The 72,089-nt window shown below is 39.2% G+C and overlaps 1 protein-coding gene across 2 annotated transcripts; it reads right to left on the bottom strand.

Moving 5' to 3' along the window:
- Window positions 1-25,602: 25,602 nt before the first annotated feature.
- On the bottom strand, window positions 25,603-27,787 carry SMIM30 (small integral membrane protein 30). Of its 2 annotated transcripts, XM_023737023.1 has the most exons (3): window positions 27,753-27,787; window positions 27,329-27,424; window positions 25,603-26,830 (listed from the first exon to the last, which is right to left on the bottom strand). In XM_023737023.1, exon 3 carries the CDS (start codon window positions 26,783-26,785, stop codon window positions 26,606-26,608), a length of 180 nt encoding a protein of 59 aa, XP_023592791.1. In that variant the 5' UTR covers window positions 26,786-26,830; window positions 27,329-27,424; window positions 27,753-27,787; the 3' UTR covers window positions 25,603-26,605. The 2 variants fall into 2 exon arrangements, with proteins under 2 accessions (XP_023592791.1, XP_023592792.1); XM_023737024.1 differs by lacking the exons at window positions 27,329-27,424; window positions 27,753-27,787 and adding an exon at window positions 27,205-27,308.
- Between the last annotated feature and the right edge of the window lie 44,302 nt (window positions 27,788-72,089).

Genomic DNA, 72,089 nt, shown 5'->3' with positions numbered 1-72,089 from the left:
TCTGTAAAGAATATTGTTGGTATTTGGATGGGGATTGCATTGTATTTGTAGATTACTTTGGGTAGAATTGTCATTTTCACAATTTTGAGTCTACCTATCCATGAACATGGTATGTGTCTTAGTCATCTAGTGCTGCTCTAACAGAAATATCACAAGTGGATGGCTTTAACAAAGAAAAATTTATTTTCTCACAGTCTAGTAGGCTAGAAGTCCAAATTCAGGGCGTCAGCTCCAAGGGAAGGCTTTCTCTCTTTGTTGGCTCTGAAGGAAGGTCCTCATCATGATCAGTCTTCCCCCAGACTAGTAGCTTCTCTGCACAGGAATCTTGGATCCAAGGGACATGCTCTGCTCCTAGTGCTGCTTTCTTGGTGGTATGAAGTCCCCAACTCTCTGCTTCCTTCCCTTTCCTTTTATCTCTTGTAAAATAAAAGGTGGTGCAGCCCACACCCCAGGGAAACTCCCTTTACATTGAATCAGGGATGTGACCTGGGTAAGGGTGGTGTTACAATCCCACCCTAATCCTCTTTAACATAATATTACAATCACAAAATGGAGGACAACCACACAATACTGGGAATCATGACCTAACCAAGTTGATAGACACATTTTGAGGGGGAACATAATTCAATCCATGACAGTATGTTTTTCCATTTATGTAGCTCTCTTTAGGTTTCTTGCAGTAGTGTTTTGTAGTTTTCTTTGTATAGGTCTTTTACATCCCTGGTTAGATTTATTCCTAAGTATTTTATTTTTTTAGGGGCTATTATAAATGATACTGTTTTCCTGATTTCCTTTTTGTCATTCTCTTTATTGGTATATAGGAATCCAACCTATTTTTGTATGTTTATCTGGTATCCTGTTACTCTGCTGAATCTTTCTATTAGTTCCAGTAGTTTTCTGGTGGAGTCTTTTGGGTTTCCTATATATAGTATAAAATCATATGCAAATAGGGACAGTTTTACTTCTTCATTACCAATTTGGATGCCTTTATTTCTTTTTCTTGCTTTATTGCTCTAGCTAGGACTTCCAGCACAATGTTAAATAGGAGTGGTGATAAAGGACATCCTTGTCTTGTTCCTGTTCTCAAGGGGAAGGTTTTCAGCCTCTCTCCATTAGAAATGATGTTGGCTGTTGGTTTGGCATAGATGCCCTTTATTATGTTGAGGAATTTCCCTTCTATACCTATTTTATTGAGAGTTTTTATCAGAAATGAGTGTTGGACTTTGTTGAATGCCTTTTCTGCATAAATTGAAATGATCATGTGAGTCTTTTCTTTCTTTTTATTTATGTAGTGGATTACGTTGATTGATTTTCTAATGTTGAACCATCTTTACATACCTTGTATGAATCCTACTTGGTTGTGTTGTATTATTTTTTTGATATGATGCTGAATTCCATTGGCTAGAATTTTGTTGAGAATTTTTGTATCTATATTTATGAGAGATATTTGTCTGTAATTTTCTTTTTTTGTGGTGTCTTTGCCTGGTTTTGGTATCAGGGTTATGCTGGCTTCATAGAATGAATTTGGAAGTATCTCTTCCTTTTCTGTGTTCTGAAATACTTTGAGTAGTACTGGTGTAAGCTCTTCTCTGCATGTTTGTTAGAATTCTCAGTAAAGCCATCAGGGTCAGGGCTTTTTTTTTTTTTTTGTTGGGAGTTTTTAAATTACCTTTTCAATCTCTTCTCTTGTTATGGGTCTGTTCAGATTTTCAACATCAATTTGTGATAGTTTGGGTTGGTAGTATATTTCTAGAAATTTGTCCATTTCCTCTAGATTTTCAAATTTGTTGGAGTATAGTTTTTCATAATATTCTGTTATGATCCTTTTTATTTCAGTTAGGTCTGTTGTAATGTCCCCCATTTCATTTCTAATTTGGGTTATTTGCATCCTCTCCTGTTTTTCTTTTGTCACTTTGACTAGCGTTTTGTTGATCCTTTCAGAGAACGAATTTTTGGTTTTGTTGATTCTTTCTATTGTTTTTCTATTCTCTATTTCATTTATTTTTGCTCTGATATTTATTATTTCCTTTCTTCTGGTGGCTGTAGGCTTCTTTTGCTGTTCTATTTGTTTGAGTTGTGTAGCTAATGTTTTGATTTTGTCCCTTTCTTCTTTTTTGATGTGTACATCTATTGCTATAAATTGACCTCTGAGCACTTCCTTTGCTGTGTCCTAAAGGTTTTGATGTGATGTGTTTTCATTCTTACTTGATTCTAGGAATTTTTTGATTCCATCTCTGATTACTTCTATTACCCAGTCGTTTTTAAGCAAGGTGTTATTTAGTTTCCACATAATTGATTTTTTTTTCCTTGCTCTTCCTGTTGTTAATTTTTACTTTGATGGCGTTGTGATCAGAGAAGATAGTTTGTATTATCTCAATGTTTTGGATTTTGTTGAGGGTTGCTTTGTGGCCTAAGATGTTTTCTTTTTTGGGGAACATTCCATGTGTGTTGGAAAAGAACCTGTACTTTGCAGCTGTTGGGTAGAGTGGTCTATATATGTCTATGAGTTCAAGTTGGCTGATTGTGGCCTTTAGAGATTCTGTATCTTTGTTGAGTTTCTTTCTAGATGTTCTGTATTTTACCGAGGGTGGTTTGCTGAAGTCTCCTACTATTACAGTGGAATTGTCAATTTGTCTTTTCAGTGCTGTTAAAGTTTGTTTTGTGGATTTTGGAGCCCTGTCATTGGGTGCATAGATATTTATTATGGTTATGTCTTCATGCTGGATCACTCCTTTAGTCATGATATAGTGCCCTTCTTTGTCTTTTCTGGTGGGTTTTGTTTAAAGTCTATTTTATCTGAGATTAGTATTGCCACTCCTGCTCTTTTTTGGTGGCTGTTTGCTTGATGTTTTTTTCCATCCTTTGATTTTTAACAAATTTACGTCTTTGTTTCTAAGATGTGTCTCTTGTAGACAGCATATTGATGGATCCTGTTTTTTTAGTCCATTCTGTAACTCTCTGTCTCTTTATGGGTGCATTTTGGCCATATACGGTCAGTGTATTATTGATAGGTGTGAGTTTGTTGTTGTCATTTTGTAGTGAGCTTTTTTGGGGTGCTAGCGATTTCTTTGTTCCTCTTACTCTCCTATGCTGAATTCCTTTTGTTTGTGTTTTTTTTTCATTTGTTTTTGTAGATTTTGTTTTTAGTGAGACTTTATCTTTTTCTTCTTTAATTTGATGAGTAGGTTTGTTAACTTTCTTTTTAGTTCCCTTGAAATTTACCCTTATCTTTGTAGGTTTGAACCAGTCTATTATTGCTTGGCTTCCCCTCCATTAGAAAGTTGTGTACCTACACCATTTAGTCCCTCTTTTATTGTTCTGACATTGTTGTCATTTACAGATTAACCTCTGGTTCCCTGTTGTAAATCTTTTGGTTCTGAATAGTCCTTGAGAGTTCATTTCCTAAGTTGGTATCTGGCTGGTGTGATCTCACATCCTAGATTCAGGCTGTTGTCTGATGTTGTTTGTTCTCAAACCAAAGGACTCCCTTTAATAATTCTTGTAAGTTTGGTCTGGTTTTTACATATTCCCTTAATTTCTGTTTATCTGGAAATGTCCTAATTTCACCTTCATATATGAATGAGAGTTTTGCATGATATATTATTCTTGGTTGTCAGTTTTTTTCTTTCAAGTTTTTATATATGTCATCCCATTGCCTTCTTGCCTGCATGGTTTCTGGTGAGTAATCAGAGCTTAGTCTTACTGTTTCCCCTCTGTATGTGACTTTTCATTTTTCTCGAGCTGCTCTCAAGATTCTTACTTTATCTTTGTTTTTAGTGAGTGTGATTATGATATGCCTTGGTGATATTCTTTTGGCATCTATCCTATATGGGGTTTGTTGAACTTCTTAGATGGCCAGCTTTTCGTCTTTCATGATATTAGGGAAGTTTTCTGTCATCAATTCTTCAGTGATCCTGTCTGTGTTTTCCGTTTTCTCCCTTTGTTCTGGAACTCTGATCACTCACAAATTTTTGCTTTTGATTTTATCCCACATAATTCTCAAGGTTTCTTCATTGATTTTGGTTCTTTTTTTCTGAGTTTTCCTTAGACAAAGTTGTATCCGAATATTTGTCTTCAATTTTGCTGATCCTGTCTTCCATTGTTTCAAACCTGCTCCTCAGCCCTTCTATAATGCTGTCCATTTCTGAAATCTTGTTGTTTATCTTTTGGATTTCTAATTGTTGTTTTTGTATGATTTCTAGTTGTGAATTTATTTTGGCATTTTGTTCCTGCATTATTTTCCTGAATTCTTCCCTTTTTTGTATTTTCCATGAATTTGTCTATTTTTTCCTCATTTTTGTCTACTTTTTGCTTCAACTCTTGGATAGAGCTGATTATTAGAGATTTGAATTCCCTATCAGGTAGTTCTAGTATATTTTCTTCTACTTGAAAGTCATCTGGTGTTTTATTTTGGAGGTCTACTGGAATGATTGTGTCCCTTTTTTTTTTTTTTAAATGTGTTTTGATAATGTCTGCTGTCTTTGGGCATTCAGTAGTTACTTTCCTCGTTTACTGATTGTAGATTTGTTTGTTTCGTCCTGCTTTTTTGTTTTGTTTGGTTGTGTCTTAGCAGGCAAGCTATGCGTTCTTAGTTGTTTGCTCATCTGTGGACACGATACTTTTCACCTCCTTGTCCAATGGGCAGGGCCAGTCGCTCAGCTATGCTGCAGCAGGGCAGGTCCATCTGAAGGGGAGGGGCTTGGATTAGTTGTTTGTGGTATATACTGGGGCCAAGATCATGACCCGGGGTCAGTGCAGGGCAGATTCTGGTAGGCCATGCCTGTGCTCCTCAGGAATGCAATGTTCAGCACATGGTGCAGATAGGCAGGAGGGAGGAGGAGGAGGAGGAGGTTGTGATGTGTGGAGCTAGGTTGGGTATGGGAAAGAAGAGAGAGAGGAGAGAGAAATAGGAGCCAAAAAAATGCTGAGGTAGCCTGCCTTTGGAGTGGAGAGACATGAAACTGAGAAATGAAGAAAAACGAAAAGAAAAAGAAAATAGAAAATTTAAAAAATATGTAAAAATCATTTTAAAAAATGCTGCCAAGGATCCCACCGGCATGGCTGCACAGACTGGGGAAGCAATTCCCAAGCCATGCAGTGTAGCCTGGCTACAAGGGGTGGAGATGATACACAGCAACAACTCTTCAGGAGACAGGAAAAGTAGGTAAGTAAAAAGAGATGAGAAACTGAGAAATGAAGAAAAATAAAAAGGAAAAAAGAAAGAGAAAATAAAGAAACAAACAAACAAAAAAGCCCCCAAGGATCCCACTAGTGTGATGGTGTGGACTGGGGAAGCCGTTCCCCAGCCAAGTAGCATTTCACAGCCTATCAAGAAGAAGCAAATATGGCACATGGAGTCACGTGTTCAAGAGAAAGGAGGGGGAAGAGGTGAGAGGCAGGGAAGAAACCAAAAGAGGCAGAAAAAAGCAACACTAGCAACAAAGAAATGGCAGGGAAGAAACAGCTGGTATGGGCACGGCAAATCAGGTCACCAGGAAGCAGCAGATCGGCCCGCTGGGAAGTGGCAAAGGCCGAGCAGAGGGAGGCAGGATGAGGGGTGGGAAAGCATGTCTTGCTGGTTAGCGGGTGCTCTGTGTCCTGCTGGGAGCTCTGTGAATCTGCTTTCTCGTACTTCCCATCTGCCAGTCTCCGACAGACATCCAAGATGGTGGATCCATGCTGCTATAGGTGATGGGGACCTCCACTCATAACTCTGCTTGCTCTCTGTCCTCTGTCAGTTTCTTATTCCATTCGGTGCTTGTTTGAGTTCTTTGTCTCTTCATTTGACAGTAACATTTCCAGGATTGATGTTTGTTTCTGTTTTACTTAGTTTTTTGGGTTTTTGCTTTGGAGGGATGGTGTGGTGCTTCTGTCTATAGCACCATGTTGGCTCTACCTTGGCACCTCTTCTTTCTGAGCAGGACTGCTGTCATTCACTTTAAAGCCACTATAGCAATCATTTATGTCAGCATTATATAGAAAAATAAAAAATGAACACAAAGCAGCAACGGCCATCTTAGTTAAGTACAAAATCATGAAATATTCTTTCCTTACTTTCATTTTCTATTTTTGTGGTATTTCTATTCGTTTGAATTTTATTTTGATTCTACTTGATTTTTCTTAGGCTGCCAAAGTATATAAAATTTTCCATTACATTTTCCATTATAAAGCCCTTTATTTTACCATTTAAAACATTTGAGCCTTTTTCTGTGGACCTTTTGTCAAGGCTGGATGGGTTTCTGAGTAACTTGTCTGCCAAGGCCTTTCTTCACCTTGCATGTCCTCCTCAAAGAGGAATTCTCGTTCTTTGTTTTAAATTCATGTCAGTGAAATAGGTGTTTTGGGTAGGCTATTTCTATTCATTTGAATCCTGTAAACAAATTATAGAAAGAACCTTAGATAGCACCTAAAACAATATTTTCCTCTTGCAGATTAAGAAAATGAGGCCCAGGGTAACTTGTAAGTAATTTTACCTGTGCCTTATAACCTGTTCACAGCATAGCTAGAATGAAGATACTTATTTCCTTGATTCTTTGTTTAGTGATCTTTTCATTTTATCACACGGTCTTTCTTGGCCATAAACTTCTGTCACTTAGCAACAGCACCAAGGAAAGAAGCACTTCACTGTGTGACTTGGTGCTAATTATTGTAATTATGATCAAATTAATAGTATTTCTTGATAGCTATCATTACCTTTGATCATTAATAATAAACGTAGGGAATCATTGAACAAATTATTTCATTTCAATCATGAAAACAATATGAATAATCTTGAAAATGAATATTCAGGAACATATGATTTTCCTTCTTCTCACTTCATATACTGAGTCGTTTTTTGTTCTCTCTCATAAACTGCCCTATTGTAAAAGTGCACAGTGACTTGGGGTCTTTTCTCTAAAATGAGAGCTCATCTCAGATTTGTCTTCTCTCCCTAGATAGAAACCTTTCTTTCCACACCAACATTTAAGTAGTCTTATGTAAACCCAGACTTCTAGCATTTCTGGCACAGTACTATATAGTAAATTCAGTGATCCTCCATTTTGGAAAATGTGGCTTGTTTAGAGAATAAGTTTAACAGAAACTTTGGAAAGTTACCTGAATGTGTGTATGTGTGTCTGCTGAATTATTACCTAAAAATCAATTTCTAAGCCGGAATCTTGCTGAAAGGATTATTGTATGGATTGTTGTTGTTAATCACTATCAAGTTGATTCTGACTCATGGCGATCCCATTTGTGTCAGAGTAAACTGTGCTCCCTAGGGTTTTTAAGGCTATGACCTTTTGGAAGCAGATTGCCAGGCCTGTGTTCTAAGACACCTCTGGGTGGTTCAAATCACTAACCTTTTGGCTAGTAGCTGAGTGCTTAAACGTTTGTGCCATCCAGGGACTGCTTATTTAAAGGATAGGAATATCCTATGGCACTTAGTTACAACAACCTACTTTTCCTATTATTTCCACTGCTTGTCTATCAGTTTGTCATACTGTGGTGGCTTGCATGTTGTTGTGATGCTGGAAGCTACGCCACCAGTATTTCAAATACCATCAGGGTCATCCATGGTGGACAGGTTTCAGTGGAGCTTCCAGACTAAGACAGACTAGGAAGAAGGACCTGGTGGTCTACTTCTGAAGATATTGCCCAGTGAAAACCTAATGAATAGCCGCGGAACATCCGGGGAACATCCGCAGAACATTGTCTGATATAGTGCTTGAAGATAAGCCCCTCAAGCTGGAAGGCACTCAAAATACAAGGGAAGAGCTGACACTTCAAAGTAGACTTGTTCTTAATGACGTAGATGGAGTAAAGCTTTTTGAGACTTCATTTGCTGATGTGGCATAGCTCAAAATGAGAAGAAACAGCTGCAAACATCCATTAATAATAGGAAAATGGACTGTATGAATTTTGAATCTAGGAAAATTGGAAGTCATCAAAAATGAAATAGAATGCATGAAGATCAATATTCTAGACATTAGTGAGCTGAAATGGACTGGTATTGGCCCTTTTGAATAGGATGATCATATGGTGTACTATGTTGGGAATGACAAATTGAAGAGGAATGGCGTCATGATGATCGTCGAAAAGAATATTTCAAGATCTATTCTTAAGTACAATACTGTCAGTGATAGGGCAATATCCATATACCTACAAGGAAGACCAGTTAACACGACCGTTATTCAAATTTACATACCAACCTCTAAGGCCAAAGATGAAGAAATTGAAGATTTTTACCAACTTCTGCAATCCGAAATAATCAAACATGCAATCAAGATGCACTCATAATTATTGGAATGCAAAAGTTGGAAACAAAGAAAAAATGGATTGATAGTTGGAAAATGTGGCCTTGGTGATAGAAATGACACAGGAGATCACATAGAAGAATTTTGCAAGACCAACGACTTCTTCACTGCAGATAACTTTTTTTAAACAACACAAAAGGCAACTATACATGTGGACCTCGCTGGATGGAATACACAAGAATCAAATCAACTACATCTGTGGAAAGAGATGATGGAGAAGCTCCATATTATCAGTCAGAATAAGGCCAGGGTCTGACTGCAGAACAGACCAGCAATTGCTCATATGCAAGTTCAAGTTGAAGCTGAAGAAAATTAAAACAAGTCCAACACATGACCAAAATATGAGCCAAAATAAGAACTTGAGTATATCCCACCTAAATTTAGAGCTTATCTCAAGAATAGATTTGATGCATTGAATACCAGTGATGGAAGACCAACTGAGTTATGGAATGACATCAAACATATCATATATGAAGAAAGCAAAAGTTCATTAAAAAGAAAGAAAAGATCAAAAATGGATGTCAAAAGAGACTCAAAACTTGCTCTTCAACATAGAGCAGTTAAAGCAAATGGAAGAAATGATGAAGTAAAAGAGCTGAACAGAAGGTTTCAAAAGGTGGCTCAAGAAGATAAAGTATTATAATTAAATGTGCACAGACGTGAAGATAGGAAAAAAAAAAGAAAGAACATGTTTGGCATTTTTCAAACTGAAAAAACTGAAGAAAAAATTCAAGCCTCGAGTTGCAATTTTGAAGGACTCTACGGGCAAAATTCTTTTTGGTAATGTGACTCTGTGTATTCCTTCCATCTGCTTTTGATGCTTCCTGCATCATTTAATATTTAATATTAAATAGTTAATATTTTCCCCATAGAATCTTTCAAGACCCTACAGCATGACAAACTGACAGATGCTACCAATTCAGGAGGTAGCATATGATTAGGAACTGATGGTACTGAAGGAAGAAGTTCAAGCTGCACTGAAGGCATTGGCAAAAAGTAAGCCTCCAGTAATTGATGGAATACCAATTGAGATGTTTCAACAAACGGATGCAACACTAAAAGTCCTCACTCATCTATGCCAAGAAAACTGGAAGACAGCTACCTGGCCAACTGACTGCAAGAGATCTATATTTATGCCTGTTCCAAAGAAAAGTGATCCAACTGAATGTGGAAATTATCTAACAATATTGTTAATATCACATGCAAGTAAGATTTTGCTGAAGATCATTCAAAAGTGGCTGTAGCAGTATATCAACAGGGAACTGCAAGAAATTCAAGCCAGATTCAGAAGAGGTCATGGAACAGAGATGTCATTGCTGATGTCAAATAGATCCTGGCTGAAAGCAGAGAATACCAGAAAGATGTTTACTTGTGTTTTATTGACTATGCAAAGGCATTCGACTGTGGATCATAACAAATTATGGATAACATAGCAAAGAATGGGAATTCCAGAGCACTTCACTGTGCTCGTGTGGAACCTGTACATAGATCAAGAGACAGTCATTCGAAAAGAACAAGGGGATACTGCGTGGTTTAAAGTCAGAAAAGGTGTGCGTCAGAGTTGTATCCTTTCACCATACCTATTCAATCTGTATGCTGAGCAAATAATCCAAGAAGCTGGACTATATGAAGAAGAATGGGCATCAGGATTGGAGGAAGACTCATTAACAACCTGCAATATGCAGATGACACAACCTTGCTTGCTGAAAGTGAAGAGGACTTGAAGCACTTACTGATGAAGATCAAAGACCGCAGCCTCCAGTATGGATTACACGTCAACATAAAGAAAACAAAAATCCTCACAACTGAACCAATAAGCATCATCGTGATAAACGGGGAAAAGATTGAAGCTGTCAAGGATTTCAGTTTATTTGGATCCACAATCAACACCCATGGAAGCAGCAGTCAAGAAATCAAAAGACACGTTGCTTTGGGCAAATCTGCTGCAAAAGACCTCTTTAAAGTATTAAAAAGCAAAGATGTCACCTTGAAGACTAAGGTGCACCTCACTCAAGCCATGGTGTTTTTAGTCACCTCATTAGCATGTGAAAGCTGGACGATGAATAAGGACGACCGAAGAATTGACACCTTTGAATTGTGGTGTTGGCGAAGAATATTGAATATACCATGGACTGCCAGAAGAACGAACAAATCTGTCTTTGAAGAAGTTCAACCAGAATGCTCCTTGGAGGCAAGGATGGTTAGACTTGGTCTCATATACTTTGGAGATGTTATCAGGAGGGATCAGTTCCTGGAGAAGGATATCAAACTTGGTAAAGTAGAGGGTCAGTGAAGAAGAGGAAGACCCTCAACAAGATGGATTGACACAGTGGCTGCAAAAATGAGCTCAAACATAACAATGATTGTGAAGATGAGAAAGGACTAAGCAGAGTTTCATTCTGTTGTACATAGGGTTGCTGTGAGTTGGAACCAGCCCGATGAGACCTAACAATAACAACAATGGGAAAAATATTGAACAATGCAGGAAGCATCAGTGAAGATGGAAGGAATACACAGAGTGATTGTACCAAAAAGAATTTGTTGACTTTCAACCATTTCAGGAGGTAGCCTATGATCAACAATCAATGGTACTGAAGGAAGAAGTCCAAGCTGCACTGATGGCTCTAGGAACTGACGAATACCAACTGAGATGTTTCAACAAATGAATGCAACACTGAAGCAAGCGCTCACTTGCCACCAAGAAATTTGGAAGAGAGCTACCTGGCCAGCTGACTGGAAGAGATCCATATTTTTGCCCATTCCAAAGAAAGGTGATCCAATAGAATATGGAAAATATCGAACAATATCATTAATATCACACCCAAGTAAAATTTTGCTGATGATAATTTAAAAACAGTTGTAACAGTACATGGACAGGGAACTGCCAGAAATTCAAGCCAGATTCAGAAGAGGATGTGGAACCAGGGATATCATTGCTGATATCAGGTGGATCTTGGCTGAAAGCAGAGAATACCAGAAAGATATTTACCTGTGTTTTACTGACTATGCAAAGGCATTAGACTGTGTGGATCATAACCAATTATGGATAACATTGTGAAGAATGGGAATTCCAGAACATTTAATTGTGCTCATGAAGAACCTGTACATTGACCAAGAGGTAGTCATTCTAGGAAAACAAGGGAATACGGGGCGGTTTAAAATCAGGAAAGGAGTGTGTCAGGGTTGTATTCTTTCACCATACTTATTCAATCTGTGTGCTGATCAAATAAACTGAGAAGCTCGACTACATGAAGAAGAACAGGGTATCAGGATTGCAGAAGCCTCATTAACAACCAGTGATATGCAGATGACAAAACCTTTTTTCCTGAAAGTGAAGAGGACTTGAAGCATTTACTGATGAAGATCAAATACTACAGCCTTCAGTGTGGATTATACCTCAACATAAAGAGAACAAAAATCCTCACAACGGGACCAATAAGGAAAATCATGATAAACAGAGAAAATATTGAATTTGTCAATGGTTTCATTTTATTTGAATCCACAATCAATGCCCATGGAAACAGAAGTCAAGAAATCAAACGCTGTATTTATTGCATTGGGCAGATATGGTGCAAAAGACCTCTTTAAAGTATTAAAAATCAAAGAAGTCACTTTGAGGACTAAGTCTGCCTGATGCAAGCCATGGCATTTTCAATCACATCATGTGAATGTGACATCTGGACAATGATTAAGGAAAACTGAGTAAGAATTGATGTCTTTGAATTATGGTGTTGGCAAAGAATGTTGAATATACCACGAACTGCCAGAAGAACAAACAAATCTGTCTTGGTAGAAATACAGCCAGAATGCTCCTTAGAAGTGAGAATGGTGAGACTTTGTCTCAAGTACTTTGGACATGTTATCAGGAGGGACCAGTCCCTGGAGAAAGATATCATGCTTGGTAAAGTAGAGGGTCAGCAAAAGAAAGGAAGTCCCTCAAAGAGATGGACTGACACAGTGGCTGCCACATAGCAATGAGGATGATGCAGGACCAGGCAGTCTTTTGTTCTGTTGTACATAGGGTTGCTATGAGTCGGAACTGACTCGACACCACCTAACAACCACAATTTTTCTTACTAAAGTATGTTGTTGTTGTGTTCTGTTGAGTAGATTCCAACTCATAGTGACCCTATAGGACAGAGTAGAATTGACCCGTTGGGTTTCCAAGGCTGTATTGTTTATGGAAACTGATTGCCATGTCTTTCGCCTGCAGAGCAGCTGGTGCGTTTGAAACTTCTGACCTTTTGGTTAGCAGCTGAGTGCTTAACCACTGCACCACCAGGGCTCTTTATAGTCTTATCAATACTGGCAAGGAATTGGAAACTACTGAAATGTTCCAGCATTACTAAAGGGATGGTTTATAAATAAGTGATAGCAAACGTATGGGATGGAATATCATGTGGTTATTAAAATGTTTATGAAATATTTAAATGTTTACCCCAAAACCTGGAAAACAAAATGGGATGCTTGCTGTAATGACAGTTTCATAAAAATTATGCATGTAGAAGGTAGCATGCAAAAGTGAAAATTGTTTTGCTGAGGACAGGTAAGGTGTGGGCCATTTGGTATTGTAACATTATCATTACTTAATGCTGTTTGTATAATTTTATTTTTTAGTTAAAGGAATATATTATACAGTGTAATAAGCAATTAATTTGTTTTTAAGTTACAAAAAATAGTTTTTATTACCTTAAATTCACTTGTTTTTCTTTTTAACCAACTGTGTGACTTTGTGCAAGTGAGTTAACTTCTCTAAGCCTCAGTATCTTCATCTGTGAAATGGGTATAATGTCAAGACTGAGTGAGAACACAGAGGTCTCATTCATTTGGAGAATTAGCTCACCAAGTGGTTGCTGTTTCTATTTCTCATCACATGCCTCATTCACACATGGGGTTTAGCTCTGAATTATTTCTGATACATTCCAAAAACCAAATGCTCAAAGATAAAGACTTCCCTTTGCTGGAATATTCGAAGAAGCATGTCATAGGCAAAACGAGTACCAAATATTCTTTGAATAATGGAAGCACCAATCAAATTAAGTCCACATTTCCATCAAGAAATTATTTTATAAAGGGCCTGGACATTTGGATGAACAAGTTGCTTTTTAAAAAATGACCTTGAGTGCTTCTTTGTACCTTCAGTCATACCTGAACACTGAGTAGATTTACTCTTTCAAAGGGGAAAGTCATAGAACCTGAGAGAAAGACCCAGCTGGATAGAATTACAGAGCTGCTACTCATAGTTCATTCATCATGACTGAGAGTGAAAGTGGAATCCTATTTGAGTCTCTTTATTTGAGGGAGCTGTCTTTGGAAATGTAGGAGGACTCTGGGCTCCAAGTATCTTTTCTTTTTTACTTTTTGTCTGATAAAGCCTTCTAACCTGAATGAAATGTGAGCTTTGGCATCACCTGTGTTAGCATCATCAAGGAACTAGAATGTGTTGGCAACTGTCTTCACATTATTTTGCAAGGATATTTTTTAATGGATGACAGAGTAAATAGGAATTTCCAGCTCGTTTCAGAAAGACAGAAGTTGCACATTCATGCATAAAAGGAAAACTCCCAACCTGCAGTGTTATTAAAAAGCAGTAATATTAGTTTCAATATTATAGTTCTGTCAGCATGGAGACTTGTTTATTCAATGCTACTGTATTAACTTATTCTTTAGGATTTTTTGGAACACAATTCAATAAACAGATAAATAAACACATATTTATTAAGACTTCTTCCAGCATAGACTAGGTGTTTTAGTACTTGTGATAATAAAAAGGCACAATCTTGATTTCAAGAAATTTAAGATCTAAGTGACAAGTGCACGGGATGGGAGGATGCAAGGGGGCTGGTGGTGAAAAGGGATAAGAAGTATCTAAATAACCATAAAACAAGGCTGAATGAAATACAGTAATACAGGTAAAAACAATGCACTATGGACTGTGTTGGATGGATATTGCTAAATCCCCTTGGGAAAATCTTCCTGGAGGAGATGACATTTGTAAAGGGTACAAAGGATGAGCATGGAGGCACGGCACGTCATGAGATTTTGGTAATGCAGGTAGTCCGGTGTTGCTGGAGTATAGTATGAGTAGTTGTTGTTGTTAGGTGCTGTCAAGTCGGTTCCTACTCATAGTGACCCTATGCGCCACAGAACGAAACACTGCCCAGTCCTGTGCCATGCTCACAGTCGTTGTTATGCTTGAGCCCATTGTTGCAGCCACCGTGTCAATCAATCTCGTTGAGTGTCTTCCTCTTTTTCGCTGACCCTGTACTTTACCAAGCATGATGTCCTTCTCCAGGGACTGATCCCTCCTGACAACATGTCCAAAGTATGTAAGATGTAGTCTTGCCATCCTTCCTTCTAAGAAGCATTCTGGTTGTACTTCTTCCAAGACAGATTTGTTCATTCTTTTGGCAGTCCATGGTATATTCAATATTCTTCGCCAACACCACAATACAAAGGCGTCAATTCTTCTTTGGTCTTCCTTATTCATTGCCCAGCTTTCGCATGCATATGATGCCATTGAAAATACCATGGCTTGGGGCAGGCACACCTTAGTCTTCAAGGTGACATCTTTGCTTTTCAACACTTTAAAGAGGTCTTTTGCAGCAGATTTTCCCAGTGCAATGCGTCTTTTGATTTCCTGACTGCTGCTTCCATGGGTATTGATTGTGGATCCAAGTAAAACGAAATCCTTGACAACTTCAATCTTTTCTCTGTTTATCACAATGATGCTTATTGGTCCAGTTGTGAGGATTTTTGTTTTCTTTATGTGGAGGTGTAATCTGAAGGCTGTGGTCTTTGATTTTCACCAGTAAGTGCTTCAAGTCCTCTTCACTTTCAGCAAGCAAGGTTGTGTCATCTGCGTATCACAGGTTGTTAATGAGCCTTCCTCCAATCCTGATGCCCCATTCTTCTTCATATAGTCCATCTTCTCGGATTATTTGCTCAGCATACAGATTGAATAGGTACGGTGAAAGGATGCAACCCTGACACACACCTTTCCTGACTTTAAACCACGCAGTATTCCCTTGTTCTGTCTGAACAACTGCCTGTTGATCTATTTACAGGTTCCTCATGAGTACAATTAAGTGTTCTGGAATTCTCAATCTTCGCAATGTTATCTATAATTTTTTGTGATCCACACAATCGAATGCCTTTGCGTAGTCAATAAAACACAGGTAAACATCTTTCAGGAGGCAAGAGGGCTGGTGGTGAAAAGGGATAAGAAGTATCTAAATAACCATAAAACAAGGCTGAATGAAAGACAATAATACAGGTATTATTCTGGTATTCTCTGCTTTCAGCCAGGATCCATCTGACATCAGCAATGATATCCCTGGTTCCACATCCTCTTCTGAATCCAGCCTGAATTTCTGGAAGTTCCTTGTCAACATACTGCTGCAGCCTGTTTTGAATGATCTTCAGCAAAATTTTTACTTGCATGTGATATTAATGATATTGTTCGATAATTTCCACATTTGGTTGGTTCACCTTTCTTGGGAATAGGCATAAATATGGATCTCATATAGTTGCTTGGCCAGGTAGCTGTCTTCCAAATTTCTTGGCATAGACGAGTGAGCACTTCAGTGCTGCATTCATTTGTTGAAATATCTCAATTGATATTCCATCAATTCCTGGAGCCTTGTTTTTCCCCATGCCTTCAGTGTAGCTTGGACTTCTTTCTTCAGTACCATCGGTTCCTGATCATATGCTACCACTTGAAATGGTTGAACATCGACCAATTCTTTTTTGTATAATGACTCTGTGTATTCTTTCCATCTTCTTTTGCTGCTTCCTGCATCGTTTAATATTTTCCCCATAGAATCCTTCACAATTGCAACTCGAGGCTTGAATTTTTTCTTCAGTTCTCTCAGCTTGAGAAATGCCGAACATGTTCTTCCCTTTTGGTTTTCTATCTCCAGCTCTTTGCACATGTTGTTATAGTACTTTACTTTGTCTTCTTGAGCAGCCCTTTGAAATCTTCTGTTCAGTTCTTTTATTTCATCATTTCTTCCTTTTGCTTTAGCTACTCGACGTTGAAGAGCAAGTTTCAGAGTCTCTTCTGACATTCATTTTGGTCTTTTCTGTCTTTCCTGCCTTTTTAATGACCTCTTACTTTCTTCATGTGATGTCCTTGATGTCATTCCACAACTCATCTCGTCTTCGGTCATTAGTGTTTAACGTGTCAAATCTATTCTTGAGGTGGTCTCTAAATTCAGTGGGATATACTCAAGGTCATACTTTGGCTTTCGTGGACTTGTTCTAATTTTCTTCAGTTTCAACTTGAAGTTGCATATGAGCAATTGATGGTCTGTTCCACAGTCAGCCTCTGGTCTTGTTCTCACTGATGATATTGATCTTTTCCATCGTCTCTTTCCATAGATGTGGTCGATTTGATTCCTGTGTATTCCATCTGGCAAGGTCCATGTGTATAGTTGCAGTTTATACTGGTGAAAAAAGGTATTTGCATTGAAGAAGTCATTGGTCTTACAAAATTCTATCATGCGATCTCTGGCATCATTTCTGTCACCAAGGCCATATTTTCCAACTACTGATCCTTCTTTGTTTCCAACTTTTGCATTCCAATCACCAGTAATTATCAATGCATCCTGATAGCATGTTCTATCGATTTCAGACTGAAGAAGTTGATAAAAATAATCAATTTCCTCATCTTTGGCCTTAGTGGCTGGTGCACAAATTTGAATAATAGTTGTAGTAACTGGTCTTCCTTGTAGGCATGTGGATAGTATCCTATCACTGACAGTGTTGTACTTCAGGATAGATCTGGAAATGTTCTTTTTGATGATGAATGCAATGCCATTCCTTTTCAAGTTGCTGTTCCCGGCATAGTAGACCATATGGTTGTCTGATTCAAAATGGCCAATACCAGTCCATTTCAGCTCACTAATGCATAGGATTTCAGTGTTTATGCATTCCATTTCATTTTTGAAGATTTCCAATTTTTCTAGATTCATACTTCGTACATTCCATGTTCCGATTATTTATGGATGTTTGCAGCTGTTTCTTCTCATTTTGAGTCGTGTCACACCACCAAAGGAAGGTCCCTAGAGGTTTACTCCATCCACATCATTAAGGTCATCTCTACTTTGAGGAGGCAGCTCTTCCCAAGTTGTTTTCCAGCCTGGGGGGCTCATCTTCCGGCACTATATCAGACAGTGTTCCACTGCTATTCATAAGGTTTTCACTGGCTAATTCTTTTCAGAAGTAGACTGCTGGGTCCTTCTTCCTAGTGCATCTAAGTCTGGAAGCTCAGCTGAAACCTGTCCGCCATGGGTGACCTTGCTGGTATCTGAATTCCGGTGGCATAGCTTACAGCATCACAGCAACATGCAAGCCTCCACAGTACGACAAACTGACAGACACAGGGGGGATAGTATGAGTAGGAGACTGGAAAGGATACAAAGAAGTAAACCATCCTCTGGCTCATCATTTTCAAAATGGTGGATCACTTCTAAACTGAATGCTGAACAAACCATTAAAAACGCAAGCTTTTTATAATGTATATAATTATTCAAATAAACTAACAAGACTATATCTAAATCCTCATTAAAATCATGTTATATAAGTAAGATGTCAAAAAAAAAGATAAACAATTCATCTCAGACCTGCCCCCTGCTAGATCTGAAGGCTTGGTAGAGCAGTACAAGGATGGTGAGGGCACAGCCAGGCTTAGTGATAGGATGCAATGATTTACTGTGTATCCACCATGTATGTATGGGCTGGGGCATCTGTTTGTTACCTTAGCTCTGTAGTGACATATTCCTTCTACAAAAGATTGAGTGAGCACCTTCTATGTGCCAGGAATTATGCTGGAAGCTGGGAATACAGCAGTGAATTAGAGATTCAGCCCCTGCCCCCGCAGAGTTTAGAACCTTGAGATGAGGGTGAGGGTGGTTGAGATAAAGATAAGTAAACAAGGATCCCAATACAGGAAATACATGCCTGGTGGGGGGCATAAAGAATGCCATGTTAGCACACAGTAGGGTATGCAACCCAAACAGGAAGGGCCAGGGAAGACTTCGTAAAGAAGTGGTGTTCAAGTCTAAGGAGGTAAGATGTCAGGTGAACTGGTGAAGCTTGCTCCAGACACTGGGAATAGCCTGCAGACCTAGAGAGGAGGGGAAAGGAGGAAAGTGAGAGGGAAAATGAGAAGGAGAGGGAGAGGAGCAGGGGAAGGGGAAAAGAGAGAGGGAGGGCAAGAGGGGAAAAACAGGGAGAGAAAGGAGAAGAAAATGAGAACAGTGCTTTCTAGGAACTGAAAAATTTTAACATGGCTGGAAGTTAGAATGCAAGGTAGGTTGTGGGTCATGGTCATAGATGAAACTAGACAATTAAGAAGAGGAAATAGGACAGATCAAACTTGATAAGGAATTGTTAAGGAATTCATAAAAACAAGGAAATCCATTTAAGGATTTTGAGCTGGGATGTACCAGGATTGGACTTGTGTTTCAAGTTCGCATGCTTGCTGTATTTAGAAAAGATTGAGAGGGATGACAAAGGAGCTCAGAAGAACACCTACAAGGATGATGCAGATGCAATGTGATAGTGGTCTGAACTTGGGTAGGAGCGCTGGGATGGAGAAAAGTGGGTGGATTCCAGCGATATTTTGAAGGCCAATCTGATAGGACTTAGAGATGGATTAGATGTGGAGGGTGAGGGAAAGGGAGGTGCCATGCATCTTCTCAAATGTCTGTCTTGGTCACTGGGAAGATGGTGTCTATCAGCTGAATCTCACTGGTGGTGCCAGAGGGGACTGAGCATATGAAACTGTGAGGCTCCTTGTTCCTGGATACTGCCTACTACCATCAATTAGCTTATGGGCTGTTTGCTGTGGGTGGGAGTGGCAGGGCTATGGTTTGTTTTTATTCTTTCTTCTTGAGACAGTCTCTAATCATACTTGTTCAGTGCAGAAAATGAGCTGCCCCTGCTTCACTCAATTGAAATCCAAAAATGTACCAAATGACTAGACTACAATTTTCATTGAGGAGTTGGAAGAGGAAAGCAGCTTCTCATTGCTGCTTACTGAAAATGGGTAACTACAATATTTTTTAACACATTATACCTTATTATTTTTGAAATTAGAAAAACTCTTTTCATGGGGCCACAAAATTCTATCACTAGAAACCTATTAGACATTACTGAAAAATAATTTTACAGATGAAAAAATTACTGGCTCAAGGTCAATCACCTGGTAGTGAATTTTTTTTTCTTTTCTAAAGATTACTGATGATGTCTTGAAAAGTGTTGTTTAAACAAGTGAAAGTTAGCCTATGTCATCACAGGACCCATAAAACCGTTTTATGTTGGTATTGAAATGTCCTAGCAATTTTTGTGGCAAAATGAAAGGACTGTTCTGACGAATCAACTAAAACAGAATATGGTATAGTTTCTGTTCTTGGTGATCATGCCTGTTTCTAAATTCTTTTGTTAAGTGATTTATGCACATTTATCCAGAGCATAATTATCTTGATTAAAAGTGAGAAATATGGTATTTATAATCCCAGTGTTTAATAAAGTGCTACATGATTAGCCCTTTAAAAAATAATTAACCCCTTGTATATACAATTTCATAATTTCATTTCAGATTATGAAGTGCCAATATTTTCAAAATTTTAATCACCCATATATAATGGTATTTAGCGGAAATATGTGTGAGAGGAGAATTGTAGCTCTGATACTACAAATCAATGAGAAATTAACGTATACTTTGGCTTTCCACAGCAATCATATATTTTTCCAGGCATCTGCCTTTTGCATTTAGATATTAGATCTATTTTATTTAATCACCGAAAAGATTTAGGAAAAAAGTTACTAAAAAGTAGAAAAAAAAATGTTATTCTGCAAGCACTTTTATTGATTTGGTACTATTTTCACCAAAGGGTGAAAATCTTGTCTGGGGTTAGTAAATCAAGATAGGGGCTTCCTCTCCATCCCACCATAGGAAACAGACATTAAGCAAGTTTTATGTGGCTTGTGTCTTTAAGACTTCTTCTAATGAGATAAGTAGTTGTCAGAGTATTTTTCCTGGTGGAATATGTACCAGATCAACTATTTTCTTGAGCAGGTAAAACCAGATTCCTTGCATTTTCTTAAATCTCCTTAGCAGTTGTTACCTAAGCTTTTGTTATGTCACTTAGGAAAGATCCATGGTGGAACACATTAAAAATTAGTAAAATAAATCAATTATTTTCTCTTTTTTTTCCTCATAAGCCTCAGGTACAAACAAGACTTGGGAAAACTTTAGGGTAGCCAAGTTTTCTTTACTGATAAATTTGAGTTTCATCTATTCATAAGCCTATAGTGGTGTGTGGGGTGGTATCTATGGTAAAGAAAACAAAGATTGAGTATCTTGGAAGGTCTAAGAGACCTTGGGGAAACATCAAAATTAAAATATAAAGAACAGATTAAAATAGAGTTTGTTTATATAACTTTCTACATATGTCCTCTTTATATATAAATACAAAATTTATGCTGGTAAAGTTTTTTTTTTTTGTCTGTCTCTAGGAAACATTTCCAAATACCATTACCAATAGCAATAATAATAACAACAACATCCAGCATGCCAAATCTTTCACATGCATCACCTCATGTAATCCTCATCTACCTCTGAGGGAGGTATTACTGCCATAACCACCAATTGCTGTAGAGTCGATTTCAACTCATAGCATACCCATGTGTGTCACAGTAGAACTGTGTTCCAAAGGTTTTTCAATGGCTGATTTTTCAGAAGTAGATTGCCAGGCATTTCTTCTGAGGTACTTCTTGGTAGACTTGAACCTTCAACCTTTCAGTTAGCAGCCAAGCACATTAACTGTTTGCACCACCCAAGGAGACAGAAATTGATTTAAGTGACTTGCCCAAGACCACATTTTTCAGTGGTGGTACCTGGTTATCTATCCTGGTCTGTTGGATTCCAGAACTTAGGCTCTTAATACCTATTGCAGTGCCACCAACCAGACTGTTAAGTGAGTCTCTCTGTTGGAGATAGACCATATGCAGAGAATATTTTTCCCTTCATTTCGTGCTGCAAGCTGAGCTACATTACGTTTTGTATGCCCAAGGTAGGAAATGGAGGTTGACAAGCTTCTCCAGAACCTAGAAAGCCTAACAGAGTGAAGATGTGCAGCAGGTGTGCAGCTCCTGAGAAATACTGGCCCTGGCTAGTTCTTCCATAACTAGCACATCTGACATCACATCAGCTTTTCAAGAAACAGCCATTGTTCTTTCAAGGCTGAGACAAAATATGGAATAGCTCATTTTTTCAAACTTCGTCTGCATGCCTGCATTCTTGATTGTGAGTCACATTCTGTAGTTGAGCTTACTGGAATAAACAATATGTTAGATGGTTGAAGAGAGGAATGAGGAAGTGGGAGATCAGAGGACACAGGTCTGTGAGTGAATACCCTGACATGATCATTTACTTGTTGTTTTATTTCTCTACCTGTGGAGTACCTCAGAAAATTCAGTCTTTAAATATGCACCGAGGAGACGTTTGCTTCCAGAAAGATGAAGTGAACGTACTTTTACCTATTCAACCTACTAAGTACAAACATCATATATAAAACAAGCATAAGAAGACTGTGAAAGGTGGAAAGAAGAATGGCTAGGGACCTCAGAACCCGAGGAACAACACAGTGGTGAATTCCCTGAGGGTTTTGTTTGTTTCTTTACCTCATACAGTATATCTCAGATTGGGTACTGGACAAGTTGGCAACCCAGAAATGCCAAAAGGTACAGACAAAAGAATTCCCAAGAAAAGACTGCTCTCTTTACCTAAAGTACCAGCCTAGCAAGATAGAAAGCTTTAGACAGTAACTGTTGTACTGCAACTAACCACCACAGAAAAGCCAAAACTTCTACCTTTATCAGGCTATAATGAGATGCCCCAACTTTCTCACTGTGGTGGTGTCAGAGAAGGCAGAGTGGGGAGCTCACCTCCTGTCATGGTATCAGTGGAGACTATGTGGGAAGCCTGGACCTGTACGCCAACCCAGTAATAATAACAAAGTGCCCCTGACCTTCTTCTTGAGGTGATATCAGAAAATGTCTAGTGGAGAGTAAGGACTTTCACCACCACTCAGCAGCAATGATGTCACTCTCTCCACCCACCCCTGGTGACAGTGAAGGGCATGTGGGTAGCATTAATAAAACACTCTTTCTCCTCCAGACAGTATGGGATAAGCAGAAGCCTACTGGGGACTTTGAACTCCCACCCTCTCTAGCAGTAACTAGGAGCCCTCCCCTCCTGGGTGTCAAAAGAAGCTGAATGGAGAACCTGAACTTCCACCTCCATCTGGCAGTAACAAGGCAGTATCCTCTCTTCCCCTGCAGGAACAGCATCAGAGGTCTGCTAAAACACAAAATTTAAATAAGATCAAGTGTCTTTAAGATGACACCCAAATTGTCTAGGTTTCAATCAAAAGTCACTCATCACACCAAGAACTTGGAAGAGCTCAACTTGAATAAGGAAAGACAATGGGTAGATATCAGTACTAAAATGACACAGATGTTAGAATCATCTGAAAAGGATTTTCAAGCAGCCATCATGAAAGTGTTTCAGTGAGTAATTACAAATTACAAATACACTTGAAACAAATGAAAAAACCAGAAAGTCTCGGCAAAGAAGTGGGAGGTCTCAGCAAAGGAATAGAAGATATTAAAAAAGAAAATTTAAGAACTAAAAGATACAACAGCAGAATGGAGAGAATAGAGGAAAGAATCAGTGAGTTTGAGAACAGAACAACAGAAATTAACCAATCTGAACAACAAAGAAAATAGACTGGGAAAAAAATAGAATAAAATAAACAGAGCCTTAGGGACATGTAGGACCATAACAAAAAGATCCAACATTTGAGTCACTGAAGTCTCAAGAGGGGAGAAAGAGGATGGGGCTGAAAAAGTATATGAAGAAATAATTGCTGAAAATTTCCCAAATTTGGTAAAAGACATAAGCCTACAGATTCAAGATGCTGAGTGAATCTCAAAGAGGATGAACTCAAAGAAATCCATGCCAAGACACATCATAGTCACACTTCTGAAAACTAAAGACAAAGAAAAAAATCTTGAAGAGTCAGAGAGAAATGACACAAGCATTATTGGCATTAGAGTAATACATGGGTTACCATAAAATTACAAAAAAAAAAAAAAATAGAAATTTAAGAATTGTCAAAGACCTTAAATTCTTCACTCCTTGTTGATTTTACCCATTGTCTTCTACCTTTCTAGTGGAACTCAGACCAACCTAGTATGTACAGAGCATTTACTAGATATCAAATGTTGGTATCTTGTGATAAATTGGGACATTTGTCAGTTCCATTCTTGCTTTAACTGCTTCACAGCAGGTGTACACCTTAAAGCAAATCAAGGAATTCTAGAATTGGAAAGAACCTCAAAAAAAAAAAAAAAAAAAAAGGAAACTCAACAGCAGAAATTTGTAACTTGGCATTCATAGACGGGCATCAGGTTTTTGAACTCCCTGAAGTTAATCTAAAAAAGCCAACATGCATGTGCATTTTTTCAAAGGGGCTTGTGGCTCTGAAAAGGTTCAGAGACACTGTAAGGGTTTCTATTCTTTTCAGGCAAAACTATAAAATCTAACTTAGATAGATGAGAAATGAGGCTGTTTTTAGAGGTGTTCCCCATCATACCCATTGTCTTAGTTATCTAGTGCTGCTGTAACAGAAATACCACAACTGGATGGCTTTAACAAAGAGAAATTTATTCTCTCACAGTCTAGGAGGCTAGAAGTCTGAATTCAGGGTGCCAGCTTCAGGGGAAGGATTTCTCTATCAGCTCTGGGGGAAGGTCCTTGTCATCAATCTTCCCCTGGTCTAAGAGATTCTCAGCACAGGGACCCCAGGTCCAAAGGATGTGCTATTCTTATGGCTCTTGTTTCTTGGTGGTATGAGGTCCCCATGTCTTTCTGCTTGCTTCTCTCTTTTATATCCCAAAAGAGATTGATTTAAGACATAACCTAATCTTGTAGATTGAATCTTGCCTCATTAACATAACTGCCCTAATTCCACCTCATTAACATCATAGAGGTAGGATTTACAACACATAGGAAAATCACATCAGATGACAAAATGGTGGACAATCACACAATACTGGGAATCACGGACTAGCCAAGTTGATACACATTTCTGGGGGACACAATTCAATCCATGACACTCAAAATTCCTGAATGGCACTTCAAGAGAATTTTTCATTGTTAAGGGGAAAATAGGAAAATCAGAGTTTTCTAATCCTTCCCAAGCACTTCTGGAAACACATTTATTAAAGAATGTTTGCCTGTAGTCTTATTTTGAACATTTTAAAAATAATACCTGAAGGTGACTAGCACTGTGATTTAAAATGTACTTTAAAGTTTGATTTCTCCCAATCCTAATGCAAAAGTCAGATTTGCAAGGAAGAACAGCAGCCCCTTTACGTCCATTCCAATGGGCTAGTTTATAGATGACAAGTGTCTTACAACCTGCATTCCTTTTCCTTCTTTCAGAAAAAAAAAGACATGCAAAATCAAGTTCTGTTAATTACACAATGTATAACAAAAACCTGTTGCCATTGAGTTGATTCCAACTCACAGCGACCCCATAAACAGAGCAGAACTACCCCATATGGTTTCCAAGACTGTAATCTTTATGGAAGCAGACTGTCATGTCTTTCTCCTGCTGGTGGGTTCTAACTGCCAACCTTTTGGTTAGCAACATTTTGCTTAACCACTGTACCAGGGCTCCAAAAAATATTAGTGCTTTCTCTGGTGAAAAAAATGAAATAGCTATGATAAAAACAAAGTCATTCAGTTTCCATAACGTCTGTATAACATGGCTGTCCCTTGCTGCTTGTATTCTCTACCAAATCTCATGCAAGCCAGGTCAGCTTATCCCAGAACTACACTGTAAAAAGGATTTTCGGTTGTGGCTGCCTGTTTCCTGATCAAAACCAAGGCTCCCAATGTCACCTAGAGACTAGAGATTGGATAATGCATTATTTTACAAAGAAACTTGACTACCTGCTTCCAATGAGACCCCAAAGTAGATTTACTTATACTGCAGATTGATTTACTATGCTGGCTTCACCAACACAATTAAGAGTCACTGCAGGCCCTTGTTAAACACAGAGTTCCAAGGCCCCCCTTAGGTCTGCTGAAACACAATCTTCAGAAGAGGAGCCTGGGAATCTGAAGTCTTATCAAGTGCCTGGAGTGATTCTTGGGCTCAAGAAAGTTTGAGAAACACTACCTAGCAGTCTTCTTAAACTTTAATGTGCCTACAGATTATCTTGGGCTCGATTCCAATGTAGATTCTGATTCAGTTGGCCTGAGTGAGCCCTGAGATTCTGTATTTCTAAAGTCTCTAGTTGATATTGCTGGTTAGAGGAAACTTTGAGTAGTAAGTTCAAAGATCTCATCACACTGGTGTGCCATTACATTTTTCTTCTCTATCTGTGGATTTTCTTCCAGAAACCTCTAGGCTGCCCATTTCTCAAACTCAGGTGATCAGTTAAGGTAAGGCATCCTGCTCTCTTCCACTTAGCTTATGTAAAAATTTAGTCCACACATGAAAACAGCCCAAAATAAACAGAAATACACACCACACATTAACTTCCAACATGATGAGTTTATATTTAATATATCATTTCTCACCATAGGGGTATCGATCAGTTAATCGATATAAAGATTTTATTATTTTTTTAACAATAATTTTTTTCCATTTCAATGTTCAACATAAAGTTTTTTCAACATTAAATAATTTCTCCATTTCGATACTAGATACATTGAATGCATTTTTCTAAACTTTTTTTTCCCCATAGAAATAAGTATTTCAATTTTTGATTAACTAAATTTGATATGTAAGTACAATAGTAACTTAGGATCTAACAAAACACAAATCCAATACAAACAGGGTGAACAGACTCTTCAGTGATTCAGGAAGCTGTAATTATAACCAAACAATGGCGGTTTCCTAGGATTCTAGACAAGGGCTTCCTTCTTCCTATTTCATGTGCTCTGGGACTTCTGAAGCCAGTTTCAGTCATCTTATTTCTTTCACTTCCTTTCTAATCAGCAAATACAAACTACAGTCAGCATTTTTTAGTGCATTTTTGATGGGAAGAAAACATTTTTCCCCATTTAACATACATCAATTTGTTCCCATTTAGAGGGAAACATCTAAAAGGTGAAATTACCCTTGTTACTATTGCTTGGGAACTTTCAGACATCAAAGCTCAGTTTTAACTTCAATAGCACAAAGGTTTTTATGGTGAGGTTTAATTCAGGAGGCCCTTCAAAGTCACATCTGTCCATTTCTCTTTCTTGCATATACCCCTAAACAAGCACAGATGCCTGTAATGCTGAGAACCACACCTAACAAGAGAGCAATCGCATCTCCTGCTTCTACTGCTTCAACACCCGGCAGCACCAAAAGCAGTGAAATGAGGACTAACAGCAACTGTGTGGAAACTGAGATCATGATGCTGGAATCTTGAGTCAGTTAGATCTCGAGGGCTGATGGTTCCTAGAAATTAAACATGACACAAAAAGAAACCATTAAAAATTGCTAAAATCCCTACATTTTCAAATGACAATACGAATACGACAAATAATAGTACAGTCAACTTTCTAAATTAGAAACTTTATGAATTATTTTAGACCCAACTTCTCACTTCATAGACGGAAAAAAGCAGGCATAAAGAAGAAAGAGGTACTTGACCATGGCCATTTGAGGATAATCTCCCCTTCTCCAGATAACCCCCTCATCCCGGCAATTATTCCATACTCTGTAATGGAAACTCTACAATGCCAACTACCTGTGCATAAGCCAAACAGAAAAGAAACAGCAAGACATAATTAAAAACAGAACATGCACAAGACACGCACTTGGAAACTTACAGTATCCTAGTAAGTAAAAATTACATTTTCTTAGAGTTTCTCCCACCCAGGAAATGCAGACAAACCTGCCAAAAGTTACACAACATATAACTCTGTGAAGCCGTGGTGAATTAATAAGACTTACCAAAGAAACGGGATCTATACGTAACTCTATTTGACTTAAAATACTCAGTTCTTGGAATTCCGGATGCTGAGGCTAAGAGGTTCCACGTGACACCGCCTATTATCAGAACGGGGAGGGGAGCATTTAAAAATAACTCATTATTATTTTAAAGAGGCAGCTAGAGTCAGTGCAGGGCAGGGAGGCTGTATGAAAGGGAGAGGAATGGGTAGTGAATTGAGAGTAGTTTGTTCAATCAGGGGAAACAGACGTATAGTTGGTCAATTCACCCACAGTATAAACCGAACCCAGAGACAAGTTCGCTGCACGACTAGATGTTAGGATTTGAAAAAAGAATCCCTACATTGGCTGGCGAAGTGCAAATTTGTTCCCTGTTATGCAACTACACTGAAGAACTCTATCCTTTGGGGACGAGTTTGTACATTACCTTCCAGGAAGCAGCCATTACAGGAATGGCGAGAAGAGCGGAGTCTGGAAACTACATTTCCCACAATCCCCGCTGCCGACGACGCTCATGATGCCCCGGTGCGCTCCCCTGTAAGTGGCTGAGGCACTGGCGATCACGCTCTGCTGGAGACCAAGAGGAGGGAACAGTCGGGGATTTCTCACATGAAAGAACGTTTACTGCTCAATGAATTCACAAAAGCTCATTTCAAAATAAGCTAACGAAATGACAGCACGAGATTTTCTACCTGTTTAGGGTCTTAAGACAAAAAACAATTTTGTCTTTTTTCTTCGACTGAAATGATTACGTAATAGCTGGAGGCGATAACCCGAGTGAGAGCCGTCAGTTTCTGATATTTTTGAACGAGAAGCAGCGAAATCCCTGTCACCATCTTCGAAATGTGCCCTAAAGCACGTTTTATAAAACATTTTGGAAAATGTTACAACCGCTTGTAGTACCTGTACAATGATTTATGGAAAAATGGCCTAAGTGTAGGAAAATGGTTTAGGAAAAATAGTTGGAGCTCTCAAAGTAGAAGCTCTCTTTATGATTCTTTCAGTTTGTAGAGGTCTGAGTTTCCTTGCTAGTGTGATGATTCTTTCCCAATCATGTTTTTGTGAACCTCTCCCCGAGTGTCCATAAATATTTATGAAGAGATGTAAAATTATTACTTCTAAACCATAAAACAGGAAGTATTTGCATATGTAAGTCTTACGCATTTCTAGAAGGCTCTCTTGAAGTCAGTGAAGTCCTTACTGAACGCTTCTAGTCACATGGTCTTCTGAACTCTTCCATAGTTTCTGACCCAGCAATTTATTTGGCGCAATTTATTTGTGAGTCGGAACTGACTCCATGGCACCTAACAACAATAGTTGTTTGAATAAAAAAGTATGCCAACAAATTGAGGCCAGGAGGTGCCAGATAAACCAAACAAGTGGTAAATTGGAAGTCTGAAGATAACTGCACAATTATGTTGTCAGCACTGCTTCACTAAACTTGATTATTTTAACAAGCTCTTTCTAAATGTCTCGTTTGGCCTGAGCTTTTAGTTTTGTACCTTTGTAATCGATTGTATTTCAAATGTTGTTGTTTTCATTGTTGTTGTTTCAAATAGGAGCTTTTTTTCCCAGGGCTTCCAAAACATCCTTTTAGTCTTCCATAAACATTTTGGGGACTTTGTTTTTTTCTGTGTATTTATTTCAATTAGCTAAAATCAGCAGAGACCATTTTAAAGTTACTGTTATTAACGACTTGTGTCGACGTTGAAGATAATGGTTTGGTTTTAAGTTCGAAGAGATTGTGGATGGTAAGAGTCTTTAAATTATACTATTAAGGGATCAATTAATGAACTTGACCATATGAAAAAGAGTGGCAGAAGTTCATGCAGGTATGTTTTGGTCCTGAGTAGTTTTGAAGTGGGGTCCTGGGATGTAGTTTAAATCCCTTTCCTTTTTGGTTTTGCTGGTTTTATGCTGACTACGGATTTCTTTCTGTGTCCCATCAGAGTCCCTGCCAGACAGGTTTGAGCCATCACTTACAACAGCATCTGTAATAGTACCAATATGCAAATAGAAATAAAATTTCTGCTAATACTATACCTTCCATTCAGTTTGGTTTTTAAGTTGCAGGAAGTTTGTATGATGTAGTATAAAGAATATTAGCTTTGTCCCTTGCTGGCTTTGTGGATTTGGGTATGTTATTTAATCTCTCTGAGTCTCAGTTTTCTTAGTTGTGAAAAGGGTTGTGTGAGGATTAATGGAATGTTCCTAAAGTGCCTGAAAAAGTGACCAGAGCTCAATACTTACCAGTCCCTCCATTATATAGGCAGCTAATACAACAGTGAAGGTTAGTGGTTAAGAGTTAGGGTCATTTAGCGTCAGACTGCTTGGTTAGCATCCTAGTTCTGCTGATTACTGGTTATGTGACAATAAGTAAGTTACTAAACCTTTCTAAGACTTAGCTTATCCATCTATAAAATGAGAATGACAATAGTACCTACTTCATATGTTTATTATGAAGATTACATGAGTTAATTCCCAAAAAGGGTTTAGCATAGTGCCTGTCATGTAGTAACCCTTTATTAAATATTAACTATTGTTATTTAGTGTTACTCAAATCCATAAAATGCGGGTCCTAGGATGTGGCTCCGCTCCATTGTGAATGTGCTCTTCTGCTGCAACACAAAGTAAGTAGAAAATACCTGTGGAAACCTTGGCTAGAGGAGTATCGTAAGCCTTCTGTGCTTTGGGTTGAGGCTGACTGGAAAACCAAAAACAAACAGAAAACTGAACTGCTGTTGAGTTGATTCTGACTCATAGTGACCCTGTAGGATGGAGTAGAACTGCCCCATAGGGTTTCCAAGGCTATAATCTTTATATCTTTATGGAAACTGCGGCATCTCTCTCCCATGGAACCTCTAGTGGGTTTGAGCTACCAGCCTTTCAGTTAGCAGCCAAGCACTTAACCAAGGTACCACCATGGCTCCTTTGACTGGAAAACATGTCCCTATTACTTTAAAGCTGTGGTTAGAAAACTGTCCAGTTGTTGTCTTGTTGGGGCATTTTTATTCAACTCTTATATCCCCACTGGGGGTTACATTTATGTTTAAAACATATTCGCCATGAAGCTTGTGTCACATCATTAATTCACAAAACTGGGTCCAAGAGGTTTTGAAAATATGGTTGAAAGAGTCTAGATATGGATGAATGGCCTCGAGAAATCATTCATCTGGAATGGCCTCTAGGGCCACTCCAAGAAAGCCCAACAAACAAAGAAGTAAATACTCTTAATTCCTTTCAAATTCTATTTCTAATTACAGCACCTAATCTGTAACTTTGTGTTGCTTTTTCCATAAATTGCATCAAAGAAAAGGCAACATTAGATGCCTTGCTAAAAAAGAATTATAATAATTGAAATTTATGGGCTCAGAGGAATATATTACTCTTGATAGATTGTTATGCAATAATTAATTGCAGAGCTTGCAGGACAGAAGGAAATACTTTTGTATTACCACTGGAGATGGCATTCCACACAGTGTCGAACAAGATTCCAAGATTTTTACTTAACCTCCTCAGCTTCAGTCAGATCCCCTCTTTGAAGAGGCTATACATTATTCTTACAACCACTACTTAGAACACATTTGCTTGGTATAAAAGAACTTTATCTATTTTACCAAAAGCTTAATAAAAAGATCATTTAAAAATAAAAACAAAAAAACTTTGATGGATAAGTCAAGCTCATACAAATGGTTTTCATTAGTTCATGATGTATGCTGTATTTGGAAATGTTTCACCCAGGTGGTACTAGTACTAAGTGATATGGATACTGGGATTAATTTTTGGGATAAGGTGAATATAATAATCTCTTCCAATCCTCTGATCTGAAGCTGCTGTTTGATTTTTAACATGCCTTCAATCCATCTTAGTGAATATTATCTTCTAGCTGTAATCCTGATTTAGATATCACAGGACAATAATTGCCATGTTGTGCATGTGTAGTCCCTCTTTTAAAAGAAACAATTGCTTCTTAAGCAGTGCTAGCTGGATGAGCAGCTCCTTCTGTGCCCAGCAGCTGCTAGCTCCAAGTTCTGCCCATGAACCTCTCGGCTAGCAATGTGAGCCACCATTTTTCTGAAGTAATGCCACATTCTGACTTTTTCCTGAAGCTGTCTGAATGCGTCTTCAAGTTTCTATGTGGTTGCTCTTTTGACGTTATCTGGGATTATCAAAAATCCAATATTTAGTCTGTCAATTCAGGAAAATCTAAACCTATACCACCCTTCATTAATACAGACATCACTGATAGCCGTTGATATACTCAGAGACAAAGAACATTACTTTAGTCACTTATCTGAGCAGTGGAGGGCAAAATTACCTAAGTTAGTTGTTACCAAGAAATAGTTTCAGAGAAGAAAGGAGAAGTGACTTCTGTTCATTTTATGACTGTTAGAAGTGAGTCATTGCTCGGCCCTGAAGGAGGCACTTCTGGGATCAATCAGAGGAGGCAGGATTGGCACACATTAGGGTTTTGCAGTGACTGGTGTGTGTCAGGGAATTCATAAAACCCAGACTTCCTCATTAACAATTGAGCAAACCAAGTGAGTGGAAACATTTCATTGGAAGCATCACAATAAAAAAAGGACAACCCAGAGCTAGTCAGTATTTCCCATCAATAATAGGACATTCATCACTGAGATCATTACATTACGGCTAACTAATCATTAGGCTAACAGAATGGGGCAAGCTGCACTTTCCAGAACTTTTCAAAGGCCGCAGAAAAACAAAATGCCTGCTGAAACTAAGTATGTTTTTTGCCAGGAATCTGCAGAGATGTATGGGAGAGTTACAAAACGTTATTTTTGATATATAGTTCCAGGCACCGTCTAGAGCCTATTTCAGATGTGGACACAGTACCACTGAACCTCAGTAATCTGTGGGAACCAATCACACAAACCAGTGATGTTCAAGGAAGTAGAGGAACCCCCCCACCCCCCGCAAGCCACTGACAGATTCTTCTTCCAGAAGCAAGCAGGAGCAAATTAAGCATGCCTGGATGGGACAAATTTATACTTTTGAAAGTTGTGAGATAATCTCTCTATATAGCACTTTTTCCATGGTAATGGACTGATCAAGATCACAGCCCATGGTCCAAAATTCATCTCTGCCGCCTATTAACTCTAGGAACTTGTGCAAATTATATAACTTCTTGAAACCCAAATTTTCTCATCTGTAATGAGAAAATCACCAATCTCCATAGGATTGCTAATGCAGATTAAATGAGGTAACATGTAAAATGCCTAGTATGGTCAGTGTAAGTGTTGTTATTATTAGCACCAGAATAGAACTCTCGGAGACATGGACTAGCTGATCAAATATTTATTAAGTGCTGCAAAAGGAAATTTAAAGTCAGGATTGACTTACCTCATGGGAGGGTGGATGTATTAGTTTCCTACAGCTGCTGAAGTACCATAGCCTGGGTGGCTTAAGGCAACAGTAATTTATTGTCTCACAATTCTGGAGGATGGAAGTCTGAAATTAAGGTGTCAGCAGGGCCGTGTTCTCTCTGAAGGCTCTCGGGGAAGATCCCGCCTTGCCTCTTCCTAGCTTTCGGTGATTCCTTGCAATTCTTGGCATTCCTCAGCTTGTAGATGCATCACTGTAATCTCTGCTTCTGTCTTCACATGGCTGCCTTCTTTCTGTGTCTGTGTCTCTTCTTTTTTTAAGGATATCACTCATACTGGTTAGGACTCATCCTAAAATATGACCTCATGTTAACTTAATTGATAACATCTTCAAAGACCCAATTTCTAAACAAAGTCACATTCACAGGTACTGGGAATTAGAATTTCAATGTATCTTTTTTGGGGACACAATTCAATCCATAACAGTGTATAAATATTTTTTATGAAAAGAAAATATATTTTTTTACAGAACATGGTTTCATACAGCATGAGATAAGATAGACTTATTATTTTTATTTAACACTTATATAATGCCTAATATGTTCCAGGAACTACTCTACACATTTACAAATATAAACTCTTTCACTCCTTAAAACAAGTCTTTGAGATAGATATTATTATTATTATTATCTGTTACAGATGAGGAAATTGAGGCCTGAGGACTCTGAAATTTCCTCTTGAACATACAGTAGCTCTAGCAAATGGAAGAAATGATGAAGTAAAAAGCTGAACAGAAGATTTCAAAGGGCAGCTTGAAAAGACAAAGTAAAGTATTATAACGAAATGTGCAAAGACCTGGAGTTAGAAAACCAAAAGGGAAGAACAGGCTTGGCATTTCTCAAGCTGAAAAAATTGAGGAAAAAATTCAAGCCTCGAGTTGCAATACTGAAGGATTCTATGGGTAAAATATTGAACAACACAGGAAGAATCAAAAGAAGATGGAAGGAATATATGCAGTCACTGCACCAAAAAGAATTGGTTGATGTTCAGCCATTTCAGGGGGTAGACTATGATCAAGAATTGACGGTATTGAAGGAAGAAATTCAAGCTGCACTGAAAGCATTGGGGAAAAAATGGCTCCAGGATATAACAGAATACCAGTGGAGATATTGGAACAAACCGATGCAACACTGGAAGTGCCCACTCATCTAAGCCAAGAAATGTGTAAGACAGCTATCTGGCCAGCCGACTGGAAGAGATCCATATTTGCGCCCATTCCAAAGAAAGGTGATCCAACCGAATGTGGAAATTATTGCACAATATCAATATCAGACTCAAGTAAAATTTTGCTGAAGATAATTCAAAACGGTTGCAGCAGTACATTGACAAGGAACTGCCAGAAATTCAAGCCTGATTCAGAAGAGAACGTGGAACAAGGGATATCACTGCTGATGTCAGATGGATGTTGACTGATAGAAAGGACTCCAGAAAGATGTTTACCTGTGTTTTATTGACTGTGCAAAGGCATCCGTCTGTGTGGATCATAACAAATTATGCATAACATTGTGAAGAATGGGAATTCCAGAACACTTAATTGGGTTCATGTGAAACCTGTACATAGACCAAGAGGCTGTCTTTAAACTGCGTGGTTTAAAATCAGGAAAGGTGTGTGTCAGGGTTTTATCCTTTAACCATACTTATTCAATCTGTATGCTGAGCAAATAATCCTAGAAGCCAGGCTATATGAAGAAAAACGCAGCATCAGGATGGGAGGAAGACTCATTAACTACCTGCAATATGCAGATGACACAACCTTGTTCACTGAAAGTAAAGAGGACTTGAAGTAGTTACTCATGAAGATCAAATACTACAGCCTTCCGTATGGATTACACCTCATCATAAAGAAAACAAAAATCTTCACAACTGAACCAATAAGCAACATCATGATAAATGGAGAAAAGATTGAAGATGTCAAGGATTTCATTTGACTTGGATCCACAATCAACGCCCATGGAAACAGCAGTCAAGAAATCAAAAGATGCATTGCATTGGGCAAGTATGCTGAAAAGGCCTCTTTAAAGTGTTAAAAAGCAAAGATGTCACTTTGAGAACACCTAACAAAAGCCAAGGTATTTTCAAGCGTCTCATAGACATGCGAAAGTTGGGCAACGAATACGGAAGGCTGAAAAAGAGTTGATGCCTTTGAATTATAGTGTTGGCAAAGAATATTGAATATACTATGGACTTCCAGAAGAGTGAACAAATCTGTCTTGGAAGAAGTACAGCCAGAATGCTCCTATACTTAGAAGCGAGGATGGTGTGACTTCATCTTACTTACTTTGCACATGTTATTAGGAGTGACCAGTCCCTGGAGAAGGACACCATGCTTGTTAAAGTCGAGGATCAGTTTAAAAGAGGAAGACCCTCAATGTTACGGATTGACCCTGTGGCTGCAACAATGGGCTCAAACAAAGCAACAATTTTAAGGATGTCGCAGTACTGGGCAGAGTTTCATTCTGTTTTACATAGGGTTGCTACGAGTTGGAACTGACAGGTTGGCACCTATCAACAACAACAGCAATGTCCCTTAGGAAGCCTAACTATGGGGAGTCATTGAGGGGTCTTTGGTGTTTGTGTGGTTTCCTCCAGAGGAATGAGTGAATGCCAGTATTGATTTTGACTTAGATATAATAAATATATGTAAAAAAGTGTGTGTGTGTGTGTGTGTAAATTAAATATATCTGACCCAGACTCAGAAACACTTACTGATGGACACAGATGTTACATGTGAAAGAACATAGATTGTGATATGTTGGCAAATATCAACTATCATAAAATCACTGAAGTCCATATGATAAATAAAATTCAAAAACATACTAAAGGGGACAATATGAAAAATCTTAGAGGTCAAGAACTTAAACTAGTCACTTCAAAGTGTAGGGAGCTTATTAATAATTTACTAGATTCATAAGAAAATATTAACTCCTTTGTATAGACCAACTGCTCATTATGATTAAGAGCTAGTAACCATGGAGACAGACTGCATGAAATTTATAATATTAAAAACATCCCAGGTTGAAAATGCAAATAGCATAGGAGAGTGAATCATGCGCCAACTGGTCTTAGCTTGATTTTCCTGGAATCTAAAGACTTATAAAATTTCTGTCTGGCCATTTTCTGAGTAAAATCACTCATTTTTGTGACCTTGAATTTCCACTTTGGATATTTCACCTTCTTCGCTTGATAACACCTTTTTCCTAGAGTCAATTCAGTCATATTAGAATGTATAATGAAAGAGTTTTTATAGGTAAGCAATATCTGAGAAGTGGTGACATTTAACTTGATCTTGGAAACTTGAATGAGCACCTTAACCTTTTATGTGAACACTCACTGTTAATTTTCAGTTGACATAGTATGAGTGATTGGTCATTTTTAGTTTCTAAATTTATACCTTTTGCTAAATCATATCGATGGTCCAGGTAGAGAACTTTATGACATAACATCAGATTCTGTGTCAGGGAATGATTTAGTTTACTATGAAATAGTGAACTGAAGAATGACAATAAAGTTTGTTCACTCCTGCCTGCAATACTTTGATTGTTTATAAACCTATTCTCTGAGTCCATTATGTCAACAGGATACTTGCCTGCAGATACTCTGAAAGTGGTATTGTTAATATTAAAAATTTTTAGCAAAAAATTATGACAAAAAGATTTTACTTTCTGGAAGAATAGTTTTACTCCAGGAGGTTGCCAGATTCTCCACTTAAAGGGAAATTCATTATTTTAAAGGTGGGATAACTAAACTAAGATCAAACCCATTGCTGTCAAGTTGATTTCAACTCATACTGACACTATTAGGACAGAGTAGAACTGCCCCATCGGGTTTCCAAGGCTGTAAACTTTCATGGAAGCGGACTGCCACATCTTTCTCCCGTGGAGTGGCTGGTGGGTTTGAACCCCCCTCCTTTTGATTAGCAGCCAACCAAGCACTTTAGCCACTGCACCACCAGGGCTCCTTAAAGGTTGAGTAGGTGGCATTAAAAAAATGATTGCAACTGGCTCAATTGAGGAAAAAGTCCCATACAATGCTATTCACAGTTTCACTTAATTGTGGCTCATTTTAAAGCGTTTTAAGCTCATTTCTCAGGATAGTCAAAGTAACTAGTCGACCTCAATCTGACAGTCAGCCAAGTCAAACCGTGCTTTTGTGAGCATGCCTATTATCACTAGGATGTATTAAACTGAGTGTGCTATGCAAAAGCAGAGATATATCCTTTAAAACCCTTTCATGTATACTGGTATATATAAGTATGACTCGTATTTCCCACCTCTGAGGTTTATAGGCATGCTTTTGTAACGTTTTTAATATGTGCTGGCATTGGGGCAGGGACTTCTATTACTGTGTAAACCAGTAGGAAGTTCGTCGTTGCAATGTGCTGAGAGGTTATTGCAGGAGGTGTTGCAACCGGGAGGAATGACTGAATGGCTTTTGTCTCTTTTTCCCTCTGTACAGCGAGATAAGGCTTGTAAGTAAATTTACTGTTTCCTTTGTGTTATTGGAAGAGTGCAGTTTTCGGCATTAGATAATATTCAAGTGCATAAATTACTTTCAGGCGAAATACACTGTAAACATGCATCCTTGACGCACTTCATGTAAAGTACCAATTATATTTTTTGGCTGTATGGAATTCTGAACAGCGAGATAAGCCTTGTAATGGTATTTATGGTTTTCTTTGTGTTGTTGGGTAAGTGCGATTTTCGGGATTAGGTAATATTCCTGTGAAAAACTTGTTTTTAGGAGAAATACAGTGTAAGCACACGTTGTAGCATCCTTGATGTACTGCATATATGTTTCGTGCAATGATCAAGGACCTCTCTTCTGATTTCTGAGCTGTAAGTAATTGTTTTGCAGTAAGAGGTAATTTGTTGCAGTGGTAGCGTTCCCAGGACAGCACTTCCTTTTGGGGCTTTAGTTTTAGGGGAGGCTGAAATTAATCAATGTCTCGACTTGTATATTCTCACACTGGTTTGGACATATGGTGTTTGTACTATCCTGTTGCGATGGTTCAGGTTGTGTGTCCACTTTGCTGGGCCATGATTCACAGTGGTTTGGCAGTTATGCAATGATGTGTTCATCTTCCATGATGTGAACTGATGTGGTCAGCCAATCAGTTGCAAGGGCAGTTATGCAATGATGTAGGGTGCCTTTATGTGTTACCCCGTGTTTTCAAAAATTTCACTCAACAACAAGAAGATTGATAAGAAAAAAACAAATTTTTCTCTGCCTCATTCCACTTATCTTACCTCCTGATTTCACTGGTATATATGTGTACCACATAGTATTAATAAAAAACCATATTACATAACCTTAAGTGATTACCAACACTCAGTGATTCAGCATGCATTCCATTAGTGAAAAAAAATTCATCACCAAAAAAATTATAAACATAAATAATTTGTTCATGAGAGGGTTTTAATCTACTCTGCCTTGTAAGACCCCTAGTAGAATATGCTACCCACTTTTGGTCACTAGGTTTTAGAAGAAAGCTAGAGAAACAGCAGAGGGTCCAGGAAAGAATGACCAAGTTGGTTCAAGTGATTTAAAATTGAAGAGTCGTCCGAAAGTGTGTTCTGTGGTTCACTTCTATCACAATCACACAATGGCAAGTTTTTAAAAAAAATGAAAATGTTTGTTAACAAGTCTCCAGGTAGTACTTAGGTTCATCTGATCTAATTTCTAATGTTATTGGGGAAAATTAAATTATTGGGGTTGATTATTTGGGTAGAGGAGACATAGGGGCAACTGAAAAACTTTCTTTGACTTAATTAATAATAAGCATTTGATAAGACTCAATAAGAATTATCCATCTTGCTGTCATGGATCCCTTTTCAATTTTTGATGAAGTGAGTACTGTCGAAATTTCTTGCTATTTTTTCATGTATCATATGGCATTTTTCTCATTATTTTTTTTAGTCTTACTTTTCTCTCTCTAAAGCTTAATTTTTTTTAACATAAAAAAACCATTCTGATAATTTCTATCATTAGAAATATAGAAGTATATAATTCCTCAGGGAAAGCAAAGCCTTTAGTAGGTTTGAAAGGGACTCTGAGTAACAAAATGGGCAATATCCTCAGTTTTTAAAAATAGCAATGCAACTGTGAATTTCATATGGCTATTTCTTACAACAACCTTCTGTCAAAGATTAGGGCAAAACATTAAATGCATCTCAGTGAAGGTGAGCAGAAATGTGTTGCGAGGTGGGTTCTCAATATATAGCTTTCTGGTAATCCAATATTAACCAAGGATTGAACAAAGATTGAATTTATAAGGCCTTGAACCTATCCTCCATACATATTTCTTCTCTCAGTAGGTATTTGGAAGGGAGCTGGATAACCTGGAATGCTGATATTCTAAATTGCTGGCTGAAGGCCCATCCATATGCTTTGGATCTGAGACCAGCAGGTAGTAGGATAGTTATCCTATTATGAAAATTGAGAAGCTCTAACAAGTGTTCTTGCCACACAGCTATAGTAGGATATGGTGGGGCTTGGATCCAGGGTCTTATCTCTTTTGGTTATATCACTCTGATTTCTTGTACTGTTCTATCTGTTACAATAGCTATGCAGTGGCATTCCACAAATACATATTGAGTAGATTAACAACTAAGATTTTAAGATTTTAGTCAACATAAAGTTCAGTGTGAATCAACAGTATGTGACATAGCCACCAGAACAGTGAGTGTGATCTTGGACTGCAGGAATACATGTATAGCAACTAGAACAGGGAGAGAAAGTTCTGCTCTAATCTTCCTAGTTTGAGTCATACCCAGCAATACGGTGTTCTTTTATAGGTTCACCACTTCTAGATGAGCATTAACAAACTGGATATTAACTAAGATTGTGACAGAACTAGCATCATTAATTGAAGGACATAGTTGAAAGTCTATGGGATGTAAATGAGAAGACTCCATGAGACTATCTTCTATTTTTGATGGCTCATCATCCCATAGGCGGGGCCCTAAAAGAAAGAAATTGGGCTTGTTCTGTGTGGCCGTTGGGTGGAAGTTATAGAGAAATGTGTCAGATCAATATAAGGAAAAGTTTTCTAATGTCTTAAGAGGGAATTGGCTACCTTGCCGAGCAGTGAACTCTTGATCAATCACTAGGTGGGCTTAATGAACACTTGGCTGGGATGTTTGGAAAGGGTATAGACTTCAAAAAGATGACTGAGTTAGATGTCTTTGAATGTTTCTTCTGAAGCTGACATTCTCTGAATCTCTTATCTTCCCCCTTCGCTCCCCAATACTATGTTGGTAGGCTGGTGCACATTACAAGGGCTTGTTTCAAGAGTCTCGGAAACACTGCCATTTACCTTTTCAAAGGCTTAGGAATTTCTATCTTTCTTCATATCAAATTGGGAGGAAAAAAATGGGCATTTTTTCTATTTCTGAAAAGAAAACTTTTGTTAGTATTTTGTTAATATTTATATATGTATAAGTATATAAATATATATAATGTATTGTTAATATTGTTCATATTTTATCATCAGCCTGTATGTCTTAGGCTGGGTTCTCTAGAGAAGCAAAACCAGTAAGGCATATGTATATTAAGAGAGATTTATATCAAGGAAATGGCTCATGCATTTATAGAGACTGGAATGGTCTGAGTCCATGGGTCAGGTTAGAGGCTTCTCCTAATTCACATAGCTGCAGGGGCTGGCAAACCCGAGGTCAGCAGGTCAGAGAGCAGGGCTCTTGCTCACAGGCTGCAAAGACTGATGAATCCCAAGATTGTCAGGCAAGACCGCAGGTAGCTGGTAGCTCAAGTCCCAAGAACTGGAGGTCAAATGAACAGGAGCCAGCTGCAGGATACAGAGTGAGCAAAAGCCCAGGAGTCTTGCCAGAATGTCCACTTATATTGGATATAGGACACACACCCAAGGAAACTTCCTTTCAACTGATTGGCTACTCACAGCAGATCCCACCATGGGAGTGATCACAACATCATATGACTGCTAAACCACTGAGAATTATAGCCCAACCAATTGACACACAATCTTAACCGTTACACTGTATAACATACTATTTCGTAAACTATCATGTAGACTGAAATTTACAGATAAAAAGTGGTTTCTGTATATTTTATTTAGACTAGCAAAGGCTATAATATAAGGATTAAGATATAAACTGGATCAAGATTTTGAATATTATGTGTTCTGAATATGATTTCTTATGGAATACCTATAAAATGCTTCCTGTCATGAGTCAGAATGATCTTAACAGATTTGTGGATACCAAGTCATTGTACTGTGCATTTCTGGATGGTTAAATTTCACCTTAGATAAAAGTAAATTTTTATATTGTTTATTATTCTAAATATCAAATTATGCTTTTCTGGGAGATAGCTACTTTGGTTTAATTTCTGAGTGAGTAAATCACTTAAATGTTGAACATCAAAGCTTATTTCACTTCTGAGGATGTTGTTTTTGTTAGGTGCTGTTGAATTGATTTCGACTCATAGTGACCCCATGTGATAGAGTAGTACTGCCCCGTATAGTTTTCTAGGCTGTAGTCTTTTTGAGGGGAGGATAGTCTGGTCTCTCTCTCACATAGTCATTGGGTGGGTTCAAACTGCCACCCTTTTGATTAGCAGCTGAGCGCTTAGCCATTGTGCCACCCAGGGACCAAAATATGTGCAGTGTAGCGATCACAAAGCATGTTGACACTGTTTATCATATTATCTTCGTGCTTACCTACTTAGTTAGGGAAGCACAATCTGAAAAAAGACAAAGTCAAGGACTTAATTTGCAATGTCCTCTTTTTTAAGCAATTCAGTGAAATATATTGTTAGGTTAGACGTGTTCTCCTTGGGTTGCCCAAGGGTTTAGGAATAAAATATTCAAATTCTTTTTGTAATTAGTTTTTCTCTGGAAAATGAGGAAGAAATATAAATTTACTAATATTTATCATATGGTCTAACACTAATGCCCTTGCTCTGTCTGCATGTCAAACAGTCATGAGTTCTGAAGAGTTCCCTAGCTATTCCAGGGAAGAGTAGGAGTCAGTCATGGTCTCATATTTATTTGCTCACTTGTAGCATGTAGCAGTGTACTGTAGTGTCTGTGTGTCTGCATAAGTGGTTGAACAGATCATGCTGTCTAGTTTTTTTTTTATTAATATTTTTATTGTGGTTCACACACATGAAAAAATAATTGACATTTCAGATTTTTTTGCATGAACAATTCAGTGACATTGATGACTTTCGTCATGTTGCACAACCATTATGACTATCTGTTTTGAAATTTTTCCATCACTCTTAACAGAAGCTCAGTGCTCCCTGTGCTATCTAGTTTTAACTAAAATAAGCCACTGGATAAGTGGTTTTAAAGATTCCTACAAAGAAACCATGGACTGAATATAATACTAATCACTCAAAAGATTGTAAAATGAGTATCATGATTTAATAAACACAGTCAGTGATGTGCTTCATCTATTTGGATCTATTTACCTTTGTGTAGCATGATTTTTTAGCTTGTGACAGCTATAACTGAACTTAGAACCAGACTTTTGAATCATGGCATTAGTAAGTGTTAAAACAAGATTAAAAGAAATTATGTATATTAGAGTGCATTGATATTAATTTAAAAATTATTATTAAGAATATTTTAGTGGGAGCAAAAAGATTTTTGGACTATTAAACAAACTCAAGCTATATAAAGTTTATTTCATTCTTTTAACATTTCTATTTTTGTATGTTTTGAAAATGTACCTAGTAGTAATATTGGGGAAAATGTTTAAAATATTTTTACTCATTAGGATACATAGTCAAACAATTTGGGAACACTGGTCTAAGTTCAGTTCACTGGGAGGGAAAGAAAAAGATATAATATTATTTTACTTTTCCCAGAATTTGAAGATTGCTTTATACTAGTTGGCACTACCTCTTTAGTTTGTTCTTGATATGTTTCCTTCAAGGATAAATACAGTTCTCTGGAAATTTAAACATTTAAAAAGAGAATAAATTAATTTTGCATCAGTTTAATCTTTGATTCTTACCAAGTCATTGGCTAGTATCAAATAATTGAGATAGAAGAATGCTTCCTCTTCTCCTTTTCTCTCTCACTATTTATTCATTTATTATTCCCCCTCTCTTTTTTTTTAGGGACAAGGCTTTCTCCTTCCTTAAACTGTAATTTTCCTAAAACAAATGTTATCAACAAAGTAATCAGCAATACACAACTAATACCATGATCAGTGTTGAATAATATTAAATGTTTTGCATTGTGTAAATAAAACACCCAGATACTGGGAGACAGACATAATACTCCTGATTGATCTTGTCAGGCCCTCTGTTACACAACTGCGTATTACCAGAACTAGGCCTTACATTTCCCCGGACAAGCATTCTTCCCACATCCTGAACGTTTTTTAGCTTTAGCCACTTTTCCCCAGTAGTATGAAAAATTGATGGCTTGTCTTACGGGGTGAGGAGTACTATGTAGCTTGAATGCTTATGTTAGAAAGAAAAAGTGTAATTATTGCTCCATTAGAAATTAGAGTACCAGGGTACATTGCTGGATGGAAGACAGGCATCCCTATAAAGCTGTGTGTGCAGGGGATTTCTGTATAACATGTAACATTTTCTTCTTGATTTACACTATATTTTCAAAGATGACTTCTCCTTTGTTTCTGAATGGTTTTCAAGTGGGTGTTAGACATTGAATGTTAGTTTAAAATTTCCTATCCTATAATCTCTTGGTCTAGTGCTTTATAAAGGAGCCCCGGCGGTATGGTGTTTAAGAGCGAGGCTGCTAACTGAAAGGCTGATAATTTGAACCTACCCACTGGCTCCATGGGAGAAGGACCAGGCGATCTGCTCCCATAAAGATTACAGACTAGAAAACCCTATGGGCAGTTCTACTCTGTCACATGGGGTCACTATGAGTCAAAAATGGACTCAATGGCACCTAACAACAACAACAACAACCAGTGCTTTATGTTTTTTGAAGCGATTCTGTGCTCTAAGAAACAAAACAAAAAACAACAAAATTTTTTTCACTTTCTACACACACACACACACACACACACACACATTCAGTTTTTTGCCATCTGTTAAGTTGGCAATTGTTTTTTCTAAATATGGCCTTAGTAAAGGCCAGGCCAGGACTAGCTACATAATTTTCACGACCCAATGCAAAATAAAAACATGGGCCTCTTATTCAAAAACTATGAAGAGTTTCTAGACAGTGATGGCAGAGCATTAAACCAAGCATGGGGCCCTGTGTCACTGCACAGGTCATATATCCATGCAGCCAACCCTGGGTCAGACTATGGTGAATCAAACCCTTGTTCAATAATGGTAACTTTTCACCCTGCTTTTGAAAGGCTGGCTCCATTTTATATCAGGTTGCACATCATGCCTAAAGCTAGCCTCAAACCCATGGCTGGCAGCACCAAGATGGGTGGGCAGCGAGGAAGAGGCACTGTGCTAGGTGCAGGCACTTTTCTGTCCAGCCTTTCCAGAAAGTCTCCTTGGATGTGAAGCTACTACCTGGAGCCCTGTGGGAGGCAATGGGGCCCAGGACAACCTACAGGCTCCTCTGCCCTGCAGCACTAGGCTTCCCCCAAGGGTAGAAGGAGATGGGATGCCCTTGGCTGCTAGGGCAGTGGACTCCTGCGCCTATCCCAGCCTTAAGCTGCTGGTGCACTAGGAAGTCAAGAAGTCAGAGTTTGGTGGCTTCTTCATCTCCTGGGAGCCTGAAATGCTGGTTAAGTGTGCCAAAGCAGTTAATGCGGCAAGCTCAGATCTAGATAGAGTTAAAGAGTCAATTGCTTTTCTAACTTCTGATTGACAGCTGAGGAATCCCAGGCTCCCCCCAAATATAAAAGAATGGGTTCCTGCCCTCATTTGCATCTGCCTTTTTTCTCCCAACATGAATAGGGTCCCATCATTCTGTTATAGGAAACCACTGTCAGGGATTTACTTGTACTAGAGAGAACTAACTACTGAAGGGAAACAGAAGGCAAACTTCCTTTTTTTTTTTCTGTTATATTTTCTTAAAGAGAATGCACACCATTTTTTTTTGCTGTTGTATTCTGATTTATTTAGGAGTTTTGTTTGTCCCTATGCTTTTTGGAGCCCTGGTGGTGCAGTGGTTAAGAACTACAGCGAGCTGTGGCTGCTAACCAAAAGGTTGGCAGTTCAAATCTACCAGCCGCTTCTTGGAAACCCTATGGGGCAGTTCTACTCTGTGCTATAGGGTTGTTATGAGTTGGAATCGACTCGAACACAACAGGTTATATGCTTTATGAAACAGGCTTAGATTTGCATCATCCGAGCCAATTGAAACTACAGTCAGGTGGACCAATTGATTTAATTTCTACTCTTCAAAATATGCTACCAAAATAAATCCCACCCCCAAAAAATAAAAAAAATTAAAACAACAAAAAACTGCGAACCCAGAATCCTTTCATACCCTGTGGATTAGAAGTGGATGGGATGAAAGAATTGTTTGATTCTATGGTAACCTTTCATTCATCTGCAAAGGGCGTTTTAAAAGATTGATTGAGAAATAAAAAAATGCTGTTCTAATCATTCTTTTTATTTTGATTAGAAAAGGCTTAACTGTGTCTTTGTAAGCCCAATAAAATATCCTTCTCCTGTCTTTGAGAACATGGTAATCTGTTGTGGACAAATCATTTTTATTCTCCTTTTCATCCTGTGCTCTCTTTAAATTCCTTCATTTAGAATTTCATGTACAATATTACTTCTTTTATAATTGGGTGATGATAAAATTATCTAGCAATTTGGCCAGGCATTCAAAATTGTTCAGATAAAGGGTAGATGTTGTTGTTTTGCCTTCAAGTTGATTCTGACTGCTAGCGATCCTATATACAACAGAACAAAATAGTGCCCAGTCCTGCACCATCCTCATAATCATTGTTGTGCTTGAGCCAATTGTTGCAACCACTGTGATAATCCATCTTATTGAGAGTCTTCCTCTTTTTCGCTGATCCTCTACTTTACTAAGCATGATGTCCTTCTCCAGGGACTGATCCATCCTGATAACATGTCCAAAATATGTGAGATGAAGTCTTGCCATCCTTGCTTCTAAGGAGCATTCTGGCTGTACTTCTTCCAAGACAGATTTATTCGTTCTTTTGGCAGTCCATGGTATATTAGATATTCTTCACCAACACCATAATTCAAAGGCATCAATTCTTCTTTGGTCTTCCTTATTCATCATCCAGCTTTCACATGCATATGAGATAATTGAAAACACCATGACTTGGGTCAGGCTTGCCTTAATCTTCAAGGTGACATCTTTGCTTTCGCAGCAGATTTGCCCAATGCAGTGTGTCCTTTGATTTCTTGACTGCTGCTTCCATGGGTGTAGATTGTGGATCCAAGTCAAATGAAATCCTCGACGACTTCAATATTTTCTCCATTTATCATTATGTTGCTTATTGGCCCAGTTGTGAGGATTTTTGTTTCCTTCATGTTGAAGTGTAATCCATACTGAAGGCTGTAGTCTTTGATCTTCATCAGTAAGTGCTTCAAGTCCCTTCACTTTCAGTGAGCAAAGTTGTATCATCTGCATAACACAGGTTGTTAATGAATCTTCCTTCAATTGTGCTGCCGCATTCTTCTTCATATAGTCAAGTTTCTCAGATTATTTGCTCAGCATGCAGATTGAATAAGTATGGTGAAAGGATACTACTACCCTGACGCACTCCTTTCATGACTTTAAACCATGCAGTATCCCCTTGTTCTGTTCGAACGATTGCCTCTTGATCTAGGTACAGGTTCCTCATGAGCACAATTAAGTGTTCTGAAATTCCCATTCTTTGCAATGTTATCCATAATTTGTTATGATCCACGCAGTTGAATGCCTTTGCATAGTCAATAAAACACAGATAAACATCTTTCTGGTATTCTCTGCTTTCAGCCAGGATCCATCTGACATGGACAATGATATCCCTCATTCCATGTCCTCTTCTGAATCCAGCTTGCATTTCTGGCTGTTCCCTGTCGATGTACTGCTGCAGCCACTTTTGAATGATCTTCAGCAAAATTTTACTTGCATCTAATAGTAATGATATTATTAGATAATTTCCACATTTGGTTGGATCACCTTTCTTTGGAATGGGCACAAATATGGATCTCTTCCAGTCAGTTGGCCATCTAACTGTCTTCCAAATTTTTGGCATAGACCAGTGAGCATTTCCAATGCTGCATCTGTTTGTTGAAACATCTCAATTGGTATTCCATCAGTTCCTGGAGCCTTGTTATTTGTCAATGCCTTCAGTGCAGCTTGGACCTCTTCCTTCACTAGCATCAGTTCCTGATCATACGCTACCTCCTGAAATGGTTGAATGTTGGCCAATTCTTTTTGTTATAGTGACTCTGTATTCCTTCCATCTTCTTTTGATGCTTCCTGTGTCACTTAGTATTTTCCCTATAGAATCCTTCAATATTACAGCTCGAAGCTTGAATTTTTTCTTCAGTTCTTTCAGCTTGAGAAATGCTGAGTGTGTCCTTCTCTTTTGGCTTTCTAACTCCAGGTCTTTGCATATTTCATTATAATACTTTACTTTGTCTTCTGGAGCTGCCCTTTGAAATCTTCTGTTCAGCTCTTTTACTTCATCATTTCTCCCTTTCACTTTAGCTACTCAACATTTAAGAGCAAGTTTTAGAGTCTCCTCTGACATCTATTTTGGTCTTTACTTTCCTGTCTTTTTAATGACTTCTTGCTCTCTTAATGCATGATGTTCTTGATGTCATTCCATAACTCATCTGGTTTCCGGTCATTAGTGTTCAACGCACTGAATCTATTCTTGAGATGGTCTCTAAATTCAGGTGGGATATACTCAAGGTCATACTTGGCTCTCATGGACTTGTTCTAATTTTCTTCATCTTCAACTTGAATTTGCATATGAGCAATTGATGTTCTGTTCCATAGTCGGCCCCTCGCCTTTTCTGACAGATGATATTGAGCTTTTCTATCATCTCTTTCCACAGATGTAGTCAATTTGATTCCAGTGTATTCCATCTGAAGAGGTCCATGTGTATAGCCTTTTATGTTGCTGAAAAAAGGTATTTGGAAGAAGTTGTTGGTCTTCCAAAATTCTATTCTTCGATCTGCAGCATGGCTTCTATCACCAAGGCCATATTTTCCAAATACCGATCCTTCTTCTTTGTTTCCAGTGTTTGCATTACAATCCCCAATAGTTATCAATGCATCCTGGTTGCATGTTCCATCGATTTCAGACTGCAGAAGTTGCTAAAAATCTTCAATTTCTTCATCTTTGGCCTCAGTGGTTGGTGCATAAATTTGAATAATAGTTGTATTAACTGGTCTTCCTTGTAGGCTTATGGATATTATTCTATCACTGAAGGTGTTGTACTTCAGGATAGATCTTGAAATGTTCTTTTTGACTGTGAATCCAATGCCATTCCTCTTCAATTTGTCATTCCCAGCATAGCTGACCATATGATTGTCCAATTTGAAATGGCCAATACTTGTCCATTTCAGTTCACTAATGCCTAGGATATCGATGTTTATGCATTCCATTTTTTTTGATGATTTCCAATTTTTCTAGATTCATACTTCGTACATTTCACGTTCCAATTATTAATGGATGTTTGCAGCTGTTTCTTCTCAATTTGAGTCATGCCACATCAGCAAATGAAGGTCCCCAAAACTTGACTCCATCCACATCATTAAGGTAGACTCTATTTTGAGGAGGCAGCTCTTCCCCAGTCGTCTTTTGAGTATCTTCCAGCCTGAGGGGCTCATCATCTGACACTATATCAGACAGTGTTCCACTGCTATGTGTAAGGTTTTCACTGGCTAATTCTTTTCAGAAGTAGACTGCCGGGTCCTTCTTCCTAGTCTGTCTTAGTCTGGAAGCTCAACTGAAACCTGTCTGCCATGGGTGACTCTGCTTGTATTTGAATACTGGTGGCATAGTTTCCAGCATCACAGTAACAAGCAAGCCCCCACAGTACGACAAACTGATAGATGCATGGGGGAAAGGGTAGATATTAGGTAACTTTTAATACCAGTGATTTAGTTCCTAAATTTTGTTGCAATTGAATGGGATGAATTACGTTCTAGACTTTGTCTCTGTCTCAGTTAACCGGTTAACATCCCTAATGGAAAGTCAAAGTCTGAGAACTTAGAGTTACTGATCAAGTTAGCAAGACAACTGCATACTGCTGAATTTGCCGATGTGACTGGTGACTTGAGTCTTAGATTGGGTTGCCTAGAAAAAGATTCGGAGATGAAGAGTTACATTTGAAGGTCTTTTGAGGAGTGCTTTCCAGAGATGCACCTGTAAGTAAGTAAGCACAGCAGGACTTGGCAAAGAGGAAAGCTGACCCACAATGCAGATATATCTGAAGCCTCAGAGAAGCCTACAGGGAGCTCTGAGCTAGGATGCCCTTTGAGTTGCCCCAGATTGAGGCACGGGGCCTTTGTACCTTGCCTTGAATGGGTCTGTGACTGGGGCTATTTCCTGAGACGGGATTAAACCTTAGATGAGGTAGTTCCTTGTAGCCAATGGCATGTCTCAGTGACACAACTGTGAGCTGTCAGCAGATGGTATTCCTAACAGGTGGGGGATGGATGCTGTAACCCTGAAGAAGGGACATGGGTGTAGCATCACAGTACCAACTACACTTGGTAAGGTAGCACGTCATTCCCCTGTTATTCATACAAGATATTTATAGCAGCTGGGCAGGGAAGATGAGTCCTTGTGGATTATAGACCCTGTTCTTGGCAAGACTAATACCTGTTTCCTATGGATCATCAGGGCAATCAGAGAATGTTCACACCTTACTTTTAGCTCTTCCCCACTCCTCATGCACAAAACCAAAGTTCAGACATTGTGTTTGAGAGTTGAACTGCAGACTTCTTATTCAAGAGATTCTTCTAAATTAGATATAGAGTTTATCTTGATGCCAACTGACTTACAAACAAATTAAATGTTAACATTAAGAACTCTTAAATTGCCAGTCACCTTCAATGGATTTTAAAAATATTTTTCTCTTGTTGTTAGGTGCTATCGATTTTGATTTATAGAGACCCCATGTGACAGAGTAGAACTGACCCATAGGATTTTCTAGGCTGTAACTTTATGGGAGCAGATGGCCAGGTCTTTCTCCCGTGGAGCTGCTATGTGGGTTCAAACCACCAACCTTTCAGTTAGCAGCCAAGCACTTAGCTATTGCACCACCAGGGCTCCTTATTTTTCTGTTACATAAGTAGTTTTGTGTTAATCATTGAGAAAGTGGTAATATTTCTTTTGATGGAATTTATTTAGCTAAATTCTTTGGCTTAGGCTCAGATAACATTAAACATCTTAGAGCTGTGCAATGCTCTACCCTCTGTTAGCCAGGCAGTTACCAACCACTGTGAGAAGCAAGCAGCTGATTAGCTTTCAGACAATTATGAATCAGGGGGTGACTCTGAAACAATAAAGGTTGATTTTTTATTTAAAACGACTAGGCAACTCTCTTAGCAAACTCAAGCTTTTGTTTTCTGGAAAATGTCAACCTGTCTTTCTACTTATAGGAGTTGGATTTGATGATATCAGGGCCCCTGTCAACCCTTCATAGTATAGAGGTAAAATAGCCTGGGTGTGTGTGTAACCAAACATTTAGATTGTGGGATGTAAAGCTGAGAGGCTTGATTTGTTGTTAGCATCTTTGATCTTTATACACAAGTGCCACAACCAAACTGGACATGCAACTAAATGATTTGGATTTTTCCATTCTTTCAGTGTAGATTACTGAGCGCCTGGTTTGCATTAGATGGTATGCTAGGCCTCTGTATGACAATGGTCCATGAGAACAATCCCTTATGTGTTGAGGAAGCTAAATGTGAACACCCCGTACAGTTGTGTGATGCTGTTTCTATGACAGCATCAAACAAGGTAGGGTGGAAGGTCCTCTGAAGGAATCAACATCTGAGGTGAGTCCTTTAAATTGAGCATGAATCAGTCATGTTAAAGGCAGGGTGATGGCAGGGAGGGTTTTCCAGTAAGAACGGGCAATGGGTGCAAAGGCCTTGGAGAGAGAATACCTGTAGTTCATGATAGCTAGAACACAGACTGTGTTAGAGTCAGGAAGGAGGTTAAGAGGTAAGCAGGGGTCTGATTACAAAACTTGTACTCTGAACATATATCTTAGGCTGAGTTCTCTAGAGAAGCAAAACCAGTAAAGCGTATAAATATATATATATATAGAGAGATTTATATCAAGGAAACAGCTCACGCTATTGTAGAGGCTAGAATGTCCCAAGTCTATGGATCAGGATAGAGGCTTCTCCCGATTCACGTAGCTGCAGGGGATGGCAAACCCAAGATAGGAAGGTCAGAGATTGGCAGATAAACTGATAGCTCAAGTCCCAAGAACAGGATGTCAGATGAACAGGAGGCAGCCACAGGATCCAGAGTGAGCAAAAAGCCAGAATGTCTGCTTATATTTGTATACAGGCCACACGTCCAAGGAAACTCCTTTTCAACTGATTGGCTACTCTCAGCAGATCCCATCATGGGAATGATCACATATAAACACTGAGAATCACAGCCCAGCCAAGTTGACACACAATCTTAACCATCACAACATATAAGACTTTATCCTAAGAACATGGGGAGCCACCGAAGTGTCCTAGCAAAGGAGGACTTTGGCCAGATCTGTATCTTAGGCTGATTAGCTGCAGTGTGAAGAGCAACTGGAGGAACGAAGAGAGGAGACATCAGCACCAGTGAGGAGACAAGAAAGAGGTTGTGGTAGTCCAGATTAAGGTGCAGACAGTGAGGATAGTGGAAAGTTAACAGATTTGAAAGGACTTTAGTAAGAATCCATGTTAGGTTTTAGCAACCCATTGGATGTGGAGGATGAAAAGCAAAGATGATGCTACCTACACTTTTAAAAAAAAAAAAAATTTTATTGTGTTTTTGGTGAAGGTTTACACAGCAGTTTAGCTTCCCATTTAAAAATTTCTGCACAAATTGTTCAGTGACATTAATTACATTCTTCATAATGCATGAACATTCCTATTATTTCTGTTCCGGTTGTTCTGTTTCCATTAATGTAGTTTCCCTGCCCCCTTACGTTCTCATTTTGTTTTAAAGTAATTGTTGACTATTTGTTCTCACATAGGTGATTTTTTAAAGGAGCACAGTACTTAAGGATGATATTCATTATTTTGTGAGCCAATCTGTTATTTAGCTGCAAGCTGACCTCAGGGGTTAGTTTTGGTTCAAGGTTTAAAGAATATCTCAGGGCAATAGTCTTGGGGAGTCCTCCAGTCTTAACCAGTCCGGTATGTCTTTTTTTTTTTTAGGAATTTGAGGTTCTGTTCCACATTTTTCTATCATTCTATCAGGGTCCATCTATTGTGACCCTAATTAAAACAGTCAGTAGTGGTAGCTGGGCACCATCTAGTTCTTCTGGTCTCAGGATAAGTGAGGCCTTGGTTCATATAGACTATTTTTTCTGTAGACTAGTTTCTTCTTTGAGTCTTTGGTTTCCTTCTTGCTGCCTGTGCTTTTGATGTAGGCACCTAGATAAGTAACAAATAGAAAAGCTTATTTATTTATTTATTTTCTGGGGGTGAAGGGTGTGGAGAGGTGATGTATCTACTCTCTGTGATGGTCCATTGGTCTTTGAATGCAGACTGAGGTAAGGACTGAGGTACATGTAGACCCACTGCCTTACTAGCTCCCATTTTATTATTATTATTATTATTGGACAAAAGAAGAGACAAGCTAGTGAGAGAGACAGAGACAGAAAGGGAGAAAGTGTGAAACAAAGGGAAAAAGGAAGGAAGGGGATCTGATTAGAATTAACAAGAAAAAAAAGAGACCTCATTATATTAGACATTAATGGGAGGTACTTAAATAATGTTAAATGAGTGCAGGCAGATGCTATCCTAGTATTATCATTGCCACTAGCCTTCAGCAGTGATCAGACTTTATGGCATAGTGAGGAGGAGTTTCTCTGTAGATCATGCTTGGAACACCTGCAAAGCAGCTCTGACTTCTATTTCTTTTGAATCCTGTTGTTTGTGAAAACGTCTTGTCTTAGGCTGAGTTCTCTAGAGAAGCAAAACTAGTGAAATGTATGTATATATATAGAGAGAATTATATTGTAGAGGCTGGAAAGTCCCAAGTCTGTGGGTTAGGCTGGAGACTTCTCCTGACTCAGGTAGCTACAGGGGATGATGAACCCAAGATTGACAGGTAAGCTGCTAGCTCAAGTTCCCAGAACTGGAGGTCAGATGAACAGGAGCCAGATGCAGGATCCAGAGTGAGCAAAAGCCTGAGAGCTTTGCCAGAAAGACCACATATATTGGATGCAGGCCACACTCCCAAGGAAACTCCCTTTTCTACTGATTGGCCGCTCGTAGCAGATCTCATCATGGAAGTGACCACATTATATTAGATCTCATCATGGAGGTAACTACATCATTCCATAGTTGCCAATCTACATCGTAACTCCCAAACCACTGAGAATCATGGCCCAGCCAAGTCGACACACAGTCTTAACCATCACACACCTCAATGTGGTGAGAGCACATTATGAGGGCAGTTGATTTGCACATTATGCTGGTATACATTTCAAACATTTTTAGCAATGGAAATAGTATTGGCTACTATGGGGCTATTTTGTGATAAACGAGTCCCTGATTTCTTTTTGTATGCTTAAGGAAATTTGTAGGGCAATTAAAAGTACATTTTTAAACACAATAGAAATAACACAGACACTAAAATACTGTCTGGTAGAATTCATCCAAAAATTGTTTCTTTTCTATGTTGAGAAAAAAGCAATATTTTTGCCCTTGAGACATTTATGGGACCCATTAGTTTCCCTTTGAATTTCTTTCCAGTTAATTTGTCTTTTTCTACTGTTGAAGCTAGTCAATTGGTATCAAATGCCTTTCCTTTTCTGTTTGCGTTACTTGAAATATATAGGCCATATGCTAAAACATTTATGTAAAGGTTTGTGATACACCCATTGTTGTTTTAATCTATGACTGCTGTAGAAGCACTTCTTTTCCACTTCATCAAACTCTTCTGCCTCATTTCGTCCTGATCACTGCCCAGCACACAAGATTCAAACAGCAATCTAAAAGCACTGTAACTTGTAACTTGTAACCTTGTGAACTGCTAGTAAAGTTTCAGGGTCAGCCACCTTTCCCAAATGAAACTTAAGCACTTTATTTTCCCTCTGGGCGACTGGAGAAACACAATGGGATGAATAGACATCCCATTGTTATTATGTGTGAAAAGGCAAGGCTAACTTACCTCAGCCCTTAGCCTACTGTTTTCTGATGTCAGAGCTCCAGTTTATTGTATTGCAGGTATTGAATATGGGTAACCTCTATAACCGTATATCTCAAGTTTGGCATGTAATCAGAGATTTTGATACTCTGGATGCATGGATTAGGCTGGAGTGGACTGACATCAAGAGATAAAGAGCTTTTTTGGTTCTCAATTCCAAATAAGTCACCTTCACAAAATGAGAACCTATTATTTTATCCTGGGAGACTCAATCTTTACTAAATCATGCTAGAATTACTCCAAATAACACTGACCTTCATGTTCTTTCTAATCTCTTTACTGTGTCCAAATTATTGTGTCCTAACCATTCGCACTAGGGCTTCATTATGATCAATGGAAAAATGTCACTATAATTATTTTGCACAATTTCATGATTAATGTGTACATCTAATTAAAGTGACTTTATTAAATACTTTTTCTGCTAAATAAGTTATTTTATTTTTCTTAAGGAAAAGCATTTTTAAGCCTCCCCTAGATAATATTGAGACTATTCAAAATCAAAGTAAGAACAAGGTTTAAAACTGATGCTGCTGCGTTGAGGAGAGCATGTTTGATGAGCCACTCATCTAGGAAGTGCCCAATCAATTTCAATAACTAAATTTTCTTTTCTCTTGTTTGATTGTTAGGGAGAGCTGTAGATATTTGACTTTAGCAGCAAATAGCTAGCCATTTCCAGGAAGATGCCTGAGATCTATAAAGTGTTTGCATGGATGTTGTATATTGAACAGGTTAAGCAAAAGTATACTTTTTCAAATTTGAGAGTGTATATTCATAACTAACACTGTCCTTTTGAGATGGGATATTGCATTTAGAAAAAAATAATGTCTGTAGAAATAAATTTATCAAAAAAGTAGGCACTTACACTCACAAAGAACAGTATTTGTGGCACAATTAGTGAGCCTTAAAATCCTTTAGAAAAGCAGTAGGAACTGCCTGATGCACAGACCCCTAACTGTGACTCTCAAGATGATTATCCTTATGATTATGAGAAATGCTAGGGTTTAGGTTTGAACTAATAGACTTACACACATCTCTAGCGTAATGAGCACCAACTCTGCGCCTCCCGGTGGGGCTAGATGGAGTGTGATGCCATGGCCACAGAAAGAGCTATAAACCCATAGCACTTCTCCTAGTTTTGTGACACACCACTATCTTATCTCCCACCTTCCTCTTTCTGTGGCCCCAATTCCCCTCTTGCACTCGGGTTTTTTAATAGAGGAACTAGCAGCTAACAAATTCCTGCTCTACTTTTGATGCCCACAGGGGTTCACACATTTATTCCACCCCCCTCATCTCTTCTGCATAATTCATTGAAACTATTTGTTCTGCTGTATTCCTGCCACTCTACACTGAAAGAACGTTCAGCTCGAGTAATACATGACCCGCTAGAAAGTACCTGTTCATTTTGTGAGATTTAATTTGGGTCAGCCTCTCCCTATACCCTTGTCTGATCTCCCCTGGTTAGGGCTAACTGCTCTTGCCTTGGGCCTGTAGTACATGTACCTATTTCTTTTATAACCACCTGTCATAGTTATCTAGGGTTGCTATAACAGAAATACTACAAGTGGATGGCTTTAACAAAGAGAAATTTATTTTCTCACAGTCTAGTAGGCTACAAGTCCAAATTCAGGATGTCAGCTCCAGGGGAAGGCTTTCTCTCTCTGTCGGCTCTGGAGAAAGGTCCTTGTCATCAGTCTTCCCTTGGTCTGGGAGCATCTCAGCACAGGAACCTCAGGTCCAAGGATGTGCTTTGCTCCCAGCATTGCTTTTTTGGTGGTATGAGGTCCCCATGTCTCTCTGCTTGCTTCTCTTTTTTATATCTCAAAAGAGACTGGCTTAAGACATTACCTAATCTTGTAGACTTCATCAGTATAACTGCTGCTAATCCATCTTATTACATCATAGTGAGAGCTTTTACAACACATAAGGAAATCACATCAGATGATAAAATAGTAGACAATCATACAATACTGGGAATCATGACCTAGCCAAGTTGACAGATTTTTTTGGGGACACAATTCAGTCCATGACACCACCTAATCTTTCACTGCACTTATTTACAAGTGCTTCCCCTCCACTTCACTCCAGATTGTAGGCGCTTCTAGGCTGAGAATTGCATCTTATTCATTCTTAGTGCTCCAGTGCCTAGTACCTTGCCCAGCCACTTTAGAAATGATAAATGCGTATATTCATGTTTCCTTTTTTCCTGAACAAATTATTTAAAAGAGGAAAGTCTAATGGACAGGGAGGTAGGCATATCCAGGTCATCACCAACTTCTGCCTATTTTGCCATCTAGACATGTCTTGTTCACTACCTCTCCATCTCGCTCTCTCTACCCAAATTCAGACTCTGAGCTTCTCTCTCCTGCACTCTCAAAACTGCCTCCTAATGGACCCCCCTCCCTCTAGTCTTAACCCTTGTATGCATCCTCCAGTTAGCTGACATAATCATTTATTAATGTGCAAATCTGAAGATGTGCTTTCATAGTTTATAGGAGAGATTCTAAGATTCTTAGCATTGTATACAAGATCTTTCGTGATCTAGCCCCTAATTTTCCAATTTCATCTCTTTTTATTTCCTGTTCCAACCATACTGGACTTTCTTATATGGTTTTTACAGTCCGGTTTATTGCTTTGTGCCATGCTCTGAATTTCTCTGTTGCAAACAATGCTCCTCTTTATCCATTTTCCTGGCAAACTCTTACTCATATATAGCATACTGCAGAGATTAAGAGTTGTTGTTAGGTGCCGTTGAGTCGGTTCCAACTCACAGCGACACTATGTACAGAAGAACGAAACACTGCCAGGTCCTGCGCCATCCTCACAGTTGTTGTTATATTTGAGCCCATTGTTTCAGCTACTGTGTCAGTCCATCTCATTGAGGGTCTTCCTCTTTTTCGCTGACCCTCTACTTTACTAAGCATGATGTCCTTCTCCAGGGACTGTTCCTTTCTGATAACATGTCCAAAGTATGTGAGAGAAGTCCTCACCATCCTTGCTTCCAAGGAGCACTCTGGCTGTATTTCTTCCAAGACATACTTGTTCATTCTGGCATCGTATATTCAATATTCTTCGCCAACACCATAATTCAAAGGCATCAATTCTCTTCTGTCTTCCTTATTCATTGTCCAGCTTTTGCATACATATGAGGTGATTGAAAATATCGTGGTTTGGATCAGGCGCACTTTAGTCTTCAAAGTGACATCTTTGCTTTTTAACACTTTAAGGAGGAGGGGCCGTGGTGGCACAGTGGTTAAGCGTTTGACTGCTAACCAAAAGGTCGGCAGTTCAAATCCACCAGCTGCTCCTTGGAAACCCCATGGGACAGCTCTACTCTGTCCTATAGGGTCACTATGAATCGACATCGACTGGACAGCAATGGATTTTTTTTGCAGCAGATTTGCCCAGTGCAATATGTTATTTCATTTCCTGACTGCTGCTTCTATCGGTGTTGACTGTGGACCCAAGTAAAATGAAATCCTTGAGGACATCAATCTTTTCTCCATTCGTTAAGAGATTTATTTGGATTAAGAGACAGCAGGCTAATATCCTGTCTCTATCACTTGTTTATACACTCTTTAAGCTTGGGCAAGTTACTCACATCTCAGGGCTTCAGTTGTCAAGTCTGTTGGCCAGTTGCTGACTTATGGCAACCCCATATGTGTCAGAGTAGAACTGTGCTCTATAGAATTTTCAATGGCTGATTTTTCAGAAGTAGGTTGCCAGGCCTTTCTTCTGAGGCATGTCTGGGTAGACTCAAACCTTTAACCTTTTGATTAGGAGCTGAGCATATTCATAGTTTGTATCACTCAGGAACTCCTTCTCATCTGTAAAACAGGGCTAATAATAGTATCTGCCTCTGGTGCAAACGGTGTATGCTTGACTACTATTCTAAGGGTTTGGGGTTCAAACCCAGCCAGCAGTGCTGCAGAAGAAAAGCCCGATGATCTGCTTCTGAAAAGATTACAGCCAAGAAAACCCCATGGAGTAGTTCTACTCTGTAACATATGGGCTCATCATGAGTTGGAATCAAATGGATGGCAACGGGTTTAGTAAGTATACAAATATAAGCTATTATTGTTATTTTATCCCTTAAGACTTAACAAAGAATTCTACTCCCCCAGGAAACCTTCCAGGGTTTTTAAGAATGGATCAGGTTTCACTTCTATGTGCTCCATAATTTCTTTTGCATATCTCTATCTTTGAACTCATCACATTTTGTCGGAATGGCCTCTTTATGTAACTGTCTCCCCACCCAACTTTGAGCCATTTGAATAAAGAAATCATGTTTTTTTTTTTTTCTAGTTTTATGTCTTCAGCATAATACTTGCCCATAGTAAATGCTCAATAAATGTTTGATGACTGAATGAGATGTATAGTGGCAAGAGTACATGCTTTGGAATCAGACCACTCTGTGTTCAAATCCAATATTTACTAGGTCTGCATCCGCAGACAAGTAACATAATTTCTTTATCTATAAGTAGGAACACTGTTTTTTTTTTTTTCAAGATTAGCAATATTGTAGTGCCTGAAGTGTTGTTGTTATTACTATCTTGAAAAAATATATAATAATTTCATGTCAGAGTTAGTAGGTGGATACTTTTTTTTTTCCCTGAAGAAACATCTTAACTCTAAAGAAAATATACCCTGGTGGTTGGGTTTCTCCAAAGCTAATCTCTTGTGGAATCTTCCTCTAAAGCACTCGTGGTCCCCTGAACCCTTGCACTATCTGTTACATTCATGGGCACATGGCATATTTTTACCTGTAGTTTTACCGATCTCTTTATCTTTGCTTTTTCTGTGCCACTGGATTGTAAACCTTTGAGGACAATAATCATGTCATATATCTTTTTATTTTCTTCCTGTCTTCCCCTTAGATTGCCCCCTCCTCTAATAGACCTCTCTGCATGAACTGACATAGGGATGATGGTTGATTGGTGGTGATAGATGGAGCCCAAGAGCAGGCAAGAGCAGGCAGTGGAATATGGAAGGCTTTGGCTCTGGAGCGTCTCTCTCATTTGAAGTAGAACCCCAGCCAACAGCTACTGCAAAAATTGCATGGGGGCACTAAGGGGGAACATAAAGCAAATACAAGGCTAGTCCCTTCTCTTCAGGAGCTGACAATCCATTTGGCAAGATAAACAGTGCCCATGCAGAACTGTTCAGGAGCAGTACAGGACCGAATGCGATGAAATCCCTAGGGTGTTCAGAGGAAGAGAAATCTATGTGGGCTGGGTGTTATCCAGGCATGACTTGGGGCTGAGGCAGGGTTCCAGCCCCCTAGGGGAGCTGGGTTTGTCAGTTCTGGCCAATAAGCAAACAAAAAGTTGATTCTATGATTTAGAAATTCATATGAAGGCGAGGCTGAAATCAGGAGATTTTTGGGACACAGAAGGGAATGGGATAGAACCTCACCAGTATTTAAATGCTCACTACGTGCCAGGCTAGTGATGAGTGATGTATGTGTATTGTTTTTTAACCTAATCCTTACAACAAACCTGTGAGACAGTATTATGGGTGTCATTTCACAAGGAATTAAGTGAGGCTTTGAGGTTAAGAAAATTTCTCAAGATTTTGCTGTGTATATTCTCAACAATGATGACAAAATAAAATAATAAAAAAAAGATAAATGAACAGTCAAGCTAATATATGTCTCAAACAAACAGTGATGCAAAAAATTGGAAATGGTAGTGCTAATGGTTGTACAACGTGATGAACGTAATTAATGTCACTGAATTGTATACGTAAAAAGTATTGAGCTAATAATATTTTTGTTATATATATATGCACCGCAATAAAAAATAAATTATTTAAATAAATAAAGGCAGATCAGAAAGGGAAGGAACTGGTAAGAACCAATAATATCAGGCAAGATTGTAGAAGGGCTAAATTTTGCTTTTTTGCGGGAGTTGGTTGTTACAGACCATTCATGGACATGGTGGCTCTTGACTTTAAAATGTGCCACATGGCAGGTGATACCGTCCTACTTTCATTAATTCTCCTTCCTAGGCCTAAGATTTCTGTTATCTGGGCTGGTGGCTGCCAAATGGAGAGCATCAGAAAAATGGTGGTGGGTTCTAATGTCCACTTGTTGGGCATGTGATCCTCTCAGGTCACGGGGTATTTAAGACTATTTTTTAGGGTGAGGAGATGTTGGATCAAATTTAAAATCTTGCCAGAACTGTTCATGGGAGGGAAGAAAGAACTTAAAAGTGTCTTCATGGACCAGGAGAGTTAGCCTTCTGGGTTGATAGGGGTAAGGACAAGGTAGGATCTAGATGATTTTTTTTTTTTTTTTTGCCGTATTTTCAGGATGACAGGGAGGAATGGAAGTGAAAAATCTAAAATCCAAATATGGTCCCCAACCTAAAAGAGCTCCCTGTTGGCTGAGACCTTATAAATAGAGTTTTCCTGCTGAGATATATTCTGGCAATAGATTAGGCCACACACAGGGCTCTACAAAGAAGTTGTTTAAGGAAGGCACTGGGGGTGGCAGATGTACTTGGAAGGATGAATCAGGAGCCAGCGGAAACCATTAATTGTTGGGAAATAATGCATTTTATTTGTCAAGCACTATGTGAAGTGCTTTATATACATTATCTCTTATTCTCAAAACATCTTTTTGTGGCAGGCATTATTATCCTTATTTTACAGACAAGCTATGTCTCAGAAAGGTAAAGAATTTGCCCTAGATTACGGAGTTGGTTATTAAGCTATCATCTCTCAGCTTCAAATCCCCCCTTCTATATTTTGCTTTTTCAATAGTGGGGTTGTTGTTCTTGTGTGTCCTCAAGTCAATTCCGACTCATAGTGACCTTATAGGACTGAGTAGAACTGCCCCCATAGAGTTCCTTAGGCTGTTATCTTTACAGAAGCAGATTGCCAGGTTTTCCCCTCCACAGAGCGGCTTGTGGGTTCAAACCGCTGACCTTTAGTTAGCAGCCAAGCGCTTAACTACTGCGCCACCAAAGCTCCTTAATAGTGGGGATGGTTACTGTCAGTAGGGGTGTTTGAGGGAGATGGCAAGCTGGAGGAAGTAGACGGAACATACTTCCTCCTGTTTGCTGCTGTTCCTGTTTTTCCTCCTATTTGCTTTCTTTTCCCACGACCATCGCCCCAGCAATGCTTCTTCACCCCTGTAACAGCAGTTTGTTCCAGTAGCAGCAATTGAGTCCAGTTTTCAGTTTTTCCCAACTTTCATAGAACCAGCCTCTTTGCACCCCCATAGACACCCTGGTGGCACAGTGGTTAAGAGCTCAGCTGCTAACCAAAAATGTCAGCAGTTCAAATCTGCCAGCTGCTCGTTGGAAACCCTATGGGGAAGTTCTACTCCGTTCTATAGGGTCACTATCAGTTGGAATCGACTTGATGGCAATAGGTAGACACCCCAGCACCAGCTGCTGGCATACTCTGCTCAGAGATCTGGGCCCCAGCCCCGTGGACTGCCTCCTCCCTCTGAGCTCAGGGCCTCTGCACCATCTGAGCTTCCCTCCTCCTCAAAATTCTCAGGTTCAGCTCTGTCCTCCAGGCTTCTAAGGGTTAATAAGAAGCTGTCCTCCAGCTTCCTCACTGTGTTCCTCTAGCCTTCTGGGTGGTAGCTGCTTCTTGCTGTTGTTTCCTCTCTGATGCTTTAGTATTCCCTGAGTGCACCCAATTAACAACTTTATACTGAATTAACAATTCTTTATCTTAAATTCTTTCTGCTTTAATAACTGGTATGGTTTCTGTCTCCTGACTGGATCCTGGCACAATTATATTATTACTACTGTTGCTAATAATAATAGTGGCCTCCTTTTATTGAGTATTTGGTATGTGCATATTTAGTGGTAGAACCACATTTCCCTGACTCCAAAATCCACTATGTTTCCAGCTGCCTGTGGGCTGGAGTGGAATTTTTCAAGGGCACAGGTAGCTCAATCTTGCTAGTTCTGAGAATATCTACTAGCCCTGTCTTGATGAAGTTTTTAAAATCTATATATTTGTTGTTGTTATGTTGTTAGGTGCCATTCAGTCACGTCCGACTCGTAGTGACTGTATGTACAACAGAAGGAAACACTGCCCAGTCCTGTGCCATCCTCACAATCGTTATGTTTGAGACCATTGTTGCAGCCACTGTGTCAATCCATCTCATTGAAGGTCTTCCTTTTTTTCACTGACCCTCTATCTTACCAAGCATGATGTCCTTCTCCAGGGACTGGTCCCTTCTGATAACATGTCAAAGTATGTGAGACGAAGTCTCACCATCCTTCCTTCTAAGGAGCACTCTGGCTGTACTTCTTCCAAGACAGATTTGTTCCTTCTTCTGGCAGTCCATGGTATATTCAGTATTCTTTGCCAACACCACAATTCAAAGGCATCAGTTCTTCTTTGGTCGTCCTTATTCATTGTCCAAACTCTGAAGTAATTTCGAGGGTTTATTTTTCTCCCATTGAATCCACAGGGCTAGGCACAGTGTCCAGCATATAGTAGGTGTTTATTATGTATTTAGTGACCAAAAGGTTGGATGAATGAATGGATGAAAAAGGCTTGGAAATACTAGAACCTCACACTTTCAAGTCGATGAATTGTGGAAATTGATGTCTTGGACTTCTGGCCTTATTCCTGATTTGTACTTCTATTCCCACCTAGGACTCAAGCTTTGATCTGAAACTCTATTTCTTTGAGGCCTGACAGTCATTCCAGAACTTGTCAGCCTCACCTGTTTTGTCCCTTTCTTTGTCTACACCTTTTGATTTGTTGGCTGGGGATATGCTTCCAAACAGATGGACTCCACCCCCGTTGAACTGTGGCATTACCCTTGTTTCACTTGCCTTGGGGCTCTACCCTATATGTCTCTGTGGAAGTGACCTTACCTTGAGCATTGGGACAGTCCTCTTTGTCATTGGGATTTGCACAGCAGGCAACCTGTCATGCTCTAGACCTTCAGCTGGGCTAGCTCCCACTGCCCTTGCCTCAACCCTATCAACTCTCCCTCCTCTCTGCTCACCCAGGTCCGCCCGGTTCATGGTCTTCTTTCTGCCAGCCTTTGGAGATCCAACATGTCTTGTGGTTAAGGCTGCACAATTTAAGGCACTTATAATTCCAGTATTCTTCAGTGGTGCCTTAGTATATGTGGCATAAGCCACGCAAACAGATTTTCTCCTTGACCTCATCTCAGAGGTGAAATAAAAATCACTTTCATGCTTAAATACAATTTTCCTGGTCATTTTTTTTTACTTGAATAAACTTTTCCCGGATATATGACTACTGAAGGAAGGGTACATTAATAGACATGGCTATATTTGTAATTAAACCTGACCTAATTTTATTGCCCCCCAAATTGAAGTAAAACATGATTTTATTCAGTATTTAAAATTAATATCTCATGTTTACCTTTTGCTTGTTATTGTCTTCATTATTTTTCTTTTCTATGCAGAGAAAGACCATTAATTGGTCACTGGCATCACCTGACTTCTTTCTGTTTTTCTTCTTTCCCCTTAAGATATCAGAGAACGGTAGAAATTTCCGCATGACTCAGAATGTTGGAAAGCCTTAAATTGTAGTAACACAACATAACAGTATTTCCTATGATGGTTTTTCTTTTAATAATCAGAGTTCTGGTTGTCAGGTTATACTAGGAAGCTTTTCAAGGTGGCATACCTTTGAAGTAATCACACAGCCACTTCTCACTTCTTTTTTTCTGTGATTGTTGTTTGTAGGTGCCATTGAGTTGGTTCTGACTCATAGCGACCCTGGTACAACAGAAGGAAACACTGCCCGGTCCTGTGTCATCCTCACAATTGTTGTTATGCTTGAGTCCATTGCTGCAGCGACTGTGTCAGTCCATCTCACTGAGGGTCTTCTTCTTTTTCACTGACCCTCTACTTTACTAAGCATGTGATGTCCTTCTCCAGGGACTAGTCCTTCCTGATAACATGCCCAAAGTACATGAGATGAAGTCTCACCATTCTTCCTTCCAAGGGGCATTCCGCTGTACTTCTTCCAAGACAGATTTGTTTGTTCTTCTGGCAGTTCATGGTATATTCACTATTCTTCGCCAACACCATAATTCAAAAGCGTCAAGTGTTCTTCGGTCTTCCTTATTCATTGTCCACCTTTTGCATGCATTTTCTATTATTACTGGTCCTTTAAAATGAATAAGTAGACAATTTATTTTACGACCAGAACCTGACAGTGGAACACAGAGATGGGGTAGAACCATAAGCACAGGGCAGACAGGGGAAGATATTAGCAGGAAATAACCTAATGAAGTCCCAACAATAGATTATGAGCTGGGAAGTGTGTAACAGGAAGTAGGGACCCAGCAGTGGGGTCTAGAGTACAGACAAATCCAGAGATTCTGGAAGCCAGATAGGGATTTGGCTCTTATAGGAATAAGAAAGGACCCAATAGTTTCAGATCAGGAACTCAAGAGTCCAAGTTCATACAGGCTGACTCAGTGCTGGGTCATTGAACTATTGACTAAGGCTCCTTAAGATCTTTTGACCAGTAATTGGAAAAGCAACAATGAACACTGATTTAAGAGTTAAGTGGGATTCATAGTCAAGGAGTGGGGGCTGATTTTCCTGTGTGTAAAAGTTAGAAATGATGCATTTCCATTGGGCAAAGGTTGGAAACTGCTTAGGGCGAAGGACTAAGACAGAAGTACCCTTTCTCCAGATAATATCCCCTCCCCTTTTCTTTTCATTGTTGTCTGGGTGATAGCTATGATATTATGGGGGGGGGGAGAATTAGTTGAAGGGGACTTAGGAAGTCAATGTAATAAGAATACTTGTGAATATCAGGTTTGGTCTAGGATATTACTTGACTCCGGAGACATGGAAGATAATTTATGGCCAAATAAATAATATAAGTTTCTATAAGCCAATGGATCTCAACTAGCCAGTGGTTCTCAATTTTGTCCCTACTCCTGCCCCGAACATTTGGCAATGTCTGGAACATTTTTGTCACAGCTGGGGGCTGGGGCTGGGGGGAGGAGGGGTAAGGGGGATAAAAGGGAGAGTTACTGCTACTGCCATCTAGTGGATAGAGCTGCAGATGCTGTTAAACATTCTGCAATGCACATAGCTGCCCGTAGCAAAGAATTATCTGGCCTGAAATGTCAGTAGTGCTGAGGTTGAAAAACTATGCTGTAAACCAAATGGACGGTCATTATTTTTATTATCCTGGTATTCTTTATTACTGTGAACATGTTTCTTGGGCAGTTGCAACACCCGTATAAACCTCTTAAACTTATGTTGAATGTAACTGAATCATCTTTCAAGACACAGTTATCCAGTAGTTTTCTGGCTATGTAAGTTGTGTGCTGTCATTCCAACTCACAGTGACCCTACAGAACAGAGCAGAACTGCCCCAGAGGGTGTACTAGGCTGTAATCTTTACGAGAGCAGATTGCCAGGTCTTTTGTCCTGAGGAGATGCTGGTAGGTTCGAACCCCCAACCCTTCAGTTAACAGCCTAATGCTTAACCACTGTGCCACCAGGGCTCCTTTGGCTATGTATAGCTTATAGCATTCTCTGCCTATGTGGCCACTGTGGGTGCGTATGTGTGTGTGTAGTTCATGGTAGTAGAACAGAGTGAAATTATTAACGCAAAACCAAACCCACTGCCATCGACTTGATTCCATCTCATAGCAACTCTGTAGGACAGAGTAGAACTGCTCCTGTAGGGTTTCCAAAGCTGTAATCTTTACAGAAGCAGACTGTCACATCTTTCTCCCATGGAGTGTCTGGTGGGTTCCAACCGCCAACCTTTTGGTTAGTAGCTGAGTGTTTAACCACTGCACCACTAGGGTTCCTGAGTGAGACTATACATCTTTACAAAGGATTAGCACACACCTTTGACTTTGGGGCTCAAACCGTCTCAGAAGATGCCCTGGTGGTGCAGTGTTTAAGAGCTTGGCCACTAACCGTAAAGGCTGGTGGTTCAAACCCACTCCACAGGAGAAAGACCTGGCATTTTGCTTCCGTAAAGATGACAGCCTAGAAAAACCTATGAGGCAGTTCTACTCTGTCACATAGGGTTGCTGTGAGTTGAAATCGATTTGACAGCATCCAACAACAACAATCTGAGCTACTCAATGAAATAGGTACTCTACACAGAAATGCAAAATGATTCTCCTTTTCCTATAAGCTTAAAGCTGCAATGTGAGACCTAATATATATATACTTTATATATATTTATTTATATTCACATATATAAATATTTATATATTATATATATATTTTAATTTATGCTTCAGTTCCTTCAGTGCAGTCAAAAGCAACAAAACCTTCAGTGAAATCCTATCATTCTTGCTGGATAATGTGTATATTCTTCCCCCAAATCCAGAAACAGCCTGGAAACTAGGCCTGGATTTTATGGCATCTGTGTAGCCCAGGGCCACCGATGAAATGTGTGTTTACTGGCCAGAATTGACTGACCTTTGCTAATCTGTTGATTAGAGCTGGATTTACTTAGGCCTAGTTCATTTGCCGGAGGAATTATTCTGTAAAGGGGAATTCCTATTTGCCTTTAATCGTAGGTCATGAGGGACTTGAGGTGGGTTCATTCACCTGGTAATCTTCAGGTGCTTTCTGTGTATTAACCATAAGTGCATAGATTTGAAAAAGACCTAAGACAAGATCTCAGGGGTCAGCAAGCTAAGGCCCGAAGGCCAGATTGTCCCAATGCCAGCTTTTGTAAATAACATTTTGTTAGAACACAGAAATAGTCATTCATTTACATATTGTCTAAGGCTGCTTTTGCGCTACAATGGTAGAACTGAGTAATTGCAACAGAGACCATATGGCCTGCAAAGCCTAAAATACTTACTATCTACCCCTTTACAAAAAATGTTTGTCGAGCCTGACCTAATCTAATCTCCTCATTTTACAGATGAAGAAACTGAATCATAGAGCAATTAAGTGACTAGTCCAAGGTCACACTGCTAAGAGAACTGAGGTTAAAGCATGATTAATCCATGTTTTGAGGAATGAGGATAATGAATGTCGGACCACTGACAATCTATGTTCTAAAAGTAAAATGAGGGAAAAAACCAAATATTCTGTAGGTTGATTTTCCTGAAGCCAAACAAAACAAAACCACAAACAAACCAAAAAGAAAAAAAACAAAACAAAAAAAACTAAAGAAAACTAGCTTGATTGATTTGCTTCCCCCACTGAACTGACCAGTTGTCTTCATGTCCTATAGCTATAGCTGAAGTAAGACTTGACTCAAGTGATATCACAATGTTGTGCAGGTAGATCTCCGTTTTCCAAAGAATGGTGGAATGTATATTGGTCAGCCTCCTGGTTCTCAGTATTATATTCCTCAAAAGTTGAATTATTGATGGTAAGTCAGGGAAGACAATTTGGTAATTGCTAAAATCCTGAATGTATTAAGACTAACTGTCCTCGTGTTCCGCTGTGGCACCAGCTGACGGTGATGAAATCTATAGAAGTAGGACGCATTTCCATAACATGAATATTCAGAGTTGGTGATGCAAGAATTATTATTAAACCGCTAGGAAGGAACATGTTCTCCTTATTATTTGATCGAATACTAAACGCTGCCTTTTTTTTTAAAATAATAATTCTGTATGAATACTTTGATAATGAGGAAAGAGAGGTGCTTGAAGAAAAACTCTACATTTTCCCCTAGTACATAAGAAGGAAATTAAATTAAGTTTAAAACGTATAGCATATCTAGAGGAACTTTTTTGGAATCATTAGCTATATTTCATCTGTCTTACGTATATGGAAGTATAACGTAATAGCAGTCAAGATAGAGTTTGATTTAAATGATTTATATAAAAATAGAATATGTAACAAAGCATGCTTAAACATAAATAAGAGCCCCAGAAAATAAATAAAAACCCTGCTACAAATAACAATTATGATCACCAAAGAGTATTCATTAGATAATGGACATGTTCGCCACAGTTTTGAGTGAAGATATTTGCATTGCTGTAAATGACACAGTGTAACACACTTCTGAAGAACCCTAGAGAACCCCTGAGAATCCTGGGTACACAGGTGAAGCATCATCTTATATGAAGTATATCTCATTCCTCATAGCAAAGTTTTTATGCATGGGAAATAGAAAAGAAAGGAAACTGATTTCACTCATTCACCCATCCAGCATGAACTAAGCCTCTGCTACATGCCAGGCAGTGCACTAGCCTCTGGTCCTACACAAATAAAATAGACACAGAGTCCCCATTTCTCTAAAAGGCAGTAATCTAAAGGAGGGTACAGACCCGTAAACAGACCATTTCTGCAGAGTTTGTAAGTGTCCTGTAACAGAGATAAGCTCAGGGGACTGTTGTGTGCACTTTTCTTCCCTCTCACCCTTTCCTCGTCGTTCTTTTCCTAGCTCATCCCCTCAGTTGGCCTAGACGGAGTTGTCCCTTAGGCTAAGGTTGGGTTTGGTAACTTTCACTTTTCTCTTTCCATTTACTCATCCTGCCGTGGGGTTTCACCTCTACCCATCTTTTACTAATTGAGTTGGGCTTCCCCTTGGCTGCCCTCCCCAAGCTGGCCACCAGTGTCAATGCCTTAGGCTTCAAATTTTTTGCCTCTTCCTTTTTCTCTTCCTCATCAAAATTAAGCTATCCAACATCCTATTACCAAGGTTAACTCTGTCAACTAGCCAACCAAGTGAGTATTTAGCTAACTAACCTATTAGGTATTCTATGTGCTTTCAGCAACTGTATCTTGGCATCTATATAGCAATTTTATTTTAAATGTTAATTCTCAATCACTGCAAATCCTTTATCCAAAAGGAGTGGAGGGGACCAAGGCTACAGTTTCAGGTGTTGACATGGAAAGGTGGACGAGACAGTTGGTTCCTCAGATCATGGTGTATAGGTAAAAGATAAATGAACAAGAGATGTGGGGAGGTGAGGTCAGTGAGTGACTGGAGCAGCCATAGAGGGGTCACAGGCAATTATTCTTTTTAGCAGAATGACCACTCATCTTATACTTGTTTCTTCCCCTATTTCTTAAAAGGACACCAGCTCTGCATGGTACATGACAGCATGATGTATTGGGAAAAATGTGGATTTGGGAATCAAACAGGGCTCAAACCAGAGACTCAGTTTCTGCAAAAATAAAAACGTATGTGCAAACACTGAACACACTGCTTGGCTTCATATATGTCATCAACACGTTTTTTTTGTTGTTGTTGTTCCTTCTCTAAGAAGGATAGGTAAGCAGTAGCTATTTGCACAAGTCTGAGAAAAGAAGCTTTGTGGAGAGAGAAAAATGGTTCTGGAACTGACCTCCACAGGGCAAATTCAGAAACCTTCAGACCTACATTATTTATTCCAAGTAAGAACTGCATCGTAATCACACTCGTGGATACCCGAGGAGAATGAGTGACAGCTGAACACCTCAGTCATGGAGAGACGGCAACCTGAAGTGGGTGCCTCAGAGGGAAGGGGCAGAGACATCCTCCAAGGTCGTGCAGGAGCAAGGCAGCGGGCAGCACTGCAGGGGAGGCCACTGCTGGGAGAGACAGCAGCAGAGAGAGGAGCTATTATGGGATGCCTGTCTTTGAGGTGGGGTGACTGTGTATATATACTTCAAGATGTCAGCAGCTGCGGAACCTCTCCAAAGAGCCACGCTGGAAACTGTGATTTTGACGTCATTCTTTAGGCTTTTTAAAAGAAGTACCCTGAAACTGTTTTGTTTTGCTCTAATGGCTTGCAGCATTACAAAATGGGTTTAAGTGCAGGAGAGTTTAGAAAACCTTTAGAGAAATGGGAAGTCACTAAGGTAAGCTAAATAACAAAAGGAAACACAAGCCTGATGTTAATTTTACTGACAGGACACAGGGTGGAAGTGGCTCAGCTTTTTGGTGGAAGGAGTTGTGTGGCTGAGATAGCGGGGTTGGGGTGTGAACCACCAACTGTTGTACTGATTGGGGAGAGGGGAGGATGACTGAAAACAACTCCCTCATGTAGCAGAGCCCAGAGATGGAAACAAAAAGAATGAAACCAAACCCAATTATAACGAAGTATGTTCTTTCTCTCTCTGCTGCCCTACAGAGGAGCTCCAGGGGTCACTGGGTCATGGGATGAATGACCACTGCCCAAGGTGCTGTGGTGAGGAAACTGTGGAAAGATGTAATCAGCAGTGATTTTGGTGCCAAGTAGATTCATTGCAAGTGGTTGGACACCAAAACCACTTGTGAGACCAAGAGGACATGTTGGGCAATCTCTTGGGAGCAGAAAGTTCTAAAAGAGCTAGGAAATGGACTGGAGAATGGGATACTCAATTATATAGTCATGAGATGGTGGTACAATGGGTTTCTCTTGTATGGCGTTTCTGGCCCTAGGTTTGTGATTCTCCCAAAATAATTGGTAGAGTCACAATCTTGTAAGTGATTGGTCTACTTATTACTAACCACATAAGCAGCTTGTAATTCATCCAGTAGGATTGAGTGGTTTGCGTTCTGCTTAGGGGATAGGTCAGTTTGCAGTCCTGCTGGGAGGGCCACGGCTTGAGAGTAACATACGTAAGGGGTCAGTAGCACAGAGATTTTTGAGGACTTCATGACTCTCAACAGCCTGGGGCAGAGCATGTCTTTTGGACCCGGGATCACTTCACTGAAAATCTCCCAGGCCCAAACAAAAGAGCTGTAATATGTGTCAAAGGCTGTAACACAGAGAGGCAGTGGGCTAGTTGGCTCACAGAAAGAAGCTGGGCATCCCTGGGCAGGGGTTGTTTGCAGAAGTTTGGAAGATCCTGTGCAGGGGTCTTCCTACAGCAGGGCAGAGCCAGTGACACCAGCCCCAACAAGGCCCAGCGGCAGAGCATGACTGGAGCCACGCAGGCCCAGGCATTGTGGCAGAAGCCAGAGGCAGTGGTGATGTGAACATAGCATCTGACCCGGACCATGGTGCACCTACCCAGTGACATAAGTATGGACATGGATAATTTGAGGGAAGGGTAAACAGTTCCCCGTTGAGACATAAGCAGGTTTTTCTCCTACAAAGTGGGTTATATGTAGGGGACAGGACAGGTTTATCATCAGTAATCTGTTTCTTTCGCTTACCATTTGCTTTCTATAAACAATAATGGCTTTCACTTTGCCAACACTGTGTATGTGGCTAGTGTGTATGGCTCAACCATACTAGATGAACATAGCACCCATGGAGTGGTTGATACCATGGGGAGAAATCTTCATTCCTAGCTGTCTTATTCTTGCCTAAAAGTCTGAGGCACAGTTTGTCTGTGAGTGCATCATAGACAGACAGACAGAGTCCAAAGTAGGAAGGCAAGTAGGAAGCAGGAGAGGTGGTGGAGGGAGCAGCAGCTGGGATTGGAGGCTTCCAAAAGGGTAAAGGTGTGCCCACAAATGCTCGCTGATAAACTCTGTAGTTTTTCTGGGAAGCTTGGTGCTTCACCTGGTAACCCACCCCCAGGGCTGCTGTTCCATCAGAAACTATAATTTCTTTGGTCCAGGAGTTCACAAGCCTGTCTGGGAGACAATACTGCTTTTTGGGTTAATTAAAGACTTCACCAGGGCCAGATGGGAGTGAAATCCAAAGAGTCTCTATCATAATAGCTGTTGGTCACATTCCTCATGTCTGGCCTCCATGCAGACAGAATTTAAATTAGGACTGTTATTCTGTCTGTTCAAGGGATGGAAGTCATAACTGTATATTCATTTTTTTATTATTACCAATGATAGTAAACTCATTGCCAGTATACCCCAGGAGTTTTTAAAAATTATATGTCGTTACATTTATTTCTTGATGTTCAATGTTGCCAATCTTATCAAGAAAAGTGCATCAACAATATTGTTCTGCATTGTAACATACTTAAAATCATATTTCTGCATTTTATAAAAATATACAAAAAATTCAAAATTGTCATATATTTGATACAAATGCAGTGGTAGACTATATAGGATCTTGTGAAAACCTGTTTTATTTCAGTGACAGAATTCAAATTTTTGGTCTGAATCAGAGTTGTGATTTGCTAAGTCTATCTGGAAAAACTAACTCATTAAACTAGAGCTGGAAGGGATAAGTGAGACAGACAAGGAAATTGCCCCAGGTTACTTATACTCCTG

The sequence above is a fragment of the Trichechus manatus genome, unplaced genomic scaffold (genome assembly GCF_000243295.1).
Source record: "Trichechus manatus latirostris isolate Lorelei unplaced genomic scaffold, TriManLat1.0 scaffold00096, whole genome shotgun sequence".
Lineage (NCBI taxonomy): Eukaryota > Metazoa > Chordata > Mammalia > Sirenia > Trichechidae > Trichechus > Trichechus manatus.
The sequence above is the reverse complement of the archived record's forward strand: the minus strand, read 5'-3'. Positions and strand labels throughout refer to the sequence as shown.

Coding starts and splice junctions, on each gene's coding strand:
- SMIM30 (XM_023737023.1), bottom strand. CDS start 26,785: ATGATCTCAGTTTCCACACAGTTGCTGTTAGTCCTCATTTCACTGCTT.